Raw genomic sequence first — 72089 nt, 5'->3', positions numbered from 1 at the left:
TCTAAAAAGTAATAATTTGGTCATTGTCACCTTTGGAAACCTTCATGAAACAATCTGTTTGGATGTAAACAGTATTTATTTTAATTGCAGAGATTCTGAAATTTGAAGAAAGCGTAGTTGATGAGATAATTGATATTAAATTGCAATCAGTGATCAGTACAAAACGGACTTAATTTTCATTACTGTTGAATGTCCTAAAATCCATGTAAACGGTAATATAACACAGCTTAAACAAAGACTTACAGTAATACAGTAAGCCTTGTCAGTATTTTATTTTCATCAGTTGTCAGAGTGATGAGTCAGAAATGCACAATGTTTTCACTGTTTTCTCCCCATTAAATGCCACTGGATGATGTTTGATATAAAAAAGTGTCAAATGGGCTGTAAATGTGTCTTTTTTTGAGTACAGAAAAGTGCAAGAATTAAATATAAGTTCTCTGCAAATAAGCATGAATAAAAATCAGACTAAATCTTTGTAAAACATTAAGTTTTATTTAACTTAAGAAATCACAATTATTAATTAGTAAATTGCAAGTCATTCACTAGTATTCATAGGTAAAGATTTTTCCATTCAACTACTTGTTTTTTACTGTTTTGATTTATGCCCTGACTTGTTTCTTAGTAACTATTTTGAACCTTTTTGTAATACAATGGTCTATACAGAAAAACACAATATTTGCAAATGCACCAAATGCACAGTCAGACTTCAACACCCGGAGGACTCGTACAACAGCACAAAAAATAAATCAATCTGCTGAGCCGTTACTGAATCCAGCTGTAACTGCTGCAGAACAACGAATGAGCACAACTGCTTTTACATTAGGAACCCCCACTATTTTTACTCAATATCCTGGGGCTGTTTTAAAACTTGTGTGCCTTTGCATGACTTGTGTAGATGTGTAAGGAACACAGTTTTTTTACCTGTCAAGAAAAATGAATCATGGTTCAAAAACGTTCCTTTAAAATAACAATTTCAGCAGATAATTAGTGTCAACATCTGTCTATGTTTGCATCAGATCAGTCTTATTGTCTTTCTTTCTGAATAGAACTGTAAATACCTTTTATAGATTCATCTCAGTATTCTGCATATTACATTGCAGGGTTCTTATCATCGAAGGTAAATAATGTTTGTGTCCTTTCAGAAAGTAATCATTGGTTTCAGAAAGCAATCATTTGATGTACCTTTACATTTGATTAACTTTTGAAGTCAATCCAATTCAAGATTGCTGCCACAGTTAATAGATTTTAGCCAACACAAAAATAACTATAACTCAGGGATTTCTATAGATAATGAGCTAAAACCTAATGTGCAGTATCTGAGAGTCATTCACAGTCATTCATATCTCATGATATTGTATGAGATTGTTCATAAACTGTATTTTCAAGTTTTGACCAGTACTGCTACATCGCTATAATTTCTCAGTGTAAGATGATCTTAGATTGAAACTCTGGCATTAAAGCCCTGGGTGATATGCATTCCTTCAAGAAATGCTAGGCCTTTAATTTTGCCTGCTTTCCTCAGATGTGCTGCAGCAGGATGATCAAAGCCACACAGCTGGGTCCGCTGGTGGTCAGCTGCAGTTAAGGGGCTTGGGCAGCAATCAAGCAGCTGCACACAACAATACACACAATGAATGAAAGGCTGGCAGTTTCCTCTGTCAGATTCATAGTCTGTTGCTTTACGGTCATCCATCCAGTAAATCTGTTCCCCCCTAATTAAGCTGAAAAAGGCAGAGTGAGAGGGTCATTAAGCACTTATTTATTTGGGAAACCACTGGCACAGAACGACAACTGTAGTCTTTTCACTGGCTCATATAATTGCTCTGACCAAAGATTAGCTTAGCGCCATGCAGAGCGATGGTCAAGGACACTTGGGGTTGGTGTTAAAGTCTGTGGCATGCAAACTTTGATCATTGCATCCTTAGTGAGGAACAGCTCTGATGAATACTCGCATTGACCTCAGAACTGTCAAACACAATTTGGGAGCTGCTGCCGAAGTCATCTCACACATAATAGTTTATTGCTGAAAATGAAAAGAGGATAGGTGCTCCGTGAGAAGTGATGGTACCAAGTGCGATTAAAAAGCAAACAAGAAGGAAGAGGAGAGGATTCAATTATGGAGGAAGTGTATCTCACAAGGTAGAGTGGCCCTTGTGCTTGTCAGAGATTGGAAGAGAGGAACGTTAATTATGGCACATAACCCACATCTTACAGGCTCCATTTTTAGTTGTTGGAAGCAGTCAATGAACTGAAGTACAGTCAATGTCAGAGAAAAGGTCAATGACGTTGTTAGGAGGCCTTGTGAGGACACTAAGCAGGTGTTTAGCATTTACTGTTACAAGTAAAGGTAACCTCAGATTACAGTCAACAACAGAGCAGTAACACAAATCAGATTACAATCTATACATTTTATGTAATTATGTAGGATAAAATTGATACCTAATTGGACTTTTTAGGGAGAATTAAGATACAGTTTAATCTGACAGATGAATTTCAATGTTATGCTGGCATTACATATTTTTGACTTTCACTGAACATATAAGAGTTTATTATAATCATAGCAATTCTGGTTATTCAGAAAGTCAAACTTTCAAGAACTTTTACAAAGATTGTGCTGTTCAACACATCATTCACTACCAACAGGAATCAGCTCTTTATACCAGACAGCAGGTGGTTAGCAAGTGACCCTGGCTTAACATTGTCCAACAGATCCTTTGGACTTTAGGTGAAAGCAAAAAGTATAAAACCTTGAGAAACCAGATCACACTCTGTTAAAACTGGTGATGTATAATAACAATCCTCCTGGGAGATAAGCACCAGCTCCCTGTGACTCTGCAGGGAAATGCAAAGAAAACAGATGAATGCATGGATGAACATTAACAAATACCAATGCTCAGAATAACGACAAGCATGGCATAAATGTGGCTCCTCAAGGCTACTTATGGATTTAAGTTATGTACATTAAAAGTGTCATTATTATTATTATTATTATTTGGCTATTTGTACTTTTGTGATCAAACTGAAAAATAAAATAAATAATTAAATGTGCTGACACAACTTGGTAAGAACACAACCTAGTATTGATTTAGTATAAATTTTATGTGATCCTAGACTGTAGCTTCTAGAAATAAGTACCTGAACAGGCTCCAGTAACATCACTTTTCTCCCCAATTTATCTCAGGAAACAAGAATGTGATGGTGGAGCTGCTTTCTCAAGTTATTTCACTCCTTGCCAGATTTGGGTGCAGGTCTCCCAGACCTGCTGAACAGTTCAGGTTGCAGTCCCAGATAGTCCTGAAAGAATTGACCCTTAATCATTGGGTCAGGGAAGAGCTGTCCTTCTGGTTTAATGTCTGTGTGGCTCCAGGAGCTCATTATTTATTTATTTTTCTTACAGTGGTTTCTAGTAGAATATGGTCCACAAAAATCAATTGGAAGTTGTGAAGGTCAAAGAGCGCTGCAGGAAAATTGTGTGGTGGAAGAACAGAATCCATGATTAAAGTCTGCACAACCTCCCCTGTGAGTGAGAAAACTAGCCCACTGCCTTAACCACCAGAACCACCACTACAACTGGTGCAGGTCCTGAATTTTCTAATACTTCATCCAGATGGACATTTTAGTGAAATCCATGTTGCTTGCCATCACCAGGATACAGCCTTGTATTTTCTTGCTTTCTATTTGCCAGGTGGTTCATTTTCAGTTTTTTTCAAACCTGCCTTGATAGATAATGTCTTGTAGTTTAGTTTGAACTTGGTTTAAAGCTTGGCGTCAACCAAGGGAATCACCTACATTCACACTTCATTGAGCCATTCTGACATCAAATAAACATGTACAAGTTGAACCAGAAAGTGAGCCCATCTGACTGAAGGCCTCTCTTTCTCAGCTGCACAATTATGGTTCTTGTGCAACCACCCACACAGCAGCAAGCAGCTCCTCAGGTTGCTGTGCGCTACAGCTTTCTTTGTAACAGTTGTATCACCTGCAGCCATAGGTGGTGACTTCACCTGTTCAACTACTACACTGAATAAACCAAGTGGCAGGGCTGCTAACCATCAGGGTTAAATGCAACAGTAATACAACAAGAAAGAAAATGGTTATCCTATCTGTGTAACAAAACTAAAGCCCTAGCATTTCTTGGAGGAATGCATATCACCTAGCGCCTTAATGCCAGAGTTTCGGACTAAGATCATCTTATGTTGAGAAATGACACAGTTATAGCCCTTTTGGTTAAACCTTGAAAACAATGTTATGTTCGATCTCACATAACTTATTAGCGCTCAGAAAAGGTGTTGGGGATGACTCTCAGCTTCTACTGCATCAAACTTTAGCTCAACATATGTAAACTGACTGAGTTATAGCTATTTTTGTATTTGCTAAGGTCTATAAGCTGTGGTGGCCATCTTGAATTGGGTTAACTCCAGTGGTTAATGATGTTGTCGATATACATCCAATAATTACTTTCTGAGAGTTTCATACCAGTCCAGTCATTCATGAATCATAATTTATTTAGATTTTCAGTTGCTTTAATATATCATATTTTTGATTTAATACAATAAATCTGCTTCTTTTGACAGTTAAAAATGAACCCAAAGCATTAAATGCAAAATAAAACACTAGTGCAGTTAAAACAATGACCAAATTTGATTTCTTAGAGTGCAGTAGCAACATGTGGCTTGTGCAATTTGTCATGATTGCAAGGCAGTGATGTTGGAAAATACCACCATCATCCTACAGTGGATGCTTTTGGAAGTGGGGACATTAAGGACAGGTCACTGTGTGGAAATATGTTAATACGATATGACTTTTATTGTGATGAATTGGTGATGAATAAGAGACGACTAAGATCCCAGCACAACAGACAGCTGTTAGCGGGACAATGTGCAGCATCATCAATATTAAACATGAGGAACTAATGGCAGTCAGTTGTCCATGGAGAGCAAAATTGCTGCAATCAATCCCGTTTGGGCAAGGCACAAAGACAAGAGGGGTGTCGACAATGCTGATATTTAAGGGGGTCAAGTGCCATCGATCGTATGGTTTCCACAGAGACACTGACCTGTCATCAATAAGACAGATTAACTCTCAGTGCCAACACATGTTTCTCTACTGTCCATCATATCTTTACAGCCTGTCTGTGGTATCCAGAATGCGATTCAATTTCCCATGAGTTTTCTTAGATAGGCCCACTGCCTCTGTGGCAAGAACTGCTGACTGAAAAAATGTAGACATGTGAGTGGCAGATTCTTCAGGAAAATGGACAGTATTTACACTTGAATTAAAAAAAAAGATTATGTTTTGTCAGCCAAAATTTTCTTTATGTGCAGATTTTATTTCCCCCTCAAAATAGGACGTAATAAGAGCATAACTCGTGCTGGTGGAAGCAAACTATTTCTAGAGAAAATGATCATGTTGGGGGCAGTATTTATGAGATGCTGTCAAAGTAGAAAAAGAAAACTAAGTTAAATTACTTAAACAAACTGTCCAAAAGGATTTTAAATTGATCAGAATCTCAAATCTGCAAACAAACCAAATTAATTTGGAGTTGAGGGTCATGTTATTACTGACTGCCTCTAAAAAAAATTTTTTTGAAGTGGTTGCCAAAGCAACACATTCCACTTTGGGTAAAATATTACAGATAGATCTCCACCTTTTTCAACATGTGATATTACACAAAGAATAATGCATTCCTATTTAAATTATGTATCGCTTGTAGCCAAAGGCAAAAAGGGTGATTGTTTTGGCCCAAGTCTGTGTGCATCTCATGAACCGCTGGATGAATATTGATGAAACTTTCAGAAAGTAATCTTTGCATGCACTTCTACGACTGATAAACTTGTAGAGTCAATCCAATTTAAGATGGCTATTCAATTACTTAAGTAATGTTGACTTAACAGCTGAGTAATGTTGGCAGCCGTGTTAGTTAAATCCGTCTGATTCATAGACTGATTTAACTGTCAGTGTTTCAATGCAGAGCCCCCTACAGTGCTCTGTGGGGTTTTACTGGAACACGGCCTCTAATAATGTTTTCCTTCCTTTAACAGAAGCACTTTTGATAGATTGCTGTGTGGCTAATCCAATAGGTATGTTTCAGCCGGATCCTCCGAGACAGTGATGCTCCAGGATTGATACATGGCTGACATGGCAGTTTGTGGTCATTATCTTTACTTTTACGATCAATGAATCCAAACTGTCTGGCATTAGCTCAATACCCACGGCTGATAGATGACCAGCTGAAGTCTATTTTTTACTGTGGCTTCTAAAAATACTAATGTAAACAAACATTAAAATAGTAAAATAAATAATGAAGATTAGTTTTATCTGCATGTTAAAAAAATAATACTAGAACTAATTTTTGCCTGCTGCCATGAAAGGCAGGTGATCTTGTGTCTGTATGCAAGTGTGTGTGTTTATTTGTCTGTTAGCAAAATATCTTGTGAACTAGTGGACCGATTTTAATGACTCTCTTAGACAGTAATAATTAGATGTACGTCTGCAGCTTGGTAACTTTGGAAGTGTTACAGTCTCAGTCAATCAAATTCAAGATGGCTCCTACAGCTAATCGACCTTAGCAAACACAAGAAATGGCTACAGACATGACTGCAAAACATTACTCTGTAAAACCTCATGTCAGAGATTTTTCTACAAAGTCACTCAGGGCTGATGCCTGTTTATAACAGTGACTTATAAATGTCTGAAATGATTCCAGTTGTGGAGAAACGGGTACATCACGACAGATAAACCTACTGAGCATCTGGAGGTAAATGTGTGAATTCAACACGCAGCTCCTTTTTCCTTTATGAAATACTACCATACATTCAGTGTAAACGAAACACTGTGAACTCCAGGGACTTTTCCCAGTCTTCTGTGACTCCTCTCTTTTATCCCAAAAATATACAGAAAGCAGACCCATTTAAACACAGGTTCCCCAGAGCTTATCTCTCTCTTATCTGTGACAAGAAAGAAAATTCCTCCTGGTAGAACTTTTTTTTTCTTTTTTCAGAAATTGTATTTCAATAACACACTTTAATGTTGAAACTGGCCCATTTTTATTACATGACACAATGGAAAAAGAAAGAAACAAATAAAATGTACAGCTCATAAATCAATTAGTGAGGTAATTATCCTATAAAGTAGCAGGTTTAACATTTTGAAAATAAAAAACAGTTTTAGCATTCAGCTTTGCACACCACACACAGGCAAACATAATCATCCTCCTTTGCCTTTTGCCTTATGGAGGCAAACTATAACCAGTGAGATGTAATATGAACAAACTCATAATTTATATTGTTGATTTAAATATTCCTTCTGAACGGGAGAAAATATATTACCTGCATCTGAATGTTTATATTCCTCATGATGATAAATTGGGATCAATCTGTCTCTTATGTTATCATAATTCGAGTAAGTTTCCCATATGTGCTGCCACCAACAAGCATGCTGGAATTTTGTTTTGTGATGTTCACAACTTGACCAGCAGATGTCAGAAGTGTCCCTGAAAACCTGTCAGTTCCTTAAACCACTCATAGCTCAAAATTGTCATCAGCCCTGAGTCTCTTGCACAATTTGCATGCATTATGACTGTTAGGTTATATGATGGAGGCATAAATCTAGGATTTTCTTTCAGTTTAATTTAGTAAGTTGTGTAAATATTTTAGGTGAGGAGCTTTCCTTTCTATTTGATTCCTGTGATGGTCATTCAGCCATTAATTTATTGAGTGGAGAACAAAGGAAGGGAGTGAAAATACAAGCTGCACAACAGCTGTGTATTAAAGAGAGAGAGAGAGAGAGAGAGAGGGGAGAGAGAGGCAGATGTGGTAAATAAATCTTTAATAGAGGAATACTGCAGACTGACTGGCCAGAGCAGAAGATGGATTTTGTAGGGGAAAGCAGGCAGACTCAAACGGAGCGAGATAGACGAGCAGGCGGACGCACAAATAGGCTGACAATCAGGCAGGCTGGAGAAGGCAAATAAACACGAGTACCTGTACTGTATGGATAATGACACAGTTTTAGAGATGAAAGTAGAAACCATGCAAATAGCCCTCACTCTCAGCTGTTACCATGACAACCAACTACCTGAACTTGGAGGTAAATCCCCGGGAGAGGTCTGCAGGAGGGAGAGGCAGGACAAGGGAAGTGTGTGTGCGAGTGTGTGTGTGTGTGTGTGTGTCCTCATTTTATAGTTTGCCAAGTCCTTGATGTATCTCTTCACTACACACAAGTTGTCCCAGTGTTGTGCAACGGCTGCTCCACTGGGAAGCCTGTTTTAAGACAATGGAGACAACACACTGGAAACCAGTAGCTGAAAAATTTAACAATAAACCTGCATGGAGATTTAATTTTCCTCTTTCTCTTTCCCCTCGTGTTTCACTAGTTTGCCCAAGTCAACTAGCTTCCCTGCCTCCCTGTGTCTTTTATAAAGACGCAGACTTAGCATTAGGCAAAGTAGGCAACTGCCTCAAGCCTCACAATCGTCATAAAATACCTACGAAACTTACAGAACAGATTTTAATTTCTCTTATTTGTGCTAGAGTATGTATGTTAAATATGTATTTAAGCAATTTGCAGACCAAAATTATGTCAAAATGTTCTGCTGCTTTGCTGCATGCACAGCCCACAAATGCAAGCAAATGTCAGCATCGGCAAAGTTGTCCTGGTGATGCTAAAAAGTCAAAGGGAGAGAGAGAGAGAGAGAGAGAGAGAGAGAAAAGCAAAGTAGAAAAGTTTGGCAAAACTCTGAAACTTAAAAGACTTTTTTCATCGTCAGCCACTGACAACAGAAGCCGAGAAAGAGCTACAAAAAAGGAGAATTTGTGTTAGCTTTGCTCATGCTAATTAAGATAAACTACAGCACTTGTTGCTGTTGGTAGCAGGTGTGCAGAAGAACAGTACCCCCATTGTGAAAAACACCATACTGCAGGAAAAGAATGTCTGAGAAATCTAAAACTTTGATTCTAGATAGGAAGCAGAGCATAGATTTTTTTAAAAAGGTGGAAAAGTAATGAGAAGGAAGGAAAGGGGAGAGTCCCATGCTTCTGCTTCACCTTGGGCCAAAACATGACTAGAAGAGTTTTCTTTGTTATGGCTAAAGTCGAGCTGCCCCGACCCAGCATGTGATAAGGTATCTGCTTTGAACCTCAGACTGACTGCGTTGGAAGGCTGTCTGCTGTCGTGGGTGGTGGTGGTGGTGGAAAATCTCCCTTCCAGGGGAATCGGTTTACTGCTGACACACAATTGGACCTGAAGCCTCTGCTGGAAGACAGGCACAACAAGAAAAGACTTTTCATTTGGGTTTGTTTGCAGTTTGTGTTGATGGCTACAAAGGAAGTTTGTTTTCTTTGTTTAATAGAAGCAGTCAAAGCAAACTTCGCTTGTGTGCAGAAATAATACCCTGTTGGCCCTGCTGTTTTAGTCTTTTAAAGCCTTTTAGACAACTAACAACACAATAAAATTAGAATTTTACAAAGCATGTAATAGAAATAAATTGTTGGAAAAAAAACATATGGTAAATAATCAAATCATTACTGTATGTTTAACAGGCGGTTTATAGCTTATAAAGTTAATAGCCATTTTAACAGGGTTCCGTTCTCTATCCTAGTGGTTCTCAGACTTTTCATGCAGAACCCCCCCCCCGGCTCAACAAGACAAAAACAGAATGAATCCAATTTAACTGTAATCAAAAACATAGAGAGGAGGAACTCCAGATTTACATAATTCTTTCATTTTTCTCTTGGTAAATTACTGGCAATTGAAAAAACGTTATGAACTAGTTTTTGTGATGTTTTTTTTTTCTACAGGTTTCTCCTTTGAACTTGTTTTTTTTTTTTTTAATACAGACCAGTCAAACAGAACCTACACTTTGATAAAACAACAAAAACAGACTGCTCCTCCATTATTATTGCTTCTAGACAAATAACAACACTGGAAATCAAACTCAAAAATAGACAGAAATAATTACTTTTAGAATCATTAAAATAAAGTCCAATCTGTGCACGGAAACCCAACAATGAAAACTTTATAAGTTTTTAGTATTATCACAGTAGTAATGCCTGCAATGAGTCTGTTTTCACTGTGACAGATGGATGGATTGGTACTTATTAGTAGTATTTATTAGTTTTCCCATGCTGCACCCTCTCTGTTATGACACCCTACAGTTTGAGAACCACTGATGTGACCCCAGTGTTAAAAACTTCATGATATTATGATATGAACACGGTCAGTAAACACCACACAGCTACTGTCTTACAGGCAATCTTGTGTAAAAACCGAATTTGAATTTCAGACATGGCAATTAATTTCCAGGCTGCACCTATCATTATGAAGTTAAATTTTAATTACTCATTTCAGAGCTGTTACAGCTGAAACCCCAGCACAGGAGAGATAATTTGACTTTTTTGTTCATCTTGTGGGGAGTAAGGGGGGGCATTGTGAATTTACAGCGACCATAGCGGCGAGAGAGTGCAGGCGATTTTTGTGACAATCATTCCACAATTATGTGTGGGGAAGCAGCCAAGCGCAACACGGCCCGATGTCATTAACTTGCTGCCCACCGCGGACTGAAAGAGGCTGGGAGGTTGTCATTATTTTCTATTATTATGGAAGGAACACAAATCCAAATGAGCATGGTCAAAAAAAAAAAAAGAAAAGGTAAACGAAAAAGAAAGAAATACAACTAATCTGGTTGCCACCAGCTTCGCCTGCTGACATTCAGCAGTTAAACCTTGCTGCTGTGAAAAGAGTGGGGTCACGGGGATAATATTGCTTGAAGAACAACGTGAAATTTCATTAGGGTCCACTAATACCTTCTTGACATCAGTGATAAATCTTTAGCTGCTTGCTAATGGGGACTAAGGAAGCAGATATCCATGGCCTCTGGAAACCGCGCCAGGTCTGGCGGCGAGCAGTGAAGGGATTTTGGGATGAATCCTGGTTTGTGTGCAACAGAAACGTGTTGCTGTGCACGCGGCGTGACAGTGACATCTGGAAACAAGATAGTGGAGCAATGAGGTTTTGTTCAGGCTCCATTCTTATACATCTCTTTGACTACTCTGCATCCTAAAGAGAAAAAAAATATTTCTTCTATCTTTCATTGACGTGCTACTGCTGCTGTGTTCCAGGATCCAGCAGGGGCCCTGTTGTACAGTATTCATGACAGACATTTTGGAATTATGGATGAATATTTCATGGCCTGATGGACTGGGATCAGGCCCGAGCTGCTGCTGGCAGTGGATAGATTTATACTATCACATTTATTCCAATGGCTTGATCCGTCTCTACCCCTCAAAATATCAATGTGAAGCGATCTGAGAATCTGTCGATGTTTCTTTAAAAGGAAAAGCAGGAAATTGAGACAGGGAGAGGCAGAGTGATTGTCTTACCAGAAAGTGCTGAGACATATTTGATCTAATGCACATTTTAGACATCTAAGGAAGTAGCACTCATTCTGTGAGCCAGATGGGAGACTCCAAAGCTTTTTTTTTGTTTTGACTGGACACACTGGTGCTGAGTAAATGCCAGACTGCAATTTTAATTTTCATATCCTTTATTGTCATTCTGAAACATTAAATGTATTTTTTTATGCTTCTCCACAAACTGGAGCTAATGATGTGACAAAAAAACCTGCCAAACTGCAGGATACAGCTGAGTGAAAAATACATATAGGAGAAAATGTGCAATTTTTTACCTAATTAGCCCAACAGCAAGTCCAAACTGTAGTACTGAATTTGATGCTCTGCATTAATAAGGCCTCTGAAACATAAATCCATTCAGATCCATTTTTAGACATCTGCTGTTCAACTTTAGGTTTCCACCTTCAGTACAGAAGAATATTGTTTTTCTTGTAGTTAATTTGCAGAAGTGCCGGATCCTCAATGAAAAAAGCTGAATTTCAAAGCTGTTCAGTACTTGACAATCATAAACCCATAGTTAAAGGCATTCAGTTTTTGTTATTTTTATCTCATTTTCCCCAGTCTATTAAAATTAATAGAAGAAATGAATCTTCGAGGGTCCTAATTACTGTGATATATTGTAACCCTATTCAAGACTTTTTTTTTTTGTTTGTTTTAAGTTCCGTCAAAGAAAAATATATCAGAGTTTCAAACTTATACAGTAAAATGATTGGCAAAACTCTTAAACTTCAATGGTGAAATTTGTTTTGGACATAAAATGACTTGGAAAAAAATCTCAGAAAAGAATAAAAGTTCCCAAACTCATTAATACAAATAAAATAAAATAATAATAATAACAAATTGGCATTTTCTGAAGATGACAGTTTAGTTTGTCATCGAAAGGTTTTATCAAAAAAACAGGGTTTTCTTGAAATAATGAGATACATATTTCTTTAGATAATATCTCATTATCTTGACAAGATAAGTTTTGTTTTCTCAAAACAAAGAGATAAAACAAGCCTGGTTATGTCCGGATAATGGGACAGTTAACTCGTTATTTCAAGAAAATGACAATACAGTTAATTATAGCAACTATGGCAGTTTTCAGCTTTCATAAAATCGAACTATTCAAGCAATATTCCTCTTAGTGATAAAGCTGGTTACATTTCTGTATACAGTAAAGTCTTGCTTTCAGTATCTGGTGTCCACTTTGAGCTGCAACCAGATGGTTTTAATTTTGTAAATCAAACTGAAGAAAAATGATCCATTTCTCTGTACTGAACAACTTTACTGCCATGTTTCCATACATGAATCTTTTGTGTCAATGGGTCCTTTGAATTAGGTCAAGACACTGATTTGACCATTAAAGTAACTAATTTTTAATTTCTTTCCTTAAAATTGCCATCAACCCTACCAGCAACATGATTCCCAGCTGTAAATAAGGTCATGCTTGGTGTTTTTCATTTGCTGTGTTTCAGTTTCTCCAAGTTCAATACTTCTCATTGAAATAAGAAAGTTTGGTTTTGGTTTCATTCATACACAAAACATTGTTTCAGTAGGCTTCTGATTTATTTATGTGACCGTCAAAACACAGAGAGGCCGTAACTCTGTAGGGTGCCTGGGGTCAGCCTTAAAGGCAGAGTGAGGAGCTCCATCATCTGGGAGAAGAACAGAGTAGATCCACTGCTCCTCCACAAAGGAGTCAGCTGAGGTGGTTCAGAGTTCTGATCCAGATGCCTCCTGGGCTCCTCCCTTCAGGGGTTTTTCCGAGCATGTCCCACTGGAAAGAAACCTCTGGGTAGACCTGGAATTTGCTGATTTATTTATCCTCTCTGGCCTGGGAACACCTTGAGATCCCTCAGGAGGAGATGGAGAGTGTCTCTGGGCAGAGGGATGTCAGGGTTTCCCTCCTGGACCTGTTGCCTCTGAAAACCAAACCATTGATAAGTGACAGAAAATGGATGGATGGATATAAAATCCAAAGTCTTCTTTTTTTGATGGGAAAATGATTCAATTTCAATTTGGTTTTCTTTTTACCAACACTTGACAAAAACAAAAAAAACAAAACTCAGATAAAAATGTTTTTTTGACTTTTCTCAGATGTGTCACCTACCTTTAGCCATGATTACTTTGAACTGCAGAAGTTTCCTTTATTCCACATCCTCAAATTCTCTCATTCAGACATTGATTGAGTAAAATTATTATTTTTCTTGATGAACTCAGTAGCGCAGTAAAATGCCTTTTAATCTGGACAGGTCTGTGTATGTAAGAGGAGCAGGCGAGTTCTGGAGTTGCACAGATGTTAGATCAATCTGATTAAATTTACTTAGTTACTGAGGTAGAAAACTGACTTAAAGTTGATAAAGCATTTGTTTCCAGGCTCTCTCAAGCGTGGAGAAAGTGAGGATGTTCTGATCTCAGGTTGTAATACTCCTGGTAAAGTGTGAGCAGTAGAGCTGGTGAGGCACACTGGAGCAGATGAACAGAAAGCTGCATTAATGGTAGATCAGCTGAAACTTTTCAGATTGTGAGACTTAATCTTGGCCTGCAGTGCAGCATGAGAGCAAGCTGAGAAACTGCTGATGAGTGAGAAACAGAAGAGGGCATAAACTGTTGAGAATAATTGGCCACAGGTGAGTGGAGCAAATCAGTGAACCAGCCAACCAGCCACACCTATAGGGAGAAATGCAGACAGACAGGGAAGAAGATACAAAGAAAAAGGACGAAACACAAGAATGAGAGACTACTACATTTTCCAAAGAGATGACAATCATGCTGGAAAGATCTAAGACAGCATGATGAAAATTTGGAGCAACTTGCGTAAGATTTAATCAAATTTAATCAACTTTTCTCCAAGGATGATTGGCTAAATTTGGTCAGTCAAGTTTATTTTGCATGTCTTGTCAAAATCTGCCTTCACAGGAAAAAGCTCTCAATGATGTTAGCTAAAAAAAAAGAGATCCCATACATAACAGATGAAGCAGAGGGGGATTAAATGATTGATGCGCTCAACCTTCCCATCATTTGCTGCTGTGTTGGTCAAGGCCAGCTAGAAGAGAGTAAACAACTATGTGAGGTAACGTGAGGTCCTTGCAGAATGTTGCCATACTTTACTCCATGCACGTCATTTATATGAGTATTTATCAATATTCCAAGAATCAGTAAAACTTAAACTCAAAATGCTTTTGAAGATAAACCGCAAAAGTCACATAAAATAGTATGAAAAGCGGGAGGCAGTAAAAAGAAAGTTCTAAGCATTGCTGTAAAAGGTTTGCTGACTTATTATTGTCTGCCGAGGGAAGCAAAGCAACAGTATTATTTTTGCCCATGTCTCTATGTGTGTGTGTGTGTGTGTGTGTTCATAAGCAAAATACCTCCTGGACCACTGGACAGATTTTACTGCAAGTCTTAGAAAGCTGATCAACATTAGCAACACAAAAAGGGCTATAACGCAGTCAGTTCTTCAGATATTGAGCTAGTTTTGGGCACGGTAGTAGCTGAGAGTCAACACTGAAATGCCTTCAACGCCATTATTTCTCAACATAAAATAATCTTAGTCTAAAACTCCGACATGAAAGGCAGCAAGCAATATGCATTACTTCAAGAAATGCTGGCCCTTTTGTTAAATATTTTTTTTCAGGTATCACAGAAACAATCTGTAACTGTGAGTGTATTTCTCAGAACTGAACTTTAGATCAAAAACTGCTTGACACTTGGGAAATGAAAAAAGGTGAGTTGATCGAGCGTACATACAGGATCAATGTGATCCGCTCTGAAGTTGACCCTGAAGGTTTGACCCTAATGTGAGGAGGTAAGCAAACAGTCAATTTCCTGTGACAGAGTTCAATTAACTCTGACATTATTAATGCAGTGCAAGGCTGCCAGTTTCCCCTGCAAGTATAATAACCTGCGATGTGCAAACCAATTCTTCTCTACATGGAGTTAACACACTGATATAAAATTTAAATTGGCTCTTTGTCACTATATTTTGATTTAGGCTGAGAAGTCTCCAGAGGGCATTATCTACCATATCTGTTACTCTAAAGAAACATTAATACTGCAGTAAATAATAAATCAAGAAGCAAGCATTGCAGCTGCTTTAGTGACATTTTAGACGAAGCAAGCCTTGAATCATTTATAGCAACTGAACAAGTTTTTACTCTTGTTTCACATAAAAACTAGATGTTTCTCCATTGATACTCTTCTTCTGCACCTGAACAGCACAGAGATAGATAGTTGACCTTGTCTGGCCCTTGAAAAATAACTAAACGTTTCATTTGGAACTCAGTAAATCTTTGATCCAGATACCTCCCCACTTGCTCTGCTTCTGAAAGACAGCAAATAGTTTTCAAATCTTCTTTGATGGAGATGGCAGCTTGAAGCCATAATGGGGAGGTTAGTTTTGGTCTGATTGCAGCTTTCTCTTTTTGAAATGAGCAATTGTGAATCACTTTGCACCAACCACAATGGAAGAGCTGGACACCCAACTGCTCCCGTTTGAATTCAGGTTATTTTCCAGCTCATTAAGCATATTGATAAAAGCAAACAAATGGTTGATTTTAAGGAGGCTCAGAATTGCACCCCGCTAAGCCCTTTCATTAAAAGTTCTTTGGTATTGTTTGTGTGCATCAAGGGCATTGATGCTTCATGATAATCACCAAAATAGAAGAAAAACATGTAAACAACATGATAACATTCTGTAAAATGATCACCACTGAGTATATTAAAGAGTGAATGTTGTGCAACATTTATGTTTGAATAAAAAAAATAAAAATAGTCCTATTTCTTACTGGTTAGTCTGCAGAAACTAATCAGTTAAATATAATTAGCAGGTATGCTGACATGTAGGGGAGGAATTAGAAACAGACCGATCAGGTTTGAGATTTTTAATGATGCAGAAGATGTTTTAAACAAATGCAAGGAATCAGTGGAAGAGAGGTAGTGAGGATGAGGATGAGGAGGGGAGTTTGTGAAGGAGCCAGAGGTGGGGGAGGATCTCAAAGTGGAGAACAACTTGTGCTGCATAGACGAGGGCCAAGAAATGAAACTTTGCCCAACATTTTATTTTTCTTGTTCTCTCGAGTGTAGAGTTTTCCGAAATATAAAATCTGTTTTTATGAGGTGATTTCATTATTTTTTTTCAGTAGCTTTGTATTTTTAGTTTAGTTAAATTTAGTCTTAAATTCTTGTATTTTCTATTTTCTTACTGGGTTTTAAGAAAATTAAAAATAACAACTTCAAATTTTTTTAATAATATCAAAGCTCTAAAAAACTAAAAATCCCATTTAACTTCATGCTTTTACAACTTAACTCTACTCCTGTGATTTGTGCTTTCACACGGAGGGTTTTGAATGTTTCAGTGCTTTTTGTGATGTAAGGGGGAAGCAAAGCAGTAGGGCTGACTTGTTGGACAAATGGAGATTTTTGAGGGTCACTCCTCAGTGTAAAGGTGGCAGAAGCTGAACAGTGGTTGGCACTGTTGCTTGAAAGCTAAAAGGTCCTGGGTTCAAAACTGGTCCGGGTTCTTTTTGTAGCAAACTAAAGTAAAAATGCATACTAAACCTTTATCAAAAACATGTTACATCTCTCTAAATAAAAATAAACAATGAAAACTGATAATTGACAGTAGGCTTTTTGAAAGGGTGCCCCATTTGTAGGGGAATAATTTACCCTCTACCTAGGACAAATCTAACAGTAGGTGCAACCAATGATATTAGGAGTGGTCAATGTTTTCCTGTTTCTTAACACATATAAATAAATATAATCCTTTCTGGAATCAGCAGAAAATCTGAAGCAAATGAAAACATTAAAGATTTTCAGTCATTCAACAGAAACATTATTTGTTAAATACAGGGAAATACAGTAAATATGCTAATGCAAAAGTGTTGCTTTTAATTGTTTAAGCATTTTTATTTATAATACTTTCATACATTTATGAAAGTAAGAATTTGAGCCCATGACTAATTTCATATATTTAATGGGAACATTTAAAGATGTAAATACTTTCTCCCTCAACATTGGATAACTGCAGATCAACATGTAATTCATGCTACAACAGCTAATGCTATGCTTGAGGATGATATGAGGTTCAAATCAATGGCTACAACTGTTGACTCAATTAAGAAACTTTCATTTTGCCAACATAATTATTCCGTGTTTGCTTTCCAAGTTGTACGACTTCTTGTTTCCTCTGAGAGCAGTTGGTGGGTCAGGCTTTAATTTAGACCAATAAATTTAGACCTTTGGTTGATAGGGGGAGCACTGTCAGAGGAAGATTGATTTTTATCAGCACGGAAGTGTGTACATGGAAGTGTGCTGGGGAACAAAAGGGCGGTTTTGAATTTGTCAGCCTCCATTGGGCTTTAAATGGCTCCCACCATCTGCTGAACACAGTCAGTACATGCCAAAGCATCGTGTAGCCCCCAAACCCTTACTTTTAACTCTTGTTGACTTCAAAAATCACATGTGCAAATGTAAAAATAAGCAGCCAGTCCTCACACACACTTTTAAACGACCGTAGTACCTCACTTTCTCTTTTAATAGGGCACAATGCTGACATTAGGTTCACGTCATTAGCTTCAACATCTTGAATTGGATGCTTAAACAGAAAGTTGTCTAATCTCTAAGACTTTATAGGTCTGGGTTATTTTTAGGCAATGAAATGACATTATGTTCTGTAAACATTTAAATACTTTCTGGATGGGTTTCGCCAATACTCGGTTGTGGATAGAAAGATGTTATATTTAGAGCTAAAAGAGGGGTTTTACAATGTATTTGTGATCATAATGGGCTCCATTTTGTTGTTGGTTTTATGTCAACAAGTCACTATCATAGCAACATTATATTACAACAACAATTTTTATGAATTTCTGGTTGTTTATAGCATTTAAAAGTACTAGTTTGATGTTGATGTTGACAGAAATTTCACATGCAAACGCTTTCATGACCAGTACAGTACTACCAAAATGTAAAAGTTTAAAATTCACCTTCAATATCCAGTGGTTTTAAAGTTAAGTAAAAATGAAACGAAACAAATGGTCAGAGAATGTGTTTTTTCCCCCATGCTTTATATATGTGAATGAATAAATTATGAGAGGCGTGAGATGTGTTTCAATAACAAAAACTCCCTCAGATCCCTGTCCCACTGCAGAAAATACATTGTGAATTCTGTTTGAGAAATGTTGCTCCTCTGTAGCTCAGAATCCTTGAACTGCAACAAGAATTTAACAGTGAGGTTACAGTTTTGATTGACACCGGTATTGTTCATCCAACATGCCAATATGTGGTCAGGCAGGATGTGCTTTCTTTTTTTTCCAAAGGTTTTCATCTTGACCACACCAATATCCAGAATCTTTTTATGCTCCCACATAAACAATGCACCATCGTGTCTGGGAATTTGATATCATCACTAACTGATAAGGGTAGTGTCATTTCTATATTACTTATATTAAATAGTAGCATGGTGCAATAAAATGTGTGGTAATGGGATGCAGACAGTTTGAAAGCATTATAAAAGATATAGAACTTCACTTACTTAAATATAAGAAAGAAAGAATAAATTTACTGAGCTGTACTGAGCTTTCAATTATTGTGCTAATCTGAACATGTAAACTTAATGTCGAAGACAGAAATTTGTTAATTTTTGTTTGGCTGCAATAATGAAAACATAAACTGAAACACATTTTAACTGATTTAGTTTCAATTTAGTCTTTGTGCTCTAAAATAACAGAAAAAAACAACCTATAGTCATCTACACAAACCCACAAGTCCTCTATCAACACTTTCGGACAGGGCCAGATAGAAGATCCCCAAAAGCAACAAAGCAAAATCAGTTCCACATGACATGGTGCCGCGACGATACCAGAAGTCTGGGCTCATCTCGCCCAGTCAAGCATGAAGGGTGCGAGCATTAATAAAGCGCTGGCACCAGACATGGAAAAAGAAAAGGGCCGAGAGAATGCAAAGAATGATTTAGAAGGGACAATTTATGGTAATGGTTTGGGGGTAAACAGTAGTGTCCCTCTGGTGGGGTCTGCATTTCATACGACTGTGATGAAGCTGTCATAAGCACGCACTACTTGAGTTATATAATCCTCTAAGGGACGCTTAGTTTTAATTTGGATGTCAAGGAAAATGATTGCCTTTTGTTGTTTGTTGTGCGAGTGTGTGAAATAAAGCTCGCATATATCCATACCTGTCTCTGTCTGTTAAGGTGTGCATGAATATTTAATTTTCTTGTGTAAAAACAATCACTTACAGAATGTCAGCGACATATACAGATGACATCCTTCTTTGTCTGTCACTTTTTCCTTTTATTCTCTCTTAATATCTTAAAAGGCTGTGAGAATGCATGTGAGACACTCACAGCATCACTTTATAATGCTTTTTCTTTTTTATGTCGTATTGGGAAAAGTATAAAAGAGCTAAAGCTACCCATTTTTAAAAATTCACTTTATGAGCATAGAGCATTGCTACTGGATCTAAGTACATACATATTTCAAGTTTTATTTGTTTTATTTAGTCAGTGTTTGATACAAACAAATATTTTACTTGTATTTGACAACAACTCACAGATTAATAAATGGATGATGTATTGTCATTGTCACCATGTACGTTTTTTGGTTTGTTAAACCCCAGATGGTCTTAATTCTCTGTTACCATATCTCTCATTACTAATCATGAGGAATAAAACTCTTATTGTAGCACAAATAATTTTGTCCATCCATCCATTATCTGCTGCTTATTCCAGAGTCGGGTCAAGGGGGCAGCAGCTTGAGCAGGAAGCACAGACATCTCTTTTTATAACCACCTCTTCCAGCTCTTCCAGGAGGACTCCAAGGTGTTCCCAGGCCAGCTGAGACACATTGTTTCTCCAGCGTGTCCTGGGTCTTCCCTGGAGTCTCCTCCCAGTTGGACATGCCTGGAACACATCCCTAGGAAGGCATCTAGGGGACGTCCTTATCAAACCACCTCAACTGGCTCCTCTCAATGTGGAGGAGCAACCAAACCTCATAGTGCAGCTTTTAAATCCTGACAAAATCCGATTTAATGTTTCAGTGTTTGAGTATGATCTCGATTTTCATTACCTGCTCCAGCTTGATTAAGGTGGCTCTAATCTCAGTGGTCTCAGGACCAGAGATGGAGTACACGTTGGACAGGTCTTTAGCAAATGCAAAAATGGCAAAATTCATCACAGGACCAAAGAGAGACAAACAACCATTAAACACTCACCATGAGGGCAAACTTAGAATCATAAGTTATTCTAAAATACTTTGTTTTAGATTGTGGGAGGAAACCAGAGCACCTGGAGAAAATGAACACATGCATGGAAAGAACATGCAAACCGCATGCAGAAAGGAATCAAACCAATTATCTTCTTGTAGTGAACCATCAGTTCTAATCAACTGCTCCACTATCCAGTCCAACAACACATAAGTACTTATTTTGACATAGTGACTTCCTGAAAAGCAATTTAAAAACTTTTAAGAGTCATCCTGTATTTTAGAGCAAATACAAGTTTTACCACCTGAATGGATGTCAAAGAAGTCTGATCGTTCTGAAAAAAAGGACAGCATCTTTTTGAAGCAGAATTTTTAAAAATCATTTAAGTCCATCCACTTTAATTTATTTATTTTACTTTTCCCTGATCCCAAAAATTGACAGTATGCCTGGCTTGTATAAAATAGCAAATCAGAGTTGTGAGTATATTAATTGAAGGCAAATGGATTTAATAGGTATTTAACTTTTCTTTTCATATGACCTATTGTTTTGGATTATTTTAGAAAGATAAAATAGAGTAGTGCACAAAACAAAATTTCTAAACTGATGCAGTGTAAAGAAAAAGCATGGACTTGAGCAGATAAGCTCCCACGGAGTCTGGCTTTGATTCACAGACTTGTCCCTTGATGATAGATGAGGCATGGAGTGTTATTACCATCAGCCAAGTGTCACATCCTCTTCAGCAGCCACATGACACAAACGGCATTTCATTAAAATTGTTTATTTCTGTTTCCCATCGAAACATTAATGCTCTTTGATATAATGCAGCTGTTTCCCTGTTTTTGCACATATTTGAGTTGAGTCATTGCAAGAGCAAACAAACCCTTTTTGTTAAGAAATCATATTCTCGTGGTTTGACCATGTCATGGAATACAAACACAAAATAGCAGACAGGGGGCTTTTCATAGAGCCTTTAAGGTTGTTATTAAAGCTTCCCTGGAAGGCGTAAATATCGACCTAAGCATGGGCTCCTTCACAGACCAGTGCACTTTGCTGTCCCGCCTCACTAGTGCCATCAAATCAATCAGCCTTTCTAATTAACTGCATCCAAATGAGGCATCATCTTCTGTGCCTCCGGAAAGACCCCCTTTTCCACATCATCTCTTGTGCACACACGATGTACAGCAATCCCTGAGCTTCGTGCTATTTGTGGCTGTAAACTGCCTTTGACTTCATGCTAAACAGAATCAGAAAGCATACAATCTTTAATGTCAAAAATATATCAAAAAGACATCAAATTTGAACAAACATGTCATTTAAAATAAATGTTTGCACAGTTCTGGGCTGCTTCAGTCACCTTATATTGAGGCAAAGTCATCAGTTTTTATTGATTTTGTAGAAGAAAATATTAGAACGTATAATTTTTTATGTCCGATTGAATCTTTGTCAGCTGTGGTGGATAAATGACTTAGTGTCTCTTCGAGGGTTTTTGAAGCAGGAAGATTTGCAATGAGCAGCTGCTCAACTGTAATCAGACCCTGACAGCCTGCTCTTCCTCTCCTAAGGTTTTTCTTATTATCTTTAATGCTTTCTCTCCCCTCGCTGCCTCGAACGGAGCCGAAGAGTGGAGCTCCTCTTCACGACACCCCTTGGGCACTTGGAGGGGCTCCAGATGTGCACCTCCGGAACTGTGGACTGCAGCATGTTTTTCATTTCGCCATGCATGCTGCTCTCTTTCACTTCACGTACAATCAGTTCACATTTCAAAGTCAGACTGAAAACTAGCTGCTTCTCTGGTTTTTTAAAATTAGAAAATAAATAAACATATCGACTTGACACAGATGTGTAACTTTCAGCAATAATTCAGATCTTTAGAACTGGGGATCTGTGGAAAGGTTAGCAACAATTAATATCTTACCTGTTGTAGATAGTTCTTTGAATGACCTTAGTTTGTAGAAACAGATTTTAATTCTTAGCTCATCAATCCTGTCAGAACTTGTGTTTTTCTCCAAATAGAAACTGTTCAAAGAGCTCTCTACAAATGTCCATATTAGATTTTAAGTGTTTATAACTTTTCCACAGAAGCCATTTTCAAAATATTTGAATGATTCTTTTAAACACAAAGAAATAGGAAGGACAATTAAGATGGTTAATCAAGAGGAACAGTGATATTTGATCAGTATTGATGGTTGTTATGTTTTGGCTGATAGTTTGGCTGGTCTGCTTGCTCCTTTGTAGCTGTAGCAGTGAAGTATTTTCTTTTGTTTGTTTTGCACAAATGCATGTTTAGAAGCAGCACACTAATTGACAGAAAGAGTAGTTCATAATTTAGTGTAATTTTTTGTCATTTGCACGAATCCAACTGTCTGTGCCAGTCATCTGAGTGAAGCCCCAAATTAGTGCAGGCTGTATGCTGCTGTTCAGGAAACTAACATTACTGGTTTTTTTTTTTATTTAACCTGACAATTTCTCCAAACAGGAAAAAAGTTCTTTCTCAGTGGTTCTTGGAAGGTAACCTGAATACCTAAGGAAAACCTGCAACACCGCAAGCTAATTCCTGTTTCTGAACAAACAAGCAGAGGATGATACAGTATGTGTGGCTGTCATCTGTTGGGATGTAGGAATCAAGGGGATAATATGGAGCCTAAATCACCACACTCAGCAAAAACAAGCATGGAAGCCAAAGTATTTACCTTTTATTTACTATTACTAAAACTATTTAAAGGAAAATATTCAAGTTACAAGTTTTCTACTCTGGGAGGTAAATGCCACTTGTCTATTTAGGTCACAGTGCTGAGTTCTTGGGATGGCTTGTGCCAGTCATTTTTTCACCCCGTATTCTTACTCTTGTTCCCATTTATAATACGACGGTGCCAAATTATCCTCACCTGCCAAAATTTTTGACGAGGAAGAATGAAAACAAGATGCCAACAAAACAAACTCACTGAGCCAGTGCCCAAACAGTTTGCTTTTCACTACCCAAGGCTCTGCTTTTAAAAACTATGTGCCATTGCTACAGGAGCATAAAAACTTTGTTTATACAAAATAAATAAATAAATAAATAAATCACCAAAACAGACTTTTTGTGTAATCTGGATGTTCAAAAAAAATCCTGCTACTAAAAAGATTTTTTTAATTCTGTGAAAAAAGTGCAAAAGTCCTGGGTACAAAACGGTGAGATTGTGAGATGCTCTTATTGGCTTGTTGATAATTTAGGAGTTTATTTAATTAATACCAGAGTCAGGGCAGATGTTGATGAATAAAATTCCTGCAGTGAGGACTCGAGTTGCAAGTACAATATCTTCGAGCACTGGCACTAATTAAAAACACCAGGATGCAGGGGTCAGGGATAAGCAATGATTTTCAGTTTTATTTTTGGCTGCTTTGTAAAATACTCTGTGAGGGCTCATTTTATGCTTCATATCCAGTGCGCTTATTGTTAAGACTGGACTGAGTAGCATCCCATAAACACTACGGAACCAACCAACATTTAAACCACAACTATGATACAGTAACATATGGTTATTTTAGTTATGTATAGGATTATATTTTACTGATTGCATCTAATGATTTTTTCAGCTGAGTGCTAACATAAAGGCAGCACAGCAGGTCACCCACACAAGACCTGCAGGACTTAGAAAATACTTTTTTACTGTTACGATGGCATGTGTTTTTAAATGTCTCAGTGCATTAACACATTTAAGATTGGCAGCAAGACATGTTTTTTTTTTTTTACTCTTTTTGTAAGCAAGATATTATTTAACTGAACATATGCATTATTCATTTTTAAAGCCACATTCTCTGAGTGGATCATTTGGCCTGTGATCGTGCCTTGCGGGGGAAGTCTGTTTATTTCTTATTGAAATAATCTCTCAGAAGGAGAAAAATTGCCCATGTGAAAAATCTGATTTTCTGGCAATGCACCAGCGTGCAGAGGAGGAGTGCATGGGAACAGGACTGGACAGAGGAAACTGTATGAGCAGGATTTTCTTTTGTTATACACCATCAAAGAAGACAAACAGCTCTTATTCCAGTGGTTGACAGCTAATTGCTACCTCCAAACCACTTTACAATCGTTATCTGTACCACCTGATCTTCTGCTGGCACTTGTGCTGAGCGTGATTCTTAACTTGGAGGCTGCGGACCATTTTAAGTGTTTTGCTTAACAAGCTAATTTTACTCTATTTTGTCCATGCTAGCTTTCCATTTTCCACTCCAAAATTTCATATTTAGGCCTACGTGCTCACACCTGAATGTGCATGTGTGCCTTATGCGTGGGTGTAAACAATGCACAGTACATAGTTGCCATACCTAATGCGCTTGTTACCTATCTTGGAGTCCCTTGAGGCATGTGTCCCTATCCAAGGACTTAGTCATGGTGCAGTTTTAACAAGCGCTGTCGATGTGAGGCCATTGAGAGCTTGCAAGATTGCAGTCAGTGGTAATTTCATGTGCCACACAGAGTGCAAATGAGCTCTGCAAATATCACTCGGGCTCTCAGTCTGTGTCACTGACAGCAGGAAGGCTCAGGCGCAATGGCTACAGGCTGTAGGTAGGGGATATTATTGTACTGAAAGGAGCCTGCTCAACAGGCCAAAGAAAATTAACAAGCTTTGCCTGCAGTCCTTTTGTGCATCACTAACATTTTCTAATCATATGAATTATTAGAACACACACACGAAAGACATTTTAATGAGTAAGTAATTACCTTCAATAGACATAAAAAATAATTCAGAATAGGTTAAAACCTTCAATCCTGCATTGAAATGAGACATGTTGTGGCCTCTTTTACAAGCTTATTTGATTCCCATGGGTTTTAATGAAACATCTGTGGCATCTTTTGATCAAAAGCTGACTTTGACAAAGTTTTAAAACCCTCTAATTTAGACTTTCTTCAGAGATATTTCCTTTCAGCTAATTGCAGGGGACACTCCTTCCCTCTCTTCCACGGGGCTTGTGATTTTTGAGCAGCCTGTACAAGAACAAACTACCCTACCCTAAAGTGAGACCATAATATTCAGCCTTATAAGGTGATAAAGTGTACCAATATTTAAAATGTGTTCTTTCAAACTGCTAAAAAAATGTGCAATTGGAGTCTTTTTTACATGGCTGAGATTGACTCATGAATGTGTCACGTCAGCATTGAACTGGTGCCCTCATGAGAATTTCCTTGATTTTTCAAACTGGGATCATCCACACTGCTTTTTACTGCAGGTAGAATACTGACTACTCAATCATTATCCTCACAGCACCACTTTGAAAAGTTCCTTTGAATTAGAAAAAATAAAATAAAATAAAGATGTTGGATTTATTTTATTCAGAGTTGGACCCACTTTTCTACTGAAATTCTGAATAACTCATTTAATAAGATATTTTTAGGTCTCGGCGGTCCAGAACAAAATGATGGATTAGTCAGAGTTTTTAATTTCTTAGACTTCACTTTTAGGATGTACCTTTGGCTACTTGCTTCATTTGACTCCTTGGTATATGTACATTAACTCTCTCCTCTATAAAAGGCTCTTTTTAATGTTATTGCAATAAAATCAAAAGCTCACAGACTTGCACATTCAAGGTCAACGGGTCAACAGCAGAAAATATGTTCTAATTTTAGAAAAAAATATTGTTTAAAGTTACAATTCAAATTAGTTAGGAAACAATAGACCAAATGCATGCAAATAATTTTAATTTGTTCAAATAAAACTGTAGGCTATCAAGTAAAATATCAAAGAAAGTGAATAATAACAAAAAAGCACAACGACTAAATGTGTCAAAATACTGTTAGTCTTCCTCATCATGCCATTTAGGTGAATCCATTAGCAGGTTGAAGGCTCTTAAAGTGTCATGCCAGCTCTTCTGTTATTCCTGCGTGTCCAGAAATAACTTGTTCCTTGTATGCTGTTAAATAATAAAGTGGGACACGGTTAGAACTGGAAGCACTCCCAAATGAAACAATGTTCTTCTGCTTCATATATGACAACGAAGTGAGAGGAGTGAAATTATGAGGGTTTATAACACATCAAGGAGAATAAGAGAAGAGGGAATAGTGGGAACCTCTGAGGGGAGAGACCAGAACGAAGCCTACTTCATGAATTAACAAACCCGTGGTAATGGAGTCTATGGTCTCATTGCTATTTGTAATGGAGGCAGTCATGCATTCACTCTTTGCTTATTAGGAGGAAATATGGAGACCCAGTTATTGTGATTAATACTTTTGAACGAGGGAGCGTAGTGGGCAAAAAAGGAAAAAAACAAAAAAACAGAAGAAAAGATGACGAGAATAACACAGTTTCAATCTTAACCTGAAAACTGACTGACTCATAGCTGCAAGACAATCACAGGATGATCACAACCTGTCAGATTAGTAACACAAGAAGTGCAGCCAAGCTTAACAATGGCCATGAGTCATAATGCTCTTTGACTAAATATGATGAAGTGGATAAAAGTGTTTTTGTTAATTATATGCTTTTAAAAAGCAGGCTGGAACATTTGAAACTGTAAAATGTGTAATCAAATCCTTATAGTTAATTATTTTGCAGAGCCTTCTGAACAACTAATAGCTTCTTTAATTTCCTAGACTCCTTTAATTTCCTAAATTCCTGTCTGCGTGTGTATTGTAGGCTTGTCTGTTACCAAAATAACTCCCAAACCACTGGACGAAGTTTTCTGAAATGAGGTTAAAGTAATCATCAGGTGTACATGTACAATTGATGAACCTTTTGAGTCAATTTGATTCAAGATGGCTACCAGTGCCAACAGACCTAAAAAAAACACAAAAACTGCCATGGCTTGGTCAATTTTACAGACACTGGCCTAAGATTTTGTGTGGTAGTAGTTGAGACTGATCCCTAACCACATATTCTGAGTGCCATTAACTATTTGGAGTCCACTCTACCTAGTTTTTCAAGGTTCAGGTGAAAAACGTTTATTAGTCCTAAACTCTGGCATGAAAGGTGGCGGGCGATGTGCACATTAAAAAAATGTTAGGCTATTAATTCATTTATCTGAGTTGAGGACCACTTTTGCGTCCTGTAATCTACAATGCTTTGAATACAGACATCGCCTACACGATAAAAAGTCAAATGTAAATCTGAGTTATCCTTTCACCTAAAAGCAATTTTCCACACCGATGCATTCAAATATTTACAGCTGCTTCTCGTCTGCAAGTGACTTTTAAAAAATTTTTATCCAAAAAAGTTAGGTGGCTTAATGAAACTGCAGGAAATTTTAATTAACAATTGAATTGTTTCTTATGTTTTTAATAAGTTTTGCTTCCATATTCTGAAAGATACACTCATGTGAGAGACTGTTTTTCTTTGTGTGAGATGAGAAAAATAATCCAATCCCACCCACCCCTGGGAACAATTCTCACTTCAAGCTGAACTCGGAAGTTTGCCGCCTTGTGCTGAGCTGTAAGTTTTTCTGGCGTGCATCTATATTACATAGGTTCTCCCTATGTCTGTGCTCTGCCTTTCTACTAAGTTTTATTGTATATATTTGGCAGGGGAATCTCCGTGTGTTCCTGCTCACAAATAGAGAAACAAATGGTGAAGACATAAATATTTGCTCAGTGTCCCAAACTAATAAATTATTACTCATCACTTAAACATTGGTTACTTTCTTTAGTCAGTACAGAGAAACTGAATCATCAACCAACAACACCGATAAGAAAAGTGAACTTCGAATGAATCTAAGCCTGTTAGAGTGTGAAAAGCACTTTTCTTTGCCACCATGTCCAGGTTGTACTGTTGACCACAGTGTAGACACAGAGCAGCAAAAAGAGGAAGATTGCTTCGGCTGCATTCACTCAAAATCAATGTTATACATTTCTGCAGAGCAGTAGGTGTTTGCACTTGTGCTTCGAAATGTAACCACTGTAAAACAAACAGAAATGGGAGTGAAAAAAAAGTTTGGAGCTTCCATTCGCAGTAACAAGAACAACCACTGTGCAACTGACAGTTACTGGATTTTATGAGCTACTATAAAAACACTGGGAAACCTTGACCAATGAAATGTAAAGCCCTGAAAGCCTCACCTTGTTAGTATGGTGTGGTTTCAAAAGAAGTGCACTGTGGGCAACTGGATGTCTTCGCTAAATGGATGGAGACATTTTTTTTTTTCCAGTTGTGGCTATTCATTTATGGACACACACTCTTCATTTGTAGTAACTTCTCTCTTAGTGAACATGGTATTACAAGAAAAGAAAAATGTGCAAAATATTTATGAGGACTTGCCACAAACCACTTTTGCTGGATAGGGACCGAGCCTGCGAGCATCTGTGAGCTGTAGCCTCAACACACTAAAGGTGCCTCCCTGCCGGGCCAGTAATGCACCTCCACCTCCCTTCACAAATGAAAAACAGTTATATCCTCAGTATTACCATCTGCTGAAGGCAAAGGAGCAATAATATTTTTGGTTGTGTATGTGTGTGTGTGTTAGTTTGTCTGCTGTGTTAACAAAATACTGGGCAGATAGTAAAGAAAATTTCAGAAAGTAATCATTAGATGTATGTCTACTGATTGCCTTTTTTTGCTTTTGGGATACTTTGCAGGGAAAAGTGAGTTAAAATCGATTGTGTGAAAATGAATGTATTCTAGAACAGTTGCCAAAATAAAAAAATGATTTATTTATCTTTTTAAAACTTTTGATTTGTCTCATTACCCTCATTTTATTTTCTCCAACTGTTTACAGTGATCAGATTTCGGTTTTTTTTTGCCATTGGTGTAACTCAGACAGAAATTGGAGCAGCTCTTTTCAGCTGACCAGTTTTTGCATCACACTTCAACAGTCAAAAAACAAACAAACAAGAATTATCAGTGAAATCAATATTTCTTTTTTTTCTGTTTTTCAGGTTTGAAGAAGGTAGATTACTGAGTCTTTTATCTAACTTGTTTTTTTTTCACTCAGTTGCAACGTACTTATTAACTTTCCCCATGTCAGCGTCAGTTTGCATTGCCCTTCTAATTATGAGCTCTGTTATCTGCCTTTGTGCCAGCTCTTAAAAATACCCAAAAGATAAACAGTGCAAACGAGACAAACTCGCATCTCGCAGAGGCTGCCAAATCTCTGCCTGCATCTATCAGACAACTGTGCTACCCTGACCTCTCCTTATTGCCGATCTGCTTCAAATCACCAGCTCAAACATTTCTCTCATGTTCTCACCAACAATGCTGCTAAAAAGAAGTGAGGTGAGGCTGCTTTTTTCCCTCTACTTTATTCAATTCCAACTCTGTGGCTAGACCTTAAAAAACACTTTCAACAAGCAATACCTGCACCTCTGGTTACCATGGAAACTCTACACTTAAAAATAGACCTAGAGCAACAAAAGCTGCTGGTGGAATCACTTCCTTGATGTGGTTCGGGAAGATGTATGCTTCTGGGTGCACCCAAGCACAGGTTAACGTCCGGCTCTGTTTTACAGTGGCGGCTCATGAACTTCATGTATTTGCTGATGCAATGCTCTGTTGAAATTCCTGTTGATGACAGACAAGTTACTTTGAGTGACAAATAAATTCCAGCATTTCATTTTACATGTTTTGGTATATTTACAGAAAATGACATTAACAAAGCACCAGGACAAGGTGTCGTTTTTGTTTTTACTCCGAGTGAAGTCTCAGCAGAATAGTGTTTTGACAGCTGTGACAGACGCTGCTTCACTCCAAGGATTTACATATTCAGCGGCTGTGAGAATGCCTGATGAGGTACCAGTAGGGTGTAATTCTCCTTTGTGCGGATGCCAGCACACGGGTGATTTTAAACGTGCTATTTTTTTTGTCTTGTGTTGTCAAACAACTTTCCACCTTTCATTTAATATAAAATAAATAAAAGCATTGTAGCTCTGCACAACGTATCGCTCCACACTTGTCACATTTACCTCCTGGGTGTGTCTTGTGGAAACTCCCTGGGCACAAAAAGTGTTTTGCAGTTGTAGGAATTTATTCATTTACAGCTTTGAAGGTATTTTCATTGGATTGATTCACCAACAGCTGCACAAAAGCTATTCTTTGCTCAGCAGTTTGTTCAGATTTTATATGAGCACCTAACTGAATGTATATGCTCAGAAATGTGGAAAAACATACACAAACCCTCTTCATAAACACGCAATTATGATTTAACATCAATACATCTTTCTGTTGTGACAGACATTTTAACATTTTAGATCATGTTACGCTTCAAGAACTATTGAGTCAAATATATTAATAGCTTATTTTATTTGCAAACAATAATTGTTGATGTATGTGTCCATTAGGATTAACTCCTTGCCCAAAACAATTCATAATTTGTGTCTAGTAGTTGTTGGGCCAATTAATTGTGATTGACAGACTCTAGTGGGCACGGGCCTCAGGCTGTTTTCTGATTTACATTAGGTTTACTGTTTCATACAGAACAAAGAAAAAAATGTAATTTGCTGATAATGAGGAGAAAACAAACAGTAGCAGGTACTTAAATTGAGTTTTTGAGACAAATATAAAGGCTGCCGCAATTGTAGAGTGAAATAAAACCAACCAACAAACAAACAAACAAAAAATCTCTGTCTAATTGTCAGAGCAAAGAAGAACAGAAAATCCAGAAGCCTCTCATACAGACACAACAGTTCATAAAAATACATATTGGGGCAGCCGTGACTCTTGAGGAAAGATTTTCCAAGCAGAAGGTTGATGGTTTGATCCCAGCTCCCCATTCTGCATATCAAAGTGTTCTTGGTGTTGCCCCCATTAATTGGGGTTTGTGTATGTTGGAAAAACCAGGTCTGTGTCGTCTGTAATACTGTATATTCAGAAATGGTGTGTAAATGTAGTGTCAAAGCTCTTTGCGTAGTCAACAAGACTAGAAAAGTAGCATATAAATGAAGTCCATCATCATTTACTGACATTTAATAATATATGGGGTTGTCATATTTAGCCCTTGTTTGATACTTGAGAGCGTTGTCATTTATATGCAAGAGTGTTTAATTACTGTAATGTTTTGTTACAATAACAGTCAGATTGACAAGACATGCTTCATTATGTTCTTGTTATCTATGGAGGCTGAATAAGGTAAACACAGTCTGTCCACTGTGTGCAAACAAAAGGGAAAGGGGGTTTATGTTGTGGAAACTTAATTCATTAGCACAATATTACCGCCGTCATCTTCCTAATCCAAACCCCCAGAATTAAGAAAGAGAAAGGGTGGATGCTGAAGAATGAAAGAGATCAAACCTTCTCTGTGGCCTCACTGCTTTGGGAAATTGCTAGAAACAGAGTTGTGTAATTCATAAATTCATCAGAGAGTGACAAAAAAGATAAACTTATGTCTATGAATAGTTACATATATTATTGTTCAGAGAAATAAAATAACAAGCTTTCCAAAATTTAAATGGTGATAAAGAGTAGATATAAAAAGCGAAGCTTGGTTTTTTATACTAAAATAAACCGACTTTCAGACTTTTTATTGCTCATGTATAAAATAAACTTTGGTTTAAACATCTTAAGTAAAATACAGCTATATTTATAATTCAACAATCTAGCAATCCCAAATGGAGCAATCCAATATAAACTTAATGTTTACCATTTTTCTAAAAGGGATAGTTTTCATGCAAAAAGCATCAGGTTTTAATTAGTACATTTTTGATAAACATGGCTGTATGTTTCATTTATTGAGTCAATTTGTCACACTTAAGTGTTAAAGTGTGATTTAAAACCTTTTTGTTGCTGTAAATTATTAGACATCAATGTAAATATATTAAAAAATGATTTGAGCTAAATAAGAGAACGTAAAATAAATGACAATACATGAGTTTAAAACTTTACAACATAACACGAATGTATGGAAAAAGGCAACAGAAGAGGTTTCAGTTTCAGTATTAGACACAAACATGACAAATGAGCAGCGCACTCCTGCTGCAGCTGCAAAACATGACTTCAATCACAAACCAAGACCACTGCTAATTACCTTGATACTTACAGCTCACTGATGATAATTTTGCCAGCTTCATTTGTTCTTATTTGACAATATTAGCTTAAACTAACATTCAGCATTTCCTCATTTTTGTATGACTTATCAATTTGGAGTCCACTCAACTCTCTGTGCTCAGAGCTCAAAGGGAAATGACAGATTTTAGGTGCTCAGCTACTTGTCTTTTTGCTTTTGTCTTTCAGCATCCTCGAGTCTTATCAGATGTTGGATGCAAACACTTACTGGCTGAGGCACTATTACCAATAAGCCTTTCTCAGCTTGGCAAACTGACTCTAGCATCAGCTTGTATGTAATTTACAAATATTTTAATTACTATAATAATGTTTTACCGGCCAGAAAAGATAAGCATGCAGGCCGTAAATGGCCCTTGGGCCACCAGTTGATTATCCCTGATCTATATTCATGTTTTATATAATGTAGACACTCTGTTTAATGCAGTGTGGCAGCAAGAAGCGAGCTGTTTTATTCTTTCTCTACTTATAGTAGTCATCTATCTTGAACACAGCTCTTTCCTCCTACGAGCACATAAAACCCAGCTGGATGTAGCAGCAGGTCCAGGTGAACTGGTCGTGTTGTAATTCACAACAAAAATCATTCAGTGAGAAACAAAACAACAAAAAGATCAATTTTATTATAGTCAGCGTCTTATATAAAATGTGCTAAACCCCACACACTGAAATATAAATGTGTTTACAAGAGTGCAGATGCAATTATTGAATCAAATGTCAATGGGATATCAAGGTCACATAGATTCTCCTGAGATAAGTTAAATGTAGGCATAAACACTACAAGAGATTAAACAGCATAATGTATTGAAAGAGTCAAAGAGGTAAAATTATTCAAATTTAACATAAGCAAGTACTGCAGGTCATATATCGATGTAGCATGCAGTAACAGTAATAAAAAAAGGTTTTTAAAAGCAAATGTCACATTTGCTTTTGACGCAGGTACAAACACACTTTCATATGATATTTAGATAAATCTGTGGCTTAGCACAGACCAAATAGAGGAGAAATGATCACCTTGTCTATATAAATAGCAGTGTATGTCCAGCCAAATTTATTTGTGTTGCTCATAAATCACAGCCCTCAAAACCTTTGGAGATGATCAGTGTCATAAAGGTGCAATGTTCTGACCCAGCCAAGCTGTCCAAACTCAATACAAAAACTAACCTATTATCAATACAACAACAAATAAGAAAGAGATGCAATACTTCAGAAGTTAAATGCTGCAGTTTTCTTTTATATTTTTATTTTTTTATAACAGAATTTAGGGCCAATTTAGGGCCAATTTAGTGCCAAGTACATATGGCAATTTTGAAGTCAATACATCAAATTACTGCCTCTGTAATTTAACAAATTTAGCTGGCTTTATTACACAGATGTTTCTGAATATTTAATATTCACTTTACAAGTTTTGCCTAAAAAAAACATGTTGTCTGTAGAAAACAAATCTCATACTTTTTTTTAAAAAAATCCAGGATTGTGAAAATACCATAACAAATGACTCAACTAAGGTTTCTTCAGTGGTATCACATGAAAAAAGATCCCACTGATCAACAATTATTAGATGCTTTAAAAAAATAACTTTACAATTAGCAACAAATAAGCAATAAAATGGAGCAACCACTTTTCTGCATTTAAAAACTAAGGTTTATTATCTGTTGACCAAGTTTAGTTTTAATCAACTAAAGCATTGCCAAGATATTCTGGTAATAAAACATGATACAGCCAAAAATACCTGGTACTTACAGGGTATGTTCTTGGTACTAACTTTACCTGGTACCTAGTACTTACCAGGTACATGCCTGTTACTTACAGTTAAGTACAAGACAAGTACCCAGTACCTACCCTGGTATGTGCCTAGTACATACCAATTTAGAACCAGGCACGACCAGGCTTGTACCAAGCAAGTACCAAGTATGTGCCAGACAAATACTAGGCAAGTATCAGGCTGTATTGTGTTTTGCTGCCAATATTCTGAAATTTTTTGTTGTGTGGTAGTTTTATCCTAGATTTTGAGGCATATTTTGACACAATTCAGGTCACTTTTACCAGTTAGTTTCAGTTATGAGACTGACAAGTGTTATGTGAGCCAAATGTGGCCCAGAGGTCAAAAGTCAGACTTGATGTGGGCTTTAGGAGCCAGAAATATTTAATAGAATTGTGAAAAAGCTACACTTATTCATACAAGACTGTCAAAACCAAATGTGGACCATCAGGAACCTATTGTCAAAAATTACAATTTCAGTATCAATTAAGTCAGACTTTATTTAAACATAGTTTGTGCTAGCCAGTTGTTAAAATTAAAAGTTTTAACCTTAAAAAAAAAAAAAAAAATCTGATACAAGATTCATTTTATAAATTCACAACCAACTTTGAGCAACTGAACCCATCAGAGTCCTTCAGGGGCAGTCATGAAATGTGATGAAAAGAAAGAGGTGAATCTCCCCAGTCAGTGAGCAAAACTTTCAAATCTTTTAACATTTGGTTCAAGGGGCTTTCACATAGTAGATTCTAAAGGCAGAAAAGAGGAAGAAAAATGAGAAAAGGACCCCCGTATAAAAGATTTACTCAGTAATGCATGACAAAGATTGCCACGTTTGCGCTTCTTTTCAGTAACATATTTGCAGCAGTTTCATACAGAATTTTTCTTACCAGGCAATCAGTTTTTTATGAACGTATTTGATCTCTATCATAAATATGCAAATGTACAAATACGCAACAACACTGACAATTTTGAAAATTATTCAGATGAGTCTATCAGTTTTGGTTACAGTAAAATTCACTCAGATTAGGCTGCTGTGTATATTGACTAATTCTAACATTCTAAGTTTGTGTGTTTATGAAAAAGGCAAAAAGAAAATAAGTAAAGGTTATTTTCTAAACACAACAAAAATTATATTTTTCCTTTAATCAACAGTTTTTCTTCACCTGGACTCTAATTGTAAAAGTGAAACCAAATATTAGGGGTGAGAGTTGCTCCAATATCGTAGCTGTAGAGACTGTGACTTAACTGAGCCCTGGCCAAACCTTAAACTAAACCCTTTATATAGCTTTTTTGGGTTTCTTTTTGCTTTCCAAAGACTACCATGTATATGTTGCAAGGAAGCCATACAGAACCATACTGGTCATATTTTTTGTTAACAGTAAGTATTGAGGGTGAAAGACATCATATACTAAAAGGAAACATTGTGATCCTTTAGTTTAAGTCTGCCTGGTGACATAAATGCAACAAATTCCAATGACAGATTACCCTTTTAATTGTGTTTGCTTACAAAGAAAAAAAAATCATCACTTTAAGGTTGTGAATGTCATGTTCACTCTTGATTTAAACTTGAAACATCAGCACAAATTCCACTTTGGTTGCAGTTTGATTATAGCTTGAGTCATCAGACAGGCATCAAGTCTGTCAATGTGACAAATTAAAAACATTTCATGTGAGAACCTCATGAGAGACCTTTAAACCATATCATATAAACTCCATGAGTGAAATGACTTGGAAGACTGCACAGTTCTATTGGAAGAAATTGACTGGAAACCTTTTTTTTTTATCTACTGAACGATTGTTTGAAGCTTTTTCACCTGGGCCCTCTGCCTATGGCTTTCCATTATTTTTCACCAGCAAGATCAAAGGTGATCTTTGATGGGATGGACAATTCATTCCAGCCTGACAGGTGGGATACAAACAGGGATGCTCATCACTCAAGCTTCCATCAAACTGTCAAAGACAGTTCTTGATCGATCACCTGAGGAGGATGAGAAAACTGGTCTCTTGACAATCTAGAAGGTAAACAGTGATATGAGAACAGCAGCTCCTATTAAACCTGTGGGGTGTGTGAATAAATTATGCTTTGAAAAAAATGTCATTAACAAAAAAAGTTAAGAACCCTGAAGGGATAATACAATTTGGTACACATGCAAACTAACGATGGGTATGTAAATAATGTGATTTGTAAGGAGCTGGCACAGCTCATAGACATATTAGACCACATTTCCAGCATTTGACAGAGTTTGATAGGGGTCAGATTGTGGGTTTGCACGAGGCCTGGTGGTCAAATCATGTAATTGCCAAGTGTGTGGGCCATACAAATGTCACAGTTGTCTGGTGTTCGAACCAATAAATATGTAAAAAAAACAGACACATTGTAAAGGGTTATGGTTAATGAACACAGAACACATCAAAACAGGATTGTTACATTGTGCACCAAGCTACACAGAGCCCCATGACATCTGCGCCTGCCATCCGGACACAGGTAACACCTGTGTCATCCCACACCATGTACTGAAGACTGGCATCAGACAGACATGTTCATCATTCCATGTGTTGGCTGCCATTGACACCAGAGCAGATGCAGCTGTGTTTGAAGTGGTTTTGTAACTGAGAGACATGGACTGATTGTGAGTAGCTCACATCATGTTCAGCAATAAATTCTGGTTCTATGTTACCACAGAGGATCTTTGTGTTGTGATTGGTGACACTGAAGGGAAAGGAACTACTCTGCCAGTGTTGTTGGGAGAAACACCAGCATTACTTCTGGCATCATGGTATGGAAAGCTAAAGGGCATGAGTTCAGGTCACCTGTGATAGTGAATCAGGGGCTCTGATGGCACAGCACTATGTCAATGACATACTCCATCTGCATGTATTACCCCTCCTGAGACAGCATCCTGACACAGTCTTTCAAGACAATGCCCTTCCACACATGGAACAAGTGTCTATGCATTGTCAGCATGTCATGTTGAGGTCCTCCTGCAGACATCCAGGTTCCCTAATTTTTTCTCAATCATGTGTAGAATCAGTTTGGATGTTAACTCTGACCCAGTGCCAATCTGCTGGATATCAAGGTCCAGTTCCAACAGCTGCAGGAAAGGATGCAAAAGCTGTCAGACCTTGTTCCACATTGAATCACTGCTTGTATCCAGGCCCAAGGTGGTGCCACACCCTACTGACACAGAACCAGCAGATTGCCTGTGTGCCCAACTCCATTATCCATTTGATCTGATATTGTTCCATCTCTCCATCTGGGTGCTTAACTTTTGTTGTCAGTGATTGTTATCCAGTGTATATCATATGTAAACTCAATTTAATTGTTTCTATTTTGTTTATTGTATCCCTTTTCATTTGTTTTTAATTTTTACAACAGTTGCTAGAGTCAAATTGCTGCAATATCATGTGACTTCCTCTCCTTAAAGAAACTTGAATTCATTTTAATCTGACAAACAAGATAAGTGCAAGGCATTCCTGTTACTTTGGGACATTCATTCCTAGAAATATGCATGTCCCTAAACAGTCGCAAACATTTCAAATTAGGAAATGTAAATAATCCTTTCATGTTTTCCGTTAGTTTAGGTTAGATTTGGCTCTATTAAAGATACATTTATTTGTAATTTTGAGATGTGTCTGCAATATAATTATATGGGATTTTGGTGAAAGAATATTATTTTACATAGATTAGACATTTGCTTCTGTGGGTGAATGATCCATAATAAGCACATTGCTATATAGGAGTCATTTATAATAATGAGCATTTATTACTTGGTGTCAAAACAATAGCAAGAACTCAAGCAGTGCAGAATTTCATATTTCTTTCTAATGCAGCCTCTGAGATATTATACACGTACATGCACATTTTCATAATGTATTTAGAGACACGTGTGAATTTGCATGCAAACTCATTAATCTGAAAACAATGTCACAGTCCTTGACCGCTTCTGCTTCTGTATCTGGAGAGGACATGGAGCTATTTCTGGTAAGAAATTCTCCAGAGTGAAACCAATAATAATAAAACCTCATCAACTTTTATATCGTAGAGGATGCTTTCAAACGATTGAAGCCCTGTTCTGCAGGAAAAGATGTTTTAACCAAAATGCCACTGAAGAAAGCTCTTTAGTGTTTTTGTCATCTTAAATAGACACATTTACATTTTTAAAATACCCTGCAATACCATTTGTTTTTCTTGTTCATCTGCATAAAACCCAGTCTAGATAAAAGTAATTGTGAAATACAGTATGTATGTATATATATATATCCTTAGATATCCTTAGATGTCTTATTCACACTTTATTTTTATACCAGCAAACAGTGGTAATGTGCCACAGTGTTGTTTACCAATTACCAGAGTGGATGCACACCATTTGCAACCTGGTTGACAAAGTAGCTAGTCAGGTGGGTGGAGTTCACACTCCAATTAAAGTGGCGTTTAGGCTGTGGGAACAGCCTAACGCCCCACTTCGATCCAGTGGCTCAACCAGCTTATGACCACTTTGTCCGCCGGACTGAAGCAAACAACACACAGCTGTGTCAATGCCAAGGTCCAAATGATGAATACAGTCGGCCAATTTGTTAAATACAATAAACTGCAATCTCTGTGTGAACTAGTTGGTAATATTTGGTCGTTTTATGTCTCTGTTGTGCATTTTTGTTATCAGCTGTGAATGACCTAAGAAACACCAGGAAACACTTTGCTTTGCATTTAAGGGGAGGCTTCTACCTTCCCTGCCTGTCATCACTTCTTCCTGGGTCATTCCTTATATGGAATCCATCCAGTTGCATGGAGTCATGACATTAGTCTAAATTAACATTTTTAATCACTTAGTAGTCCCAGTAAACATGTACAGTAATAACATTGTTGAACATACGGTATATGGCTTTTCATTCTAAGACACTTTAGGTTCCCAGTCCTCTACGATCCTGAAGTAAAATAAGCAGGTATAAATATAACCACATTTGCTGAATGACACTGAATTTAAACTGTGAACATTAGTGTTTTTTTTTTTTACCATAAATGACATTTTCTGTCTCTTTCAATATTTTCTAATTATGCATTCTTGTAAGAAAGAAAACATCTTTTTTTACCTTGCCCTATACGGCTTCTATTGTACACCAGATTGGTGTAATTAATTCTGACAGCTAAGATCAACACTCTGCCAGTGTTTATATAAAATGAACGTAACACTCTAATTATGAACAATCATCCCAGAGCCACATCAGCTTTGTAATTGTACCACCAGACCTTCAATCAACATCTGTCAACTCACTATGCTGCTATTGTAAAATCAACACTTATTAACAGCAGAATATTGGTTGTACATGTGTTGTTACTCATTCAGGTTTTAAATGGTCCAAGGGTTGTCATAGTTTTTTCAGTGCAGAGACAAGGCAATAGTGTGTCCTTGTATTTTTTTAGTTCAAAATGGGAAACTGCAAACCACAGCTTTATTTGGCTCCATGGTACTTGTTTTTGGTTCTTGTTTCTTACTTGTACTCTATTTTCCACTCCAAGTAGTAAAAAAAATGTGGTCATCATAGTTTACTTCAGCGTCTGACTCACTTTGGCAAGAATTCAACCTTTGAAGGGGGATATTTTAAGTCAAACCTGATCTTTTTGTAACTATAGTCATGTTGTTTTTTGTAGCTAAACATAACCAGTTATGTGCATGAACTGAATAAATGTTGTTACCATAATCTAACTAAATTTAAATTAGGAGCAATTCAGAAAAAAGACAGGGTTGATCTTAAGAGATGGTATCTAGTGTTCCACAATCATCCATTCTACTTTCTGATGCACTCATTTTTATTCCTTTTATTGGTAACTCAACTTAGTTAAAATGCTTTTATTAAGTTATTCAAGCAGAAAAAAACCCCTGAAAGATGTAAGGAAAGCCCTATTTTATTTCAAAAATGAAGCAGAGAAATCACAGTGGCTCTAGCACAAGCCTATCATTTAAAGATCTCACTGAAACTGCTAAATTGCCTAAAATCCAAGGTTTCTCTACAGTTCTTAAACTAAAAGACATCATTACTCTAGAAACTCGAAGGTAGTCTAAAAAAAGAAAAGAAAAACAGCAACATGGAATAACTCTGCCTATCCATGTGGAGAATTAGGAGTACATCATAGGTCTCAAGATGTACAGTATCACAGCTGTATTATATCTGTGCACTTAGACTCAAAAATCACAAAGAGCAAATGATCAAAAGTCAGTGTTCCTTTAGCCACATCCAGTGAACTTAATGAGTGTTAAACTGCCATTTGATGAGGACATATCTAAGTAAAAACAGAGATAATGCTGCCCAGACTCTGCTTGCATTTTTCTCTGAAAGAAAATAGATCTTTGTTCAGTCTGAAGTACATTCAGTCTTAATACTATGAAGAGTTGCTTAATGAGTTTAAAATCTATATTTATTATACAGTTAAAAAACTCACAATGTGGCCTTTACAATAATAAAGAAATTACTTTTCACTTCAGAAATTTTAAACCTACACCAACAGAGATACTATCATAAATCCAAAACAAACAAGTAATGCAATGGAAATGCCAAATGTGGCAAATTGCATATTTTGTCATATTTATTAAGCTTTTTATCTGTGAAAATATTTAAATGAGTTTGCAAAGGGATAAACTGTCAAAAAGTCTTACTCACAAACAAATTCACCAAAGCTTCAATCCCCAAAAAGCCAAATGAAAGTCTCACCTCTCATAAATTAATCTCATGTTCTTGCAGGGATGATGCTTCTAAAAATAGCTCACTAAGACCCACCTTGTGAAGCCCTTTAGCTATAATTGCTTGTAGCAGCAAAATTTTGCTGCAATTCAAGCTTGCTATTATAGTGAGCTGAATGAGAAAATTATATATCTAAAAAAGGCTTTGCCTGGTGAAGAGACAAATCTAAATACAAAGAGATAAACTTGGATCAATGTTATCAGAAAAGCCTCAATAGTCCTTAAATTGTCACAACTTAAATAGTGCTCATACAGGGTTAAGAATAGATCTCTTATTCAAAACATAATCAGTGATTTGTTACTTGCCAGAAACTGGAAACAGTCTACAACACTCAGTATCTTTAAAGGCTCAACAGTTTGAATTAAATACCTCAAATCACAAGCAAATAATTGTGTTCCCTGAAAGTATTACTGTAAAAAAAAAAAACCTAGTGAATGAAAACCCAAAATGGTGCATGTTAAATGAAACCATCAAACACTTAGCAGTTTTAATTTGAGAAGGGACTTCAGAACATTTGGGGAGGTTGTTCAAAGCCTAAATTGGGATGATTGAAGCACAAGAACGCAGGCAGACTGGCTGCTGAAGAACAGTCTGATCTGACACCTTTACCAAGCCGCAAAACTTCAAGGTGTTTGGGTTATTTTGGTTCATTGTTGTAAATTGTTTAATTATTTAAAGTGGGACTCTGAGTCTGCCAGATAATTGCATTCAAACTTGGAAAATTCTGTAACAGTATGTGAAAATTTGGCAGGTGGTTCTCTCAAGTTCTTTGTCAAAATCACACGCTTGAATGTAGAGAGGAATATTCCATGGTCTTGTCAAAATATATTATTAGCATGAACAGCAGGCAGATGAGAATTAAATTCACTATATTTTTTTGTTCCCAATGTGTCTCCTGACAGGTATCAAATGTTGAAAATTATTAGTTAGCATCAGCATGAATAGCTGTGCTCTGTTGTTGTAAAATTAACTTTTTTTCCCCTGCAGACACTTAAGGTGCTGTGCACATTGTTCAGTGTTCTTGTCTTCGAGATGCAAGCTAAAAAACATTTAAGATGTTTTTTTTTTATTCATTGATGAGTCCATTTTGGTTTTGATCAATATCAATCTATCTGGAGTGACTGTTTACAGCTAAACCCAAGATTGCTGTAATTGAATCTTTAAATAAAACAAGTATTCTTGATAGAAAGTTTGAAAATTATAGGTTTATATCTGTTTCAAGTTTGTCTCAAAAAATTATTGAAAAAAGTGAAACAAAGCAACTGTGTGAGCACTGAAACAATTTGCTGTGCAGTGCCAAGCTGAGCCAAAGTCAAAGTTATATTAACTTGGGTGCAGCGTGCAAAGATGCTCTACTGACATCTCAGCGAGTCAGACACGCAAACAGTGGAATTTGTGTGTGTCCATTGTTTACAGTGAGTCAGTCACTCTGCAGGCTTGACTTGGTTTTTATTCTTATAATTCTTGTTGCAGTTCTCCCCCAAAATGCCAACAGCTGTCACACTGCTCTGTAATCAGTCTCAAATAATCATGGAGACAGTCTTCGGACAGAAGCAACGGCTGAACGAGCTTAAAATCTCTGAGGGTTATAAACCTGCAATTGTGCTCGCTTCTCTCCTCCTCCTCATCAATATGTGTGATGTTAGGACTTTTCTTTGATGACCTGATGCAACCACAGATGGAAAAGACAGATACTGCCTTTATGGTCTCCCAGCAACCAACGCCAAACTCGGACACAAGTGTGCGCCCTTCTCCCATGCTCTGGGCTCACACAGGACATACTACTTCCTATGTGAAGAGCTCTTTAGACTGCTGGAGGACCTGAAGCACTAAGCTCCTTCTTTTCACACATTTTGTTGTAGCTCTTGATGTAAGTTCATTGTCCCTAACTTTGTGTTTTCCTTTATGACTTGGCAAGTGTTTATTGCCAGCTGCTTTCAGTTTGTCCAAGTCTCCTTGTTATTTTGACCTCATAGTAACGCTAAGGAACCACTGGGTCTGAAGTCACAGTGATGCTACAAATAAAGAATTTTCAGTGTTTAAAACCACTACTGACTGCAAGAACATTGAGCTCTATCTACTTAGAATAAGAGCCTCAGGTGTTGAATCAATCAACTTCCAGACCAGTATTGATAGCTCTTGAGCCATACCAGTAGTTTTAAACTACAATATCTTCAGCTTGATTTTATCTATCCAACTTTTTTCTCATTTAGTTCTGGAATTTTCAAGTTTATTAACGTGTTTATGGCTCCCTTTTCAGTGAGAGAAAGAAAAAACCCTCACTATGCATCATTCATCAGAAAGAAGGCTTGAAGTCTAAATTAAAATAGATAAATCAACGTGTACCATGGGGGAAAAATATTATGTTCAAATCTGCCTTTGCCATAGAGCAATGACATAGAGAAAGCAACTGGAGGCTGAGGACTGCATAAAAAGTATGTATCTGTAACGATGCTAACAGTTGTAATGAATAAATAACTAACAGTTGATGTATTATGCATGAAGCAATTCCTGCTGCAGGATTGAAAACAGTGTTAAAATGAGGAGGAATGGTTTTAGTTTTCATTATTTCTGTTCTGGAATACAAATAAATAGACATTAAGGGATGTGCCATTGATCATCTGCACTCACTGGATTCACAAATGAACATGCCAGTATTTTATATCACTAATCACCACAGAAAATATGGAAAATAAAAAAGAAACTTGTTGCACTTCCTTCAGCTTTCCGGTAATTGATATAAATTAATTAAAACATTAGATAAAATGAATGATTATTCAGCTATTTTATCTGCTAATAAATTTAATAATTGCATAAATGATTTCACACAGAAACTATCTTTTTCATTTTGTCACTTGCATTAATGCTTAGAAATACTCAGCTTATCATCATACTGAATTTATTTGGACATAGTGTATTTATATTATGGTGAAGAAGTGGTGCTGTTGGGTCATCATACAACAAACACATGCATCCACATTTCTAAAAAAAATGCAGCAAGGTGTTTTGATCTTATTTTTTACGGACTTTTTTCTTGATATTCCTCAATATGTAGTTATACATTGTTCACATTTAAAAGTTTTGACTAATTTTGAAATACTAATTCTCCTTTGTGACTTTGCACATGAAAGCAGGTAAAGAAAGTAAATGGATGGATAGGTGGATGGATGGATAATGGAATCTCATTACTCTGCAAAAAAAAAATCTTAACAAAGCAAACACTTTTTGTGTGTGGATATATGCACTTATATAAAAGTGCAAGGATGTTTTTTGGTTTAATCTTTGTATAATCTATTATAAAGGCCTGATTGGTGGAATCATGTGTTGATGGTTGTCCTTCTGCAAGATTTTAAAATATTTCCAAATGAACTTTGGCGCTGATTAAATAACTTTGGGTTGTTTTGTTATATGTCTGGTCATAGTTCCTTATTATTTATTTTGGCAGGCACCCAAAACTTAGAGGTCTGTAAGTTGATCTACACTGTAGTATGGGTCCTTTTTGACAGTTTTAAATATTAAAAAAAAACATTTGTGTCTTTCTCCAGATGTGTGCACTGACACAATGTTCTTTTTTTCTTTAATGTGACATTCTTTTGATGCCACAGCTTGGTTTATTTGAAGGAACACCTGTATGAACACAGAGAAAGATGTGTGCTATCGTAAAAACCTCCAATTAATTTCAGTAATTGCAAGTGTCTAACTGTTGCAGCTTTGCACTTACCACAACCAGATGTTAAATGCACCAGAGCTCAACTACTCATTGTTAGAACAAGATGTTCAGTTGTTTTCTCCAGAAGTTGTTTTAGTAATAGATTTCAAAATGTGAAAAAAAAGAATAAATGAGCTTCTGTGAATGTGCTTGATAAGTTACTTACTGCAGATTCATTGTGTGTGAGTTCTGAGTCAACATTGTGTACTGTTTTCCTGTTTATGATTTTTTATGCTTTTTTGCAAATTACTTCTGCATATTTTGTACTGTTTTAATAATTCATATATCAAGGCGCTAAGCCTAATTGAGAATAGTGTGCTATCACTTTTTTTGTTGAAACTTTTATACTGCTTAGCTACTTTTAGCTTTAAGTTATACTGCTCATTTTAGGGTTTAGCTACTATTCTGTTCCTTTTAGCTTTTGGTGAAAATTTTGCAGATTAAGCCACTTTTCTGCTGCTTTTAGCTTCTAGCTACTCTTCTGCTACTTTCAGCTCTTAGCTACTCTTCTGCTTTTAGCTTGTGTTTTGCTCATTTCAGCCTGTGGTTGACCATTTTAGCATCTGTTCTCCTTGTTTTTGCTTTAAAAATCTTTTCAGCAAGCTTCAGAAAAGCCATTCAGCTTTCAGGGTTCACACTGCATTTGTTTGGATTTTGTTTTAATTTCCAAGAGATAGTGAAACTAGAAACTGGTCACTCATATGATGTTAAACTTCATTAAATATTACAGTTTATTTGTGGAATAATGATTAATATTGCTTAGTGACTCTCAGACAAGATGACATTTATACAGAAAAGATTCTTTTAATCATTTGTAAAGTAAAATATACACATTAGACTTTATAAAACACCAGTACAACTCTTGAGAGCTTTTAAAAATGTATGGCTTTTGTTGCGTGTTGCTGAAGGTTCCTTGCCACGGCAATCCTCCTATTGTGCTTGATGGCTCATTCTGCGTAAAACTGCTTTCCAAGATATGACTGTGAAGTCATTCCCGTGGCACATGAAAACACAAAAAGTACAACAGCAGTCAGTTCTACAGGAACACAGCAGCCTGCAGCAGAGATTTCAAATCAAATGCACAGAGGGAGATGAAACAAGCACTGTCATGATCTTTAGGCATGCATAGTAGAGGAGGAAGAAAATGACTTTATATGAACAATGATGGGTACTTAAAGTTTTAATTTGAAATGCAGCTGTAGCAAAAATAGACTAGTTCTGATACAATTGTTTATTATATATTGATTTAGCTATTATTAATAATCTATGACTAAAAGACAGAATAATTGCTGATATATTTTTTAATCAAAAAGTGTGCTAAATTATTTTAATCAGTTTTAAATATAGTACTTCATGACTTAATAAAGGGAGTCATGAGTCTGAGACAAGTAATGGGAGAAGAACTCATGGTCTCTCTCAGTTTGAAAGACTGTCAGCACTAAACAGTCCATACCTAAATGCATGGGTTTTAATTTCAAACACTTTTCTACATGAAAACTCAGTATCAGTGTTGACATCCCAGAGTGTGCGGCGGTGTAAACTGAGCACCTGTTCAGTTCTGAATATGTTATGAAAACTGGACACAGTGGAACGAGAGAATTTTCCGCTTAGGCCAATTAAGGATTTTCATTTGCTACAAATGATGAAAAAGCCTTTTTTACTGTGGCACACACAATCCTGGTATCTGGCATAATACGGTATGGTGAATATAATACCAATATAATATGACAGTTAAAATCTTTTGGGCCAAGTGGCTCTAATGATGATTTAGAGAGGAAGCTTTCAGTGCACTTTCAGTGTGTATAATACCTATGTGGTCTCATAATAAAATGGGAAATATTCAGACACAACAACTTTTTTATTTATGCAGATAGACCACAATTTTGCTGTTTTGTGTGACAACCAGCACAACTTTCATAGCAATGTGGAACTGTCAAATTAACTGAACTAATAATTATCTCCTTATCTTATCAAAATGTATATGATTACATTTAAGGTAACACTTGCCCATTATTTGGGCATGTAAGGTGAAGAGCTCTGTTATCCAGGGAGACCTTGGAGTAGATCCACTGCTTCGCTGTATTGAAAGGACTCATCTGAAGTGGTTCAGTCATCTGATTATGATGCCTCCTGGGTGTCTCCCTTTGGAGGTTTTCCTGGCATGACCCACTGGGGGGAGACCCCTGGGCAGACTCAGAAGTCATTGGTGCTTTTATGCTTCCACTTTGGCCTGGGAAGGCCTTGGGATTCCCCAGGATGAGCTGGGTGTGTTGCTGGGGAGAGGGAAGTGTGGATGTCTGGATTTTCCTCCTAAACCTGTTGCCTCTGTGACTCGATCAATGATAAGCATCTAAAAACAAATGGATGGATGATGCAGTCACTGTTTCCCTTAGTTCTCCTTATCCCAGCTCCTTACACACCTGCAAATAATCTGTTAATTTGTTCATTTGATAATCAGACCTTCTCCATTTTTATACTCTCTGCTCTCTGGGGTTCATTGTCATATCCTCCTGTTTTGCTCACTGTTTACTGATCCCCTGTTGCTACCCCATTTACCTGCTGTGATTATTTTGTATTTTCCTCTTTCCTGCTTTGCCTTTCTTATTAAAATAAGTTTCTATTTGCCCCCAAATCCTATTTTCGAAGTCTGCATTCTGGTTACACGCACCTCCTTTATGACACCATGGAGGTAATAGTAAAGGAAAAATTTAATTGACTAATTCATAAAATAAAATCTAGCTAAAAAAAGAGTCACTTAGAGCTACAGTGAAAGTCAATATTGTCTCATAAGTCATTAATAAGGAAGGCTCGGAACAAAGCAACTTATGGCTTTCAATTATGCATAAAGAACAAATAGTGAGCCTGAACTAGTTCTTTTAACAACTTTTTTCAATTGGAATAATGTAGAGCAGTTCCTAATTAACAGGCTGAATGTTGGAACATCAGAAAGAGAGGCAGCAAAATCAAATGTAATGTCAAACGTGTCATACCCATGGGTTACTCACTGTGACGACTCCAAGACAGCTACTGAGGAACACATTTGTGAGTGAAATGAGAGCTGAGATAAACGAGACACAGTTTGTGAATTAATTTGAGTCAATTTGACAACACAACTACAAACATGCAAAAGAAGAAGCCTTGTTCAATTTCCCAACACCTTCACCCGTGTGCACGTACTCCCTCACACCCAGGTGCAGAATCTCCCTACAGTCAGGTTTCTCTACCCCTCTGATTGTCAAGGGGATGACTTTAACTTGAATCTACACGAGATGAACTACATCAGGTCAAGGTCCATTCAACATTCATACATTAACGCCACGCGATTATTCAGATGTGTGACTGTCATCACACCTGTCATTATTCTGCTGAGAGTATATCTCGGCGGACCCTCTGCTGAATGATGTATCACCTGTCGACTTAGAAGTCACCAGCACTTCCATCACGCTCTCTTCCCTCACCTTGGAGCGGCGCGGCAGCAGTGCACAGGTGTGCTAACTTATAGGAATTTACGTTCTCCTCTCCTTCCTCTGAATCCTGGCAGAGTGCTGTCATGGCAGCTGTCATCATCGGTATGTCAAATTTCATTAGAGGAGGGATTTGCTGGCCTCCTCATTGCATAGCTGGAGGCAGGTGGTTTGGGGTACTAACATTAACTGTCCCCTCGTGAGGCCCCTGTGGACCATCAGAGCGCTAAGCAAAGCTTTCTCTTCAACTCTTGCATGACTTTGACCTGCCTGTTATGCATAATAACACAACTGCGACCTTGTTACGTACCAAACTGTTTTTTTGTATCAGCAGTTATCAAAAGTCAGCATTGCTCATGACAACAGGTTGTGGCTGAAGTTCTGTATGTACGCATTTTCTGTTGGCTGCCACTGAAGGCAATAAGGGTAATTATGTTTTTGCCCATGTCCGTGTGTGTGTGTGTGTGTGTGTTTGTTTGTTGATTCAAGATGGCTTTCGCAACTCAGCAAATTTAGCAAACACAAAAATTGCTATAACTCAGCCAATTTTACACATTCAGCTAAACTTTGGTGCAAGAGTGGCTGAACATTATCTTTAATACTACACATTGTTGCACAATATATTTGCTTAACATTTTAGCATTAGCAGTTGGCTTCAACCATGTATTTCTGTTACCAAACTCTTTTAAGAACTACTGGATGGATTTTAATGAAACTTTCTGAACGTAATCATTGGATGTGCATCTATAACTGATTATGCTTTAGAATCAACCTCATTCAGGATGTCCACCACAGCTAATTGACATTTGCCAACACATTAATTTCTGTAAATCAGTCAATTCTACAGTTATTCACCTAAAATTTGATGTAGTAGTAGCTGAGAGTCTTTGTAAGCACTCTATGTTAAGTGTGTTTATCTTTTTTAATTGTTTTGGTCAACTGACAGAGTGTGGTCAGATGATGCAACAGCACACGTTTCAAGTATTTTATGGTCAAGATGTTTAAGATTACATTGCCCTCTCCTTGAGACTCACAATGTGGCTGTGTATCAGTCAAAGTGATGGACAGGCACATAGACAGACAAAATTGTGTGCCAGAGATGCAGTTATCCTTTCAAAAAGCTTTTTCTTTATTCTTGACATTGCAGATATATTCCCATCACACATACTGTCACTGATTACAATCGGGGGACAAAGCAGGGTTAAGCATTTTAAAGATAGACCCCCAAAAAACTGGTGGCTCCCTTATGTCTGATTTGTCTGTTTTTGTGTTGCTACCATTGATTAGCTGTGGCAGCCATCTTGAATTAGATTGACTTTAAAGATTTACCAGTTGTAGATGTAGATTTTGGTGATCGCTTTCTGAAAGTTTCATGAGAAATCTTCCTAATATACAGACAACACACACACAAACAATACCACATTAAAATATAATCACTCCTAAGAAGATGTTGCTGCAATGAAGACATTTATCAAAGTAGAAATTTGTATATATGCAAAGTAGATTTGTTTTTGTCAAATATTTAATTAATATTTTTTTCTAGGAAACAATAACAGGTTTAACAAAACACAGAGTCAGCTAGTGCATTTTTTGGGGTAGTTTTTTGGGTTTTTTTTTCAGACAGCTAAATGAATTACTAGTTTTGAACAACATGAATCACTGTGGAAATAATCATATCCTAATGATCTTGGTAAATACAAAAAGCCAGAAATGCAGATTCAGAAGTAAGCAGATTATTTTTGTGCTTTCAGTCTGTTTCTCTTTAGTTTGGGAATCTAGCTGGTGCCAGTCAAGCTATAATCTCATTGTTGCCTGAAACAAATCTTGTCATTGATTTTTACTTCTCTCCCACTGATTTCAGATAGAAATCTGTGTCCAAGTTCCTCGTGGCTGCAAAGTAGAAGTGAGCATGTGGCTGATAAAAGACAGAGATTGATGACAAAGACGCTTTTGTAGTTATTAAAAAAGAAAAAAAAAGAGAAAAACCCTTGTTTTATAAATATTTAATAGTATAAGTTCTTCTAATAAATCAAAAAGTGACGGGAGTATCTTATTTCTTGCTTTGTTCTTGCATTGTAAAGTGGACAGCACAGCGGTGATCAACAACACCAATGACGTGTTTTTGGTTCTGAAGCACATCGGCACGGAAAGCATCATTTTGTGATCTGAGAAGGCTGTCGTGGTTTGCAGTGTAATTTAAATTCAAAAGAAAGGATGTTAAATTAGTTCAGGGGCCACCTCCAAGGTCTTCAACTGCTCCACATTATTTACTACCTGCTCTCTTTATCTGTTCGCTCTGGGCAGAGTTACAGCTCCCTGTTGCGAAGCTCAGCATTGTAAAGTACAGCCTTTGAGACAGTCCTGAGAAAATGATCCTCTCTCACACACGCTGGCATAAAACTGATTATAGCTCTTCACCTAAACCTTCATAAAACTCTCATAACACCGTTAATATAGATGCTGAAGAACAGATGAACAAGAAATTTGACAATAAAGGGAAGTGTTTATCAAAGGTTATGTTGTAAAAAAAATGCTGTTAAGCAAAATTAAAACCCTAATTTAGAACAAATCCTGGCATAACAGCACTCAACTTTAAAGTCCCCATGTGGCCTGTTTCTGTTGTGTCCTTCAGTAGCTGACCTTGATGCTGTACGTTGGAGGCTAGCTCCAGCTGTTTCAGCAGAGTTTATCTCCAGCCATAATTGCCGATGACAGTGTCTAAGGGAGGAAGTTGTCTCTTTGACAGATAGACAGCAAAACACATCGACAGGACAATGGAGGGCTGAAGCCATTATATGGTGGAGGAGGAAAAAAAGAAAAGATAAGTTGTCACACTGGACTGAGACAGAAAGCGTACACAGTATTGGGCAGACAGTGACGGCGCCAGAATCGCGAATGAAGCATCTGTCAACAGATTCTAAATGTGGTTTGAGGTTGGAGTGGTAGATTTGAACAGAAAACAGCTGAATCATTACATATGTGCATGAGAAAGTGAATTTCAGTTTCATAAAAAAAGCTTTAGAAGGTTCTGAAGATAACACAAAACAGACGTTAAAGTGGAACTGCTGCTAGTTTTGCTGTTTTATTGTGGAAAACACCAGATACAAAATTATTATTATTATTTCTCAATAATTAAGACTTTGTTGTGGTCACACAATAATCTTTCTTATAATTTTTTAGAAAGGATTTTGCACCTCCTCTTATCACAGTTTTTCCTCAAAATTTCAAATACTTCAGGTATGTCTAACACGTTTTGTTTTGGAGCATGTTTCACATAGACTTTTACATATTTTATTCAAACAAACTTTTAGTTGGTAAGGCCAATTTTGACAACATTATATGTATCTACAACTCATTAACATTTGGCATCAACCCCATTCAAAATGGCTGCCAAAGCTAGGCAACCCTATCAAACACAAAAATGGTTGTAACTCTACCAATTTTACAGACACTGAGTTACAATTTGGTATGGTAGTTCTTTACATACTCTGAATGTAACATCTTGCAATATTGTATGTGGTTCCACAAAAACTTTTTCACCATTTGACCAAAACATCTACAACTCTATAATTTCTCAACATAAGATGATCTCAGATATTAAAGGCAGTAGTTACCAAAAACTAGCACTGATCATGACAGCAGGTTGTGGTTGGAGTACTTTATGTTAAGTGTGTTTATTATTCTAATTGCTTTGGTCAACTGACAGAGTGTGGTCAGCTGATGCAACAGCACTTGTTTAAAGTATTTTATGGTCAAGATGTTTAAGATTACATTGCCCTCTCCTTGTGCCTCACAATGTGACTGTGTATCACTCAAAGTGATGGACAGGCACATAGACAGACAAAATCATGTACCAGAGATGCAGTTATCCTTTCAAAAAGCTTTTTCTTTCAACTTGATTTCTAATCCTATCAATCCTACAAACACAACCCTAGCAAACACAAAAATGGCTATAACGCCACTAATAAATAAGTAGCTGAGACTGATCCCTAACAGATACTCGAAGCACTACACATTGCATGATGTTTTTGCCTAAAACTTTGGCATTAACAATTGGTGTCAGTTTTTTCTGTTTGTTATCCAAACTTCTCTTGGAGAGTAATCATTCAGTGCACATCTACAACTAAATCACTTTTGCAGTCACCCTACCTCAAGCTGGCCACCATTGCTAATGGACATTAACTAACATAAAAATGGCTCTAACTCAGATACTGAGCTAAGCTGAAAAAATGGGGGAATAGAGGTATCAAATCCTAAAATCCAAACCAGTTCAGAAGTTGTGGTATGATGAATATTTGTTGTTTGTCAGCAGAAGTTATTCTAAATGATATTACATTGGCCGTTAGCTGCATCCAGGTGAGATGATATTTGAACACATTTTTGCTCCAGGTGTAAAAAGCCTCTTTTGAGAACATGTAGTTCAGCTCTCCTTTTGACAATATTATATGAGACATGCAGCTACTGACTGTCGATATCTGAAACTTACCCTTCAAGAGATGCATCTTTCTGCTTCAGTTTTTTGGCAAGAGTTACACTTTCTTCCCTGTTCATTGGCTCATCCAACTGACAGTTTTAGCTTTCATCACACTAAAGATCATCCTTTGATCTGATGATAGTTTCACATGATTTTGGTCATTTAATTTTCCATAAACTGGGAACATCTTTTGATACAAGTTTAGCTTGAAATCTGTACTACTTTAAAATCATTATCATATATCAATGACTGGCAAGGCTTCTCAGACTTGTGAGAGATAAGCCTTGAATATTTTTGCCTTGATAGGGTCAGCATTACATCAGCATGGTGTCATGATTGTTTTTTTTTTTCACAGTTTGAGGAATAAGGATATCATAAGCTTTTCTATGTATTGTAATAAATATCTACTTAGACTTAACATTTGAGATAGTGTTTTTTCAACACCTGGACTTTGCACAGATTTTGGCTTGCTTAGCCTTTATTAGCTGGTGGTAAATGATTGATACCCAAAAGAGAGAAAAAGATACAGTTGATAGCTATTCATTTATTTACTGTCAAACTAAAGTGACACATCGTAATTGGATAGCTGTCACTGCATCTTGTACTGTTAATATCCCGCTTTCACAGAAGTGTCGGAGTGTTTGGGAATGAAATAACAACACACAGGTGGTGCACACAGGATTTTATGAACATTTACTGCTTATGCATCATCACTTTCTAGTGTCCTCAGAATTTACACCTCTTTTCTATAGTGATTTTTTTATGCATGTGCCCCCAGAGAGCTGTAAAACACCACTACAGATCCAATAAGATTTCAGATAGAGAAGATGAGCACTTGGGTATGACTTTCAAGGAGGATATTTTCTTTAAACACTTATGTGAAAGTAAAGGCCTAAAGTTACTTGAAGGAATGCATATTGCCCAATGTTTTTCATGCCAGAGTTTTAAACTAAGATCATCTTACGTTGAAACATAATGGAGTTGTAGCTGATTTGGTCAAATCTTGAATACAACATTAAGGTGCAATCTCATATGATATTGCAAAATGTCACGCTCAGAGAATGTGTTGTGAATGACTCTCAGCTACTACTACTTCAAATTTTAGCTCTATATCTGTTAAAATTGATTAGCTGTAGTTGGTTTGACTCTGAATGTTAATCAGTTGTAGATGTGCATCCAATAATTACCTGCTAAAATGTTCCTAAAATATACCAGACAAACAGGTTGCACCCCAACAGTTACTGCTAAAATTTTAAGCAAACAATCTCACACAATGAGTAGCACTTGTAGTATGTGTTGTGAATGAGCCTCAGCATAACTAGACCAAATTTTAGCTCTACAATTGTCAGCAATAAAGCTATTTTGTGTTTTTTTTAATTGAAATTGGCTGTGATTGCCATTTTGAACTGGATTGGCTCTAAATGTTAAACAGTTTTGGATGCATATCAAATTTTCTGAAAGTTTTATTATAATCTATCCAGTGGTTCATGCACTATTTTTCAAACATACAATTATGGATGACAACAGCTGTTAATAATAAAGTTTTAAGCAGAAATCTTATACGATGAGTAGTGCTTGGAGTATATTTTGCGATCTTTTGCTAACAGACAGGCGCATAAGCACATACACACAGACACGAGCAAAAACATCGTCATCTGCCTTTACCTTTTGGTAGTGGGTGCTAAAAATGTAATGCTTGTAATTTCCTTGGGTGTCATATGATCCCAGGACTGCATACCGAGAGTTCAAAAAAGGGTTTTTTTGCTTTACACCTTTCTCTTATTATTATTAGATTGAAAAAATGAATGTGTGCCCCAGTATGGCTCACATTTTAGTCATCTTCAAAAACACATCAGTGCAGTTTCAACCTGTCAGGGATGAGAGCATTTGCCTGTCCCCCTTGTGTGTTGTGTTTTTAACACTTGTCAGGTTAGGATGCTAGAGAAGCGCTCGTATCCCCTTAACTGTGTGATACTTCAGATTTAACAAACACCTCTGAGAAAACATAAACTGAATATTTCAACAGCCAGGTCTCCATCACAACGGCAGATCACTACCCTGCTGCCTTTTTAAACCAGCTGAGAAGAATTTTAATTTTCAAATGCCCATGAATGTTTGTAAAGAATTTTTCTTTAAAGAATAGTTTTTGACCTATCTCAAAGGTCAAAGAGGAAATCTAGTAGCCACCAACCTAACTTTGTGAATACATTTTTTATCCCTTTTGTTAAGTATGAAAATGTTTTCAGAATATCTTTCTTGACATAAAACCAGATAGTTTTCAGACACAGTAGGTGCCCAGTCAACTTCTTGTCAAAATTAAAGACTAGCTTTCCTTGAAAGAATGCATTTCACCTGCCACTTTCCATCTCACAGTTTTAGACTAAGATCTTCTTATGCTGAAAAATGTTGTAATTATAGTGTATCTCTTTAGGACAAACCCTTATAATAAAATTGTGCAACATTTAATGCAATAATGCGAGTGGTAATGCCTGGAAGATGTGTTTTAATTGACCCTCAGCTACAATACACCACACAGACACTAGCAGAAACATTATTGCTCCTTCTTTGCCTTCAGGTGATAAAAATACAAGCACAAAAGGAAAACAAAAGGATTTGAAGACCTATCAGCACACATGCGTTCTGCATTGTGGACCGAGTGAGGAGCCTCTAGTTATCAGGGTTTAGAGTAAAACAAAACTCCAGTTTGTTTTTTCAGATTTTACAATTCATGACAGCAAACAAAAAAAGATGAACGAATGACTAAAAACCCTGTGTGCAATTAAAAAATGAATGAAGATGAAAACACAGCAGCCACGTCACACTGAAGGTTTTGCAGCGTGCAGCTGTGTGTTTGGAACAGTGAGAACGACAGTGATTTACGTCATTATCAATCTTTGTAAAAGTCTCAGCTAACTGCCTCACTGATTCAGTGTGCATTTGTGATGTAATCGTTAACAAATGGTGGATGGCATTTAGTATTTAGACACAGTTTCCTGTCATGATTTGAATTATTTTCAGCATACATCACGTTATGATGACTGTCACGACTATCTGTTCTCTATCTCAAATTTGATTTATTTGGTAGTCCTCACAAAATCAAAGCTAATTTTCGCAAAATAAATTTAACAACACGGGATGAACTGTCGGAGACTTCAGCATTTTTCTCTGATTGCCTTGACTTTGAATTTTGATGTGGAAAAAAACACTTAAGCAACCTTGATTTTAAATTAGTTAAATGAGGAAAGGATTAAAATAAGGGAAAAGAAAAGAAAAACAAGAAACTGGAAATATGTGAGAATTTTGTCAGCAACTGCGACCTCTCGACTTAAAGATAAAGCTTTACATACACATGAATCTAAAGTTGGACTTACTAAGCTATCAATAAGAACCCTGTTGTCATTATTTCTGTTTTTTAGTAACCAAGTCTCCTAGAAAGCAGGTAATGCCTTTGAACACAGAGGATGCAGCAATCGTGGATCAAGGACAATGTGTTTTCTGCAGGGTATTTTTGCTGAAGTTGTTTTCGGCACAGTGGGGGAAGACTGAATGAAACGGCGTAGCACAAAGTTGAGAACTGAAAAAGAAAAAAAACAGAAAATAAAAGTCCGCCTAATTATTTTTGTCCCCTACACTCCTTGAACAATGAGTTTTTTACATTTTCGTGACAGCTACCTGTGACTCCAAACAGGATGATTCAGGTACAGAAAATTATTCAATGATATGGAAGATATGAGTTGAAGGAATGTATATCGCCCGCCTTCCTTCATGCCAGACTTTAAGACTAAAATAATATTTTGTTGGGAAATGATGGACTTGTTGCTGTTTTAGTCAAACATTGAAAACAACATTATGCGCAATCTCATGTCCTATTGCAAAATGTCACACTTATGAATTACTCTCCATTACAACCACATCAAATTTTAGCTCAATATCTTTAATACTGATTGAGTTATATCCATTCCTGTCATGGCTAACATTAAATAGCTGTGACTACCAAATTAAAATTGAATTGACACCAAAAGTTAATCGGTAATAGATGTATATCCAGTGATTTCTTCCCGAGTGTTTCATTAAATCTATCCAGTAGTTTAGGACATATTTTACTAACAGACAAAAATGGGTGACTCCAACACTTAATGTTAAAATTTAAAGCAAAGATCTTGTGCAATAAGTAGCATTTGGTTATGTATTGTGAATGACTCAGCTGCAACCACAGCAAATTTTATCACAATATCTGTAAAATTGACGAAATTATATCCATTTTTGTCTTTTCTATAGTCACTTATCGTGAATATTATTGTCTCCTAAAGTTAATAAGTTGTAGCGGTACATCTAATAAATAACTCCCAAAAGTTTGATTAAAATTTTTCCAATGGAAACATTTTGCTAACAAACAGACAAAGTTGACTTCAAATGCTGCAGTTAATGGCAAATTATGAACAAAAATCTTGTGCAGTCTGTTGGAGCCCAGAATGTGTGTTGAAAATCAGTCTCAGCCATTACCAAATTAAATTTTGACATTATCTATCAATATATGATTTAGTAGGATGATTTATTTTGTTTTTGTCTTCAGTCAACAAAGCAACTCAAATGCTTTCAAAGCTAATACCACCAGGAGGCTTACACAAATAATCAGCAGAGGCTACACAGTTCATGTATAATGTAAACAACTACATGCAAACAGAAAAAAATTGGTCTCCCTGAATTTATTCTAAATCTGTCTGCCACTTTCTCTTCACTAGACTTCCTAATGGCTGTTCAAGAATATTTGATTTTGTTTCCCTCATCTGTCGGCCCCTCTGTGGTCAGCTCAGTCTGCAATTGTCAACCCTCCAATCACCAGTCGATGATACACTTCTAAGCCATCAATCAGGGGAAATTACATAGCACAGTAACAGCAGAAACAAAGACAAAGTGTCTTGAAACTCCGGATTTTCTCACACTCTCTGTCTCCAAACAAAACTTTTTAAATTATAAAGACATTTAAGAAAACAACTTGAGTTTCTTACCAACCTCTGATCTGGTAGAGCAAGTATGTGCATCTTAATTTCACCTTAAACCTTAGAAATACAGAGGAGCATTGAGTTACTTACAAGGATTTTACAAAGCAAATAAATTTTGGCTAAGTAATATTTGATCAGCATGGTAATATTGTGTTTAATACTTGACCTTTTGTCTTTCTGGAACAGTGAAAACAAATTTAATAGTGCCTTTGTCTTGACAAGAACTAAATGTGTGTACATTATAAGTGTAAAGAATTACTGATGTACTGGTGTACTAATATAACAATTTACAATCTAAACAATGTATCCTAAATTACCAATATCAACCTGTTTACTAAACTTTTACCAACACTACTGCACTTCGTTGTAACTCAGGGTTTTAACAGTTTGTAGGTTCCATTTAGTTATAACCTTAGTGTGCATAGCCAACAACAACACTTTCTAAATTAGTGTCAAAGTTGATATTTTATAAATAAATTATATTCATAGTTTGTGAGTTTACAAGAAAAATAAAAAAGGCCTCATTCAAACTTGGCACACTCTCTGTGCTGTGTTTGTTCTGAGATGCAAAATATAATTGGACAATCATCCATCCATTTTCTAAACCACTTTCTGCACAGGGTTAAGATGAGCTGGTGCCTATCTTGACCAGTCATTGGACGAGAGGCCGGGTACACCCTGGACAGTTTGCAGGACCATCACAAGGCCACTTAGAGACAAACGAGACATTCATGTTCTGACTCACACCTGGTGACATTTTAGAGTTACGCACGCGTGAAGGGAAGAACATGCAAAGTCCACACAAACTCCAACCTGCGACCTTCTTGCCTTGAGGCTACAGCTCTAACCACTGCCTGCCACACCACCTGGACAGACAAAACAACACACACACACAAAAACAAACAAAAAAATTCATTCATCCATTCATTTTCTTTACCTGCTTGTTCCTGTTCAGTGTCGCAGGGTGCTGGCATCCATTCAGCTGCCGTTAGACCAGCAGTGGGGGTACAGCCTTGACAAATCGCCAGTACATCACAAGTCCCAGTATAATATTGACTGAAATAAATCTTTTAAGCATTGACTCCGTTACACAGAAAATCTACCATGGATTTTAACCTTTTAACCTTGAAAAACAAGTTTTTTTTGTTGGATTCACAGTTAACAATATGGTTTGCAACTGAAAAATTTCTAAACCTGTAGAGTTTTGTGTTATACCACAAAAGAAGCTTTGAATTTACAGTTAAAGAAACTTCCTCTGTTGTTATACGAGTATCATTTACTGAGTTGATGGTGCAAAATGAACTATTATGTTTTTTCGTTGTTGCTTGTTTTAAAATTTTTCTTTTTTTCTGTTATTTAGAAATATTTTTCCCCAAGACATTTCACTAAGTTTTGCTACTTGTATTTCCTTCATACTCTGTTATTGATTGCCTCACCCACATCTCTTCTGTATGGTCCAAAAATTCCTTTGTTCTTTGCAAGATCCTCATTGATATGTGCGTTTAGTTATCTCCATGCCATGCCAAAATTCATTTTCTCCCTGTTTTTAGATTCTTTGATTAACTTCTACAGCATTGCCTTCAGTTTAGAAGTATAGAGACCCTAAGTAAGTAAGTCAGAATTATGTACAGTGCAAGTAGGAAATAGTTTTATTTGTCGCCATACTCCTGCTATCTCCTATGAGCCTTCACTTCAGTTCCCCTTTTTATGGAAAGGGGATCTTATATGCTTCACATGTCTTTATATATATAATTAGTATCTTGGGGAGGTTACTTAAGGTTCAGTTCTGCATTTTCCATTCTATAAAGCTGGTTCACTTCTTATGACTGGGGCAAATTAAGATGGAATTTACATGCTTACTTGCTCCAGGGTAGGTTGTGTTTTCAGATAAGAAATCAAAAAATGTAAAAGTGTTGCCTTCTGACCAAAAATTCTCACAGAGAATGTCAAAAAAAGCACTGGCATGACACTGAACAGTGACAATGTCTCTTGTCTCCTCTGTTTGTCCCATAGTTAGTGCTACATTTGACTTTCACAGACAAACGACTTCATAAAACATCTCAGCAGAACCGAGTCTAAAACAGAAGCTGAATAGGTTTACTCCAAAAATTAATCCTCTTGACTGTTAAATATTTGCAACAATTGTTAATTGGTTAAATCTTTGTTAGTTAAGCTGCCACTTTGTTTACTCAAAGCAGATGAAAGTGAAATTGTGACATTCTGTCTGTATATTCACATTCATTTTCACATTAAATTACTTTGTTTTCTTTAAATGTTTTTGATATTTTGTTAAGTAAAGTTCCCCTTTTAACTTCAACTTCAACCTGTTCATTAGTAGTCAGCACACCTTTAGTCATTCAGTAAACACCCATCCCAGTATATCAACTTCCTGGTTTTCTTCAGTTCTTTGTCAAATCATCTAGTGATTTCCTTGTTTATTGTTAGCCTTATTTAATTAATCTGAGTCCTGCTTATACTCACCATCTGCAATTCATAACATGTGATGTTGTAATTTTTCCCTTCTTGCTTGTGATTAGTCAAGTTAATTGGTGGATGTTCTACATTTCATGTCAATATGAGCACCGTAGCCTTGTGGTTAAAAATAACACACCCTAATATATATACAGTATGTACAACGTACATGTATAGAGTGAACAAAAGTCATCTGAATGTCTTGTTGGAAAATAAATGAAATAAAAAAATCAGGTCAGTATGTGGGAGTCTAGCTGTCAGGAAGACATCAATCTTGCTATTCAAGCACACCTTTCATTTCCACTGTGCGAGCACACAAAAAATGTACAGACTGGGTGTAAGCACACCGCTACCAGAAAACATTCTCTGTGTAGGTCTTTTAGAAACCCATTTAAATTCAAGTCAGGGCCATAAACTGCTCCCATATCTCCGTACCTCCATTTTTCTCCACAATCCAAAATCAGTCTCACAGAGGGGGGCACCTTCTCTTTGTTCTCCTTCCTGCTTCAGTTGTGTGTCACTTCCCACATTCAAAACAAATAAATCTCTTGCAGGCATAGTACAGGGACTTCATAGTGCATTAACCCAATTTCAGTAGATTAAACCTTGTCTCCCATTTTCCCCCACTCTTCACTCTGAGGTTCCGTCTCACCCTTTCTTGCCCTGTCAAAAGCCATGCTCCATTTTATGTCCATGGAGCTCTCAATCTCTCTCTCTCTGTTACACTGGCCAGAGAGATGGGAGTGAAGGAGGACATGAGTAATAACTAACATCCCAATTTTCTCGTTCGCTTTAAAACTCACAGCATGAGTGCAGTGTGGATATGTCATTAAGTGTATCTGGGTCTTGTGCAAAACCCCTAGGCAGTATAAACGAAACCTCTTCTAATGGTCTAGAGGACCATTTTACAGCCAACAAATGCATTGTGTTTCTCATCTAAACAGGGGATTTTACTGGATCTGTTGAGTCTCATTATTTTCTACTGGTCATTGCAAATGGGCATATCCAGTAAAAGACAGATTTTTGCCAGTGAAGGATCCAGTAAAGGACAGATTTATTGGAAGACAAGTTATATGTTGTTGGTATGTTCAGATTTAATGTATTAGATGGTTTAATTTTTGCAGCAGCATTAAAAATAGGTCATTCAAACTTTATTTATTTATTTTATAATTCCATAACCTCTGCTTACAAACACACACTGGATATTTTAGGCTGCTATAATGCTCCAGATTAAAAGTTAACAATTCACTTTATATTGTTCTTTCTGTCTGGCAAATTGTTTACCTTTTTTTCATAAAGTTATGTTAGTGGTGATATATTAGCGATGCAAATGTTTTCACCGTAGTTTAAGCCACTAATGTCAGTGCCAAAGGTTTCGTAGAAAAATAAACGTAGAAACGGCCAACAATGTCATTTGCATTCACAACAAAAGAAAAAAACACCATATTTAGCATATTTCTCCATCTTGATGCTCTTTGTGGACCTTTCTGAATCATAAAGCTGTCCAACGACGTCTATAATACAGAAACGTCTTAAAGGAGAAGCAAGAACTCAAACACACTCTGTGATTTATGTTCTTTGGAGTCAGTCAGGGATTCAAGGAAAAACCTGCACAAAGTCATATTTGTTGCAACACATATATAAATATATATTTTTAAATCTCTGTGGGCTTGACACCACCTCTCACTGTTCGGTCAGTCCTCCCTCTCTGGAAGCCTGCATGACTTGCAACAGCAGCTTATTCTTGACTCTTTTGAAAAAAGTTTCTCAGCTGTACACTTATACAAGTAATGTTAGGTTCCAGTAATATGAGAGTTAAAATATCATTCTAGTTTAATTCTACACCTACTTTTCCTAATACTGCCCCCCAATGTAGCTGTGCTTTAAAAATGAAACAAATACTGTAGTATTTATTATTATTTAAAGACAATATTCACATAACCACTTGAAAATATCTCAGATTTTGAAGATTTATTCAATGTGAAGTGCAGCAAAAAATCTTTGATAAGATTTAATAATACTGATCCCATCAACATCACAGGGCAGCTATTTTCAGCATGAAATTATATATATATATATAGTATAGTATTTACAGAACCTCTTTTGTAGTTTTTCTGGGTTTTTAAAGGTCTGTATTTCACCTGAGGTTTTCCTGTTTTGTAAAATCTAAATATTTGTTATGGAAGAAAATCCATAAAATAAACCACTCTGTGCTTGTTAAACATTAAGGGATGTAGTGAAAGAATGAAAGGACATGATTTTGAATATGACCTGAAAATTGCAAGAGGAAAATATTTTATTATTATTATTACTTTTTTTTGCAGTGCAAACATTGGCTTCATTTTGGTTATATTTTGGTGAATAAAAACACTCAATTTGAGTATAAGTGAATATTAAAAAAAAAAAAGTCCTATCAGATGTAGAACATCTGACTCCTGTGGAAAAATTGTGCCCCATCGTGATCCAATATTTTTTTTATTAATATTGTTGCTGTCAGGCAAAAACTTTTTTTCCCCATTTTTCATCATTTTCATTTGTTTTGCAATAAATAACACTATTAGTGATCCTTCACATTTGTCTGTGGTTCTGTGGATGGAAAACCAATGAAAACTGTCAAAAAGAGCTGGTGAAGTTGTGACTAAACAGTTGATTTGTTTTGAAAAAAAAATTCTATTTACTGAAAAGTTTCATTTTTTTAGAGATGCAAGATTTTTGCCTAACAGCAACAATATTTTGCTCTACAATCCTTTACCACAGAAGCCCACTTATTAGTACCACTTATGTTTTGTTGTTTACATTTTACAGTATTAAATGAAAACACATATTAACATTTGCATTCTACATAATTTTGTTATTTTCATGCTCCAAACTTGCTTTTACATGGTCTGATTTATAAATACCACCCCCTAAAAACATCACTCTTCAGTAACCTCTAGTACATCTTCATGTGGAGAGCTTTCATCCTCCACCAAGAAAATAAAGGCTGCTTTGCACTGCAACCCAAATGGAAAGATTTGCAGAAAGGGTCTTTCACTTTAACAACCATTTTCCCATTAAAAGTCAAAACCGGTTCTGCAGGGCACAGCAATTCCCACCTTCACAGTTATTACATGTATCCATGTACATGTAATTTATAGTGGAACACAAAAAGATATAAAAAATGGCTTTTTCCTATAAAATCACAGCCTAATCTTAACCATGTTGTTGTTGTTAGTGCATTGTAGATGTAAATTATTTGAACAGGAAAATAAGCACACAGAAATATAAGTAATCATGTTATCTGTGAAGTACTGCCTCTGGGGGAAAAAAAAAATCTGTGGCGATAAGAATCAGTTGTGGAGCAAATCTTATTTATCCCTATGTGAGCAGTGTGCATGTTTACATCCTTGTTTGATAAGACACCGAACAGTCACACATGTGATGAGGCCCAGCTAAAGCAGGATGTTTTCTACATTGATTATAGGACCTTTTTTATACATAAACCTCCAAACTCTTTAAATAATAAATCCTGAGAGGCAGCTGGTATGTCATATAAGACATGAGAAGACTTCATAATAGATTTTATTTTCATTCTCCTTAGTTGAAGTCAATGAATTTTTATTTGAACCCAGTTTCAATTTAGGGATTAATTTTTCTATGATCTGATGTACTGATAGTTTCCCTCTTGAAAGTGATAAAACCTGGAGAGGAATTCATTCCTGGGCAAATTGGAAGCCAACACAGACTATTATGAAAGTAATTGGTTGATTATATTGCTCATTATAAGTGATGAACACTGAGTGCCAATAATAATTTGACTCATGAATGCCACTTTGTATAAACAACACTATAAGACAATGAAGCAGTCGCATCAAAGCATCAGCAACTGTTTGCATGGGAGGTAACAGAGCAGTGTTGTCTTTGTGAATGAAATCTATCTGGAGTCGTTCTGCTCAACACCAGTGACACAAGAAAAATCTATTTTGCTGAAGTTTAATCATTTGTAAAGTAAATATTTAAAGTAAATCCATTTGCAAGCTGTGTAAACCTTTTCTGTATCTTAGGTTTCGTGAAGCCCTGGAAGTATGAGTTGTAAACATTATAATTACCATAAAATGTAATTAGTTCCAGTGATGCTTAGATCAGCCTACAGGAGTTTTGGGTCCATTTATCCCCAAATCACCCAACGTTATGGAGGGAATATTCATCTGAGAAGACTTGAGTCAACACTAATATTTAACTCAGATTATCTAGTTAAGTGAAAGTTTTGGAAACCAATCCTTAAACTATATGAACTGCTTCCAAACTCATTAGAGGGACTCTAAAAATACAGAACTTGTGTTTTTCTATTTAGGTGTTATGTGATCCTGCAGAACAGTTGCAAAATAACAAATATTTCAGACCCTAAAACTAACAATATTATGAACAGTTATTGAGTGATATTAAAACTATATGTAATCATCGTTCATGAAGAGGTTGATCAGACCTACCATTAAACACAACTCTTAGTGATCAGATTGGATTCAGATGGAGCTAAATACAGTCTGAACAGCATCGATCCATATTGAGCCTTCTAAGGTTGTCTGGATCCCTTTTATCTGCATATGCTTGATCAACTGACCACAATCCATCCTGAGCTCCACTGTAGGTCCTCCTACTGAACTGTGACATGGCACAAGCAGGAGAGTGGACGTGTCGTGTTAAAGATAATTACACAAGCTAATTAAAAGTGGATATAGGGCGTTGTATGGGTAAGTTTGTTTGGACTGGTTTCTGACCTGCTGTGGTCACTGTATGTTATAATTTGATGTGTCAATCAGAGAATGATGGTCTGAACATGAGCGACATTATGTTGCATTATATTCATCTAATTAAACCCAGAGCTGATGTTAAAGTCACAGTGGAGCTGTGTAGAGAACCACTGATGGCTGTGAACGGTTGATTGTTGCAGGTTAAATTCTTTAGTCTTTGTTCTGACACTGAGCTCTGTGAAGTCACTCATCATTCTGTATGGGCATTTATTTCTCTTATATTGCATCTACCATGTAATTAAGCTTATCAAGCAATAAAGCTACAAACATGTGACTCAGACTGTCAAATTAGATGTCTGAATGTATTGTTCTTTTTACAGCAGACCTGCTGATGTCCTGTTTGTTGTCCATTAACCTCCCATCGTTTGACGTGGCTGTGTGTATCTGCATGCAGCGAGGTTAATTGACATCTGATTGCAAAACATTTTGGAGTACACAGTTTACTACCAAGAGTGAACAGAGGAGTCAAATGCAGTCAAGTCACCCAAAACAAACTTGTAACAACACATCTGAACAGCCTCAAACTGACTGCACATACTCATCTCCCAAACCATTTCTCATACACTGACTTCCTGTTTTTGTTCCTCTTAAAGTGTTGTTGGCTTCTCAGTTATTATTTAGATCTTATGCAATGATTTGAAGTATTACTACCTGACTGTTTTGTTTCACATTCTTAATAAGCGTCTAGTGGACTCAAACCTATACTATAATCAGCAATTCAGTTGTTTTTTTTTACTCCACACACACTTACACAACTCCAAGAGCATCACTGATAAAGATTTGATTTGTCTTCACAAACATATTCAATCAGCTGAAACTTACAACTTGTTAACTATATTTTTTTTATTGCTGTGTCACTTTCACTCCTAAAAATCTATCAGTTATTTTTCCAGTCTTGTCTTTTCTGATTATGTTTTAAACGACATCTCTTCAGTCATATGATTATTTGAATTAACTGCTGATCCTTTAAGTTTCTATGATAAAAATCCTCCAGCTAGATGTCTGGCACTATTGATTATGTCGGTGTTGTAAGATGAAATATTTGAACAAAAAATAATTTAGTATGATGCTTGTTTTGTAAATTCTTGTCCAGTTTCGAGTGCAATAAATGATAAAGCGGGGTATGATTTAAGCTGTCACTGTGTAAATAATAGTGAGAAGCCCTCATAATAACAGTTACAGCAAAAAGAAAAGACATGCTGTGAAAAGAAAATGAATTACCTGTTATAAAATACAATATACCTGGTTCTTTCAAGTGAGAAATGTACATTAATTTATCATTCTGGTTTCAAGAAGCAATACATGTCTACAGTGCTTCCAAACAGCTGGGGTAAAAAAATGTACAATATACATAAGCTTTAAAGCAACAGAATTATGTAATCGTTGAATATATCAAAGTATAAGGGTAAATATAGTCGATACAGTCAAAACCCCTGTCTGGACAATGTTTCAAACAAAGTGATTAGCACTTAGTTGACACTGTCTAAAAGATTTGCTTTAAAAAGAGCAAAATAATAAAAAACAATTATAAAAAACATTAATTTCTTTCATTTATCTTAGAACAAGTTTCTAGGCAACTATATCCTTTTTGGAGGAGGAACAAGCTTAGTATTTTATGTTTTTATTTTTATTTTTTGCTCTAAATTGCCTTTTTTACACTATCTACCCATGTCCATTTGTTCAGTAAAACAACAACAACAAAAGCCTTTGTGGAATAAAGGCCTGGCATTCTGTGAAGGAATGCGTATTGCCTGCCAGAGCTACGCTGAGAAATGACTGAGTTGTAGCTGTTTTAGTCAGCTACATGGTCACGCTCGGACTATGGGATATGAATAACTCTCAGCTACTACTACATCAAGTTTTATCTCAGTGTCTGTTAAATTCACCAGGATTTAGCCATTTATGTTTTGGGTAATGCTGATTAGCTGTAGCGACCATCTTAAAGTCGGCTGATTCCAAAATGTTTAACAATTGGTTGAACGCATAAATAACATAGAGTCAACACAAAACAATCTGCAGAAAGACAAATCTTCTTTTATGTTGTTATTCTCCTACAAATACTGTCTTGCAGAGGGGCCAAATTATTGCTGGCATTAATTCAATAAAATTTTAAATCCAACTGAGTGAAGTGAATTTTTTTAATCTCACAAGGCCAATCAAGTGGAGCTGGGGTTTGAAACCATCTGTCTCTTCTATAGAGATATTTTGATTATAGATGAAGAGCTGTTAGTGTTTATCTTTTGAAAAAAAGATTATGTTGAATCTGAGTAAACTGAAGATGTAAAAAGCACTTCCACTGAATTACATAATTAGAGTTTTAAAGGAGAGCAGCAGTCTTTCAAAATGGGTTTGCGTCCATCTTTCTCGTGGATTTTGCACCTAAAGACATGTCAGCCTTTTACTGCTCCTAAATAATTTAAATGAGTTTGGGTTAAAGAAAAATATCAGTTTGTGATTAAAAGTCAATATGTGCTTGCAAGTTTATTTGACTGTGCTGGAAAGTTTATTAGACTCTAAAAATACAAACAAAACAGAAACATCACATAAATGGTGGACAAACAAATTAGTTTTGCTGAGATCCTGATCACTAGTGCAGTAAGACCTCTCGGTTTCTGCCTGAGGGAAGGACTCAAGGTTACTGAGAAAAATCTGGAACAAACTAGTTGTGCAAGGACAGCCCAGGCTCAAAAACTGTACAGAAATAGGAGAGAAACTCATTGGTTTATGATTTAAAACTGTGACCATCTTTGAAGCAAAACGTAACCATTTTTAAACATAAGAGTGGAGCTAGAAAAGAAACCACATTAATAAATGATTTCATTAGTTTTAATATAAATATTGCTCAACGTAGTATTTAAAGATTTAGTGAACTAAAATATTGGTCTAGACCAGATGTTCTCAAACTTTTTATGAGTACCCCCTCAGAAATCACAAAGTTCTCAAACTCCCACCATTAGGTCAGACTTCCTCTGCCAGTAAGAGCTGCAAATACATGAATACATACAACCCATGGATGAATAAGAGACAGTGTCCCATCGTCGGTCCAGTACAGATGGGCTTCTGTGAAGTATTTGCTCTGTACAAAACTGGTGATTTTCCAGTACTTACTGTAACTTTGACCTTGTTTTAATCTAAGTTAAGGCTGCACCTTTCTCCTCAGTAACAAAAGTAGCAAACACCTGTGGCCTACAAACGATCCCTCAAACAAACAGCACCTCAAACAGTGGCTTTTTCTGTCTATTTAAAGACATTTTAATACTGTTGGGTCATACTCTAAATTCTCTTGTTGATAAATACCTCTTGTATTTCAGGACGTGTTCTAGATGCCCTTATACATGCAGCGTTGCAGCCTTGTATTAAACAAAAAAGTTAAGACCCTTCTTTACTTTCAAACTTAACACTTTTTGCTTGTTTAAAACATTGTTTATAAAAAGAATTAGCCAACTTTTAATACAATCAGACTAAACAGCTTTTTTGAAAGGGTGTACTGATCTTTAGTCATTTGTCTAAATCAGTAAACTGATTTGCAGGTTTTACAAATGACTGTCGTCTTTCACACTGGAGATCTGCATATTGTGGTTTGAATGGTAGCCTACAAAAGCAAAAAAAGGATTTTATTGTATTGTGGTTGGACTTTTTTTCTTTCAACTGCAACCCTGCCTACATTAGGTTTCTCAGTTTTTTCACGTTCTCATTATATTTTAATGGCTGCCTTTAGGGTCCAATTTTAGGAGATATTACCTTCCATTGGTTTGCAGTTATAATTTAAACCCACCTGCTCATAAAAATAAAAACATAACTTTTTTTGTCTCCTTTCTTCATTGTTAAGCTGAACAGTATGCTGTCATGATCAAGTACCAAAATCCAAAGAAAGAATAAATTTAAAAGACCTTCAGAGAGCATGAAAAAATGTTGCTCAAGACCACTTAAAAGGATTACAAGAAAGTATGGCTCCTTGGAAGCAAGGAATAACAAACTCATGACATTTGCACTGTATGTATTTCTGGTCTGCTAAGAGGGAAAGACTTGTGCTCCTACACCATGAAGGCTCTGACTTCATTTAGTTGAATAAGTCTTTTGGAAATCACCAGCTGTAAAAGCCTTCTATTTGCTTGCAGGTTGTGAAGCATTTCACTAATATTCCAGCTACTGCGAGGAGACTTGAGGTGAAAAAAATGACAATGGAGCGTGCAACATGATGCATGAGCGGAAATAACCTCTTTTTGTTTTGCAACAAGGAGCAGCTCCGATGCTGATGGGACTCACTGAGTCTCTTTTGGATCAACCTTATTTCAGACCTTGACATCCATTTGTGTGTGCAATGTGCTAAATAAATATTAGAAGATTCGCTGAGCAAGTAGAGCCTTCCTCTGAAATTACAGGCAACCATTTTATGTTGAGTCACAGCAACCAGACTCAAACATACTGTAGATAGAAACTAATATTAATAATAATGAAAAAACTTTGTCCACCACACAAGTAGGTACATTTGAGTAAAATTTGAAACTCTGTTGTGCCATTTATGCTTCACAGAGTTTTTGTTCCTACCTAAAACATCAAAAACAATTAACGGCCATCTTCTATGGCCATTTTAAATTGGGTTGACTCTAAAAGTTAATCAGTTCTAGATTGTTATCTATTGATTAGTTTCTTAGAGTTTCATTAAAAACTGTCTGCTGGTTTATGGGATGCAGTATTTTGCTATCACTACAGACAAGAACATACAGGCACACACAAAAACTTCATCACCTCTCACCTTCGATGTGGGTGATACTAATATTAATGATACAATAAAATGTACTCAGATCTTCTAACACAGCAAAGAGTAGGCATCATGACATGAAACCAGCAAAGCAGAGATGACAATGATTTACATCACAATGTGCAAGTTTCATCAAGTTTCATCTAATGTTATCGCTCTGTTTCAATTGCTCAATTCTTTAAGCACTCATTCATTTTAATTATTCACAAAGTACACAATCTTAAAAGAAATAGCAAAAACTAAATAAATCCTTGTGAATTATTACTATTATTATCACTTCAAAGAGGCGATTTGTGGAATTACATCAGACATTATTTCTGATTCAGTTTAGGTCATTCAAGCACTTTGTAGTTAAACTTCATGAGGTTTTCCTGCCAACAAACGTCTAATCTACACAGAAATATATACGGTAGGTCTTGTTTCCTCAATGTAATCGAATCATCTCATGTAAAATTGTAATGCAACTTTTCTTTTCAGAAAAAGCAAAGATGTTTCTTTAGCCCTGTGACTGTCAGTGGGAATACAAAGATTTAAGAAATGTCTTTTGTTGGATCAGATCCTCTTAAAAATGTGTTTTTTCATTAAAAAAAAACTGTATAAATGCAACTCCTGATTCAGCACCTTAAAAACCAGCTGCAAATTTTAAGTCAAATCATGCTAAGAGGTTACCTGTAAAAACCTGTCAACAGTACGAAAGGTTCACCAATAAAATCAGTTAAAAATGAGTGTGAGTTTTTAATGAACTAAGATTTCAACTGGTTCTCCCTGGTGAAAACACTAAGTGATACACAGTGTCTTCACAGTTTTTGTTCATAGGCCTGCTGGGGTTGTGACTTTCAACTGCTCACTTTAAATTTTTAGAGTTTTTTTTTAGAGATACAATGGAGCAAGCAACACTGAATTATAATATGAATATTATGCACTGAAGATAACACAACAAAGATGTTGTATCTGGAACATATTGTGCAAAACATTGGGCAAAGTTAATAACTCCCAGCATGATGCTCAAACAGTTCAGTACAGCATCACTGTCATTAGTCACTGATGGGCTGCAGCTCCTCCCAAAAATGGACCATAGCAATCACTGTGTTGCTTAGCAATGTAGCATGTACAGAAAATAAAAGAAGCAGACTAAACTGTATGTGTTGGAGGTACCCCCTGTGGTTTTTACACAGTTTACGCATCCGTGTGTTGTCTGGCACGATAATACTGTAAGAGGTGTGAACTTGTTTTGGTTTTAGCTCCTTTTTGGAAATAATTAATCATTTTTTAAAGGAAACTATTATATAAACAATATCTATAAATGAATCATATCTTTCATGTTTTAAATTAGGATCATCTTATGATGATAAATGATGGAGTAATAGCAGTTTTGGTTAAAAAAACTTATAAATGGCCTTTATAAGTGAGATCTCTTTGCATGATGTGTTGCCACTTATTTGAGTAAGTTATAGACAAATTTGTGTTGAGGTGGCCATCTTGGATTGAGTTGACTCCAAAAACCAATCAGTTGTACATGTGCATTATTAAAATCAGTCCAGTGGTTCATGAGCTTTTTTGCTAACAGACAAACAGGGTTAGCGTTAGTTACTACAAAGGTTTTAAGCCAAGGTTTGTGTGCGTTTGGCAGAAAGTGGTTTTGTATGGTCCCAAAAGTGCCAACTAGATTACAAGGCCTAAAGAATAAATTTGGGCTTTAATAACCAAAATAAACAGCTGACAGGACAGTAACAAAAATGAGACAAAACAACAAAGAGTATGCAGAAACAGGCAGGTAACTAACAATATGACAGATTGAGGAGAACCAGGAGTTTAAGTAAGCTCGGAGGAGTGATTACAAGTGGAGACAGCTGAGACTAATGAACATGGGAAGAAGGTAGTTAACTGAGGGCAGAAATGACTGAGGAAAAATGGCTGATGACACAGGGAGACACTGGGAAACGAAACTAACAAAGCACAAGGAATCTCAAAATGAACAAGGAAGTATTAAAAAAAACCCACAATGAACATATTATGACAAAATAAACTAAATTCACAACAACAGCCTACTCACACACCAAACTTTAGCTCAACATCTGTTAAACCTAGGAAGTTAAAGCCATTTTTTCGGTTTTCCAAGGTCAGTTGGCCTTGGTGGCCATCTTAAATTTGATTGACTCCAAAAGTTAATCAGCTGTAGATATTCATCCAATAAATGTTTTAATAAAATCTGTCCACTGGGTTGTGAGATATTTTGCTACCAGACAGACAGAGTTGACTCCATCAGTGAAAGGGAAAGAACAGCTTATGTGATCCGTTCGCGCTCAGAGTACGTGTTTTGACTGACTCTCAGCTACTACCACACCAAATCCG

The sequence above is a fragment of the Kryptolebias marmoratus genome, linkage group LG22 (assembly GCF_001649575.2).
Source record: "Kryptolebias marmoratus isolate JLee-2015 linkage group LG22, ASM164957v2, whole genome shotgun sequence".
Taxonomy (NCBI): Eukaryota; Metazoa; Chordata; class Actinopteri; order Cyprinodontiformes; family Rivulidae; genus Kryptolebias; species Kryptolebias marmoratus.
Note: the sequence above shows the minus strand (reverse complement) of the source record.